Source organism: Panthera uncia, assembly GCF_023721935.1.
Source record: "Panthera uncia isolate 11264 chromosome B3 unlocalized genomic scaffold, Puncia_PCG_1.0 HiC_scaffold_1, whole genome shotgun sequence".
Lineage (NCBI taxonomy): Eukaryota > Metazoa > Chordata > Mammalia > Carnivora > Felidae > Panthera > Panthera uncia.
This window is the reverse complement of record NW_026057582.1, coordinates 99,641,958-99,710,780: the sequence shown is the minus strand read 5'-3', so window position 1 is coordinate 99,710,780 and position 68,823 is coordinate 99,641,958. Positions and strand designations below refer to the sequence as shown.

The window sequence follows — 68,823 nt, the reverse complement described above, 5'->3', positions numbered from 1 at the left end:
TCGGAAACAGGCTCCAGGCTCCGAGCCATCAGCCCAGAGCCTGATGGCTCGGAGCCTGGAGCCTGTTTCCGATTCTGTGTCTCCCTCTCTCTCTGCCCCTCCCCCGTTCATGCTCTGTCTCTCTCTGTCCCAAAAATTAAAAAAAAAAAAAAAAAAAAAAAAAAACGTTGAAAAAAAAAATTAAAAAAAAAAAAAAAAAAGATGAAGCTAGAAAGGTAGCAAGGCCCAAACCACACCCTGTAAAACATGCTAACGATTTTGGTCCTCATCACAAGGGCAATTGAGAGTCACTGACATATTTTGAAACAAATGATGACCAGATTCATGTTCTGAAAAAATTACCCTGATTTCGTTGTGGAGATTAATAAGAAACCAGAGTGTGTAGGGAGAAGGGTGGGAAGTGTGGACAAGAGGTGGTGGTGGTGGCTTAGGTTTAGTATAGCTGCAGGGGCAAAGATGGAAAGTGGGCACATTTAGATAAAACCGAGAAGATATGGTGATGGATGGCTGTAGGGGGGAAGAAAGAGAAAAGGGCCAAGGACCAATTGAAGGTTTCTGGCTTAGCCAGCATTTTCAGACGCTGGCATAAATCACCTAATTAGGAAATATGAGAGGACCCTGTTTGAGGGTGGGACAGAACATGCTGAATTCGAGATGTCTTTGAGATAGCCACGTAAAGGTGCTGAGTAGGTTTGGGGCTCACAGGAGAGGTCACGGCTGGAGATTTAAATTGGAAAGTCACTAGCAATTACCACAGTGGAAATGTATGGAGTGAGGTAAGGGGAAAGGACAGAAGAACTAGGAGAGACCAGGAGGAGCTTGTCTATGGTGACTGGGTAGAGACAAATAAGCCTGCATAGGAGACTTGAAATGGGAGAGCCAGAAGCTAGGAGGAAAACCAGGGAAGTATCTCAGCTTTAAGGGGGAGAAGTGTTTTAAGAAGAAGAGAATGATCAATAGCGTCAGTTTCTGCTTAGAGGCCAAGAGAACCTAGACTCAAGCATACACATTGGATTTCACAGCAGAGCAAAGGATGGCAAAGGTTGGAGTATGTTTAAATATCAATGGGAAGGAGCTGCCCGAGAGGGAAGGGCCACATGACTCCCATTGTGACTCTCTCCAGCATCATCCCAGTGACCTAACTGTTCTGGGATTATTCTGCACAGTGTTAGTCAATTCAGAGCATCTCCCGAACTGCATTTTGTATGGAATCTGGGAATGGTGATATTGCTGCCTCATGCAGGATTGTTAGGAATATTAAATAATAGGTGAACAGAGGCTCTATCCTATAAAATCAAATTAAGAGGTTACCAATGATGATTTCCCCTCAATTTCTGGTTCAGCCAAAGTTTATCTTTTCTACGTCCTTTCCCTTCGGGTCCCTGCTAGATAATTAACACCCCCAGTTTTCTTACCTGTTTCTGATAATGACTTACTGGGCTACTGCTGACCAGCAGGCAGAAATCATTGTGAACAAGGGGCTTTTTCTATGGTATACCTGAAATCATATCCAGTAGGCAACTGCCTTTTCGACCCACTCAACACTGATGATTAAATAATAGAAAGAATGTCATGTTTCCCCTCTCCACCCCTTCCGCCAAAGCTAGCCACCCAACCTTGTGAGGATTTCAGACAGTTTTTTTTTTTTTTTAAACCAAAGGAGTCATTTAGAAAAATAAGGCAAGAATGCCATCTTGGGGTTTCTGCTGACAGCACAGGCTACCTAAGCAGCAGATGGGGAAAAAGTATATTCCTAGAGGTTGTTTAATGCCACTACAACAATGTACTTTGATCCTTCAGGGCTTTTTCTGGTTGACTAAATTTAACGATTGGACTCCTATAATTAAACAATGTAAAAATTTAAAATCAGACTAATTCATGACCTTTGGGTTTGGGGCCTCCCCTATTTGGCTTCTAGCAAGATCATGCTGAGCTTTTGTCTACCTATCAGTGGTCTTATCTATTTATGATCTGCTTGACAGGATGACTTAGAGTTTGAGGGCATCATTTGATAGCTTTCTTTCTCACCCATCTTTTCTCCTTCTCGCAGGATATATGAAAAGAAAGTGGTAACAGAATTTTTCAGACTTTTGTTTATTATTTTATTTGGGGAGGCATAGGGCTTATGGCTTATAGCACTAACTCCTAAGGTTCAATACATGTGACTATAAAATAATAGGATTCCTTGTTGAAGATGAACTTTATTCCTTCATAGAACACCTTTATAATCTTGTATTTGCATGATATTGCCCTCATAGTTTTATTTTTTTTAAGTTAGTGGAGAAGGCAATATACTATGGTCGGCATCCTTCATTAATCTTTCTACATCTCACCCTAATTTACTAAAGAGAATTCAATGCGATCAAAGTTGCAAAGAAAATCCACTAGCATATCATTTGGAAACCAATTTTGTATGCTCCCTTGCTTTCCAAGTTCTTCCTGTTTAAAGGGAAATTTTGCTTTTGAATAAGGTTGTCTATGGAATTCTATGCATAAGAGATGCAATACAGGGTGACAGAGGGACCTTTATGAGACACAAACACTTGTTTTCATTCTGTCTTCTGCCATAGTTGCTTATATGACTTTCTCCGCCCCACCCCCAGCCCCCACCCCAGGAGGTTTTTTAACAATTCCTTAAAATAAGGGCTCATGCAGTCATGTGTCTGGCATGGGGCTAGAGATCAGCAGACATTGGTTGAATCCAGGAATGTGTTTCTAAAAGGTATGATTTACCCTTTGCCCTCCCTTTCACTACAGGTTTCAGTAAATACTCCCCCACACGTTTGGAAGTGGATTTTGTAATGAGCCTGTGAGTTTGGAAGTGGATTTTGTAATGAGCCTGTGAGACGTGGAGGTGAGGATGCAAAAGAAGAAGTTGAGCATCAGTCAAGGCAAGTGCTAATTGCTTGTTCCTTGGTCTCTCCTACTACAGAGAACACTATGACAGTTATTTAAAAACAAAGGGAGAAAGAGAAATTATGAGGGTTTTTTTTTTAACCAAATATGAAAGGGACAAAGGATGTAGAGAAGTAAGGGGGGAGGAAACTTGTTCAAAGTCACCCGGTGAGTGCCCAGTAGTGGGGTGGGACTGCATGTTGACTTTGGGCTCTTGTGAGCTGTGGCCTTGGGTAAGTAACTCCAACTTTGTAAGCCTCTGATTCCTTATCTGTAAAATAGGATTAATAACAGGAGTCTCTTCATGAGTTTATGACCAGGGTTAAACGAGCTAATGAGTGTGAAGTGCCTGGCCAGTGACCACTGTTCCATTAAAGTAGCAGCCGCTGCTAGTAAATTCTAAAGGCCAAAAGGCCAGTCACCTCAGCTCTGGGGCTCTTTTCCTTGGGCATCAACCACTACAAGCCCATACTGCCTTGGAAGGAGTGCGCCCCCTTCCGAACATGTATGTATGTTACTCCTGGATGGGGAAAGAATGGCAACATGTAAATACAGTTGTTGAGATATACAGGTGACCCTTGAACGATATGGGGATGAGGGGCACTGACCCCCTGCACAGTCAAAAATATATATAGCTTTTGACTTCCCCAAAATTCAACTAGCAATAGCCTACTGTTGACCGGAAGCCTTAATGATAACATAAATAGTCAATTAGCACTTACTTTGTATGTTACATGTATTATCTACTGAATTTTACAGCAAATTAAGCTAGAAAAAAAATGTTGAGAAAATCCATCTGCAGTTCTATACTGTATTTATCAAAAACCAAAAATCCACATGTAAGTGGACCCACACCGTTCAAACCCGTGTTGTTCAAGAGTCAGCTATACTAAAATCTCTATTAAGCAAGAACTGCTAGGTTGACTTGCAAAATTCAACAGGAGATAAATGATGTAAGCAAAGGCTAGACCCCTTTAGCACAATAGGGAATGTAGGTGAAGGCAGTTTCAAGAGTCTACTAATTATGAGAAGAAAAATCAATGAGAAAGAATTGAAAAGGGGACTGGTCACTGATAGGAGTGTGCCTGGGGAAGAGACAAAGTCCCAGGAGAAAGAAATAAGTTCAAGGAGAGAGAGAAAGAGCTTATTGCATATGATATCATCACAACCTGTTGTGATGTGCAACAGAGAGAACCACCCTTCCTGGCAGTCAGGGGAGCTGAGAAACTCACTTCACTGATCCACAAAGGAAGAGAAAAGAGAGATCAGAAGCTTGAGCATTTCAGTCTTTGGAAATAAAACCTCTAAACCCACGAGTGATAGGAATAGAAATTTAACCTCAGGGTTTATGTCATAAAATGTTCTCTGTAGACTTTTTAAAAAAATTTTTTTAAAGTTTATTTTTGAAAGAGTGAGACAGAGCATGAGTGGGGGAGGAACAGAGAGAGAGGGAAACACAGAATCCAAAGCAGGCTCCAAGCTCTGAGCTGTCAGCACAGAACCCAACGTGGGGCTCAAACCCACAAACTGTGAGATCATGACCTGAGCTGAAGTTGGATGCTTAACCTGCTGAGCCCCCCAGGCACTCCTGTATAGACTTCTGTTTTGGAGTGATGTTGAGTCCAATTTCTCTTTCTTGAAAATATGTTTCAAGTAGATACAGCTTGAACTCACTTGCTTAACCCTCATTAAAAAATATCTGAAGTTATTTATTAATATTTAAAAAGTTAAAAAAATATTTAGTGATAAAAAATTATCAGTCACTCTGATACATTGTGGATGGTGCTCCAAGGCCAATGGAGGGCAGGGTGTCAATGTATGTCAAAACTACAAATGCATATGATTTCTGATGCCACATTTCCTCTTCCAGAAAATTTGTTCTATAGATACACTTGCCCGCATAAATGTGACACTTGTATAAAATTGCTTATTGCGATATACATACAATGGAATTCTATACAACTATAAAAATGAATGATAAATTTATATATATGTTGGAATGAAAAGATCTCAAAGATATATTAAGAGAAAAGAGCAAGATGCATAAGATATACATAGTATGCTATCATGTAAAAATATTATTAAAACAGGAAGAAAAATATGTGCATGTGTATTGGCCTGAATATACATAAAAATTGGAAGAATAAATAAGAAACCAGTAACTGGTCATTCATGAGGAGACTCAGCTGTGGGACAAGAGACAGAAGCTTGAATTGTGTGACTATATTTCATATCAAAAAAATCAAATTACAAAAGTCATATTTGATGAAAAACTTAATAGCATCCACTTAATGCCAAAGAAAAATGTCCACCCCAACGATGTAGTATCAAATAGCAGTGTATTGGAAAATACCCTCAAAAAAGTGTATAAAGAATTTAAGACAACTCGCCAAGTTCACATCAGACCCTTTGAGTTGAAAAGGATTCTAGAAAACATTCTCTATTTCTTAAGTCATATTCCATACCAAATAAATACAGGCTTCAACAAGTTGGTTTGCTTCCCTGTGACCCAAGGTCTCTGATGTTGAACTATCAGTGGCCATACTAGTTTGTAATTAAAATTTGAACCAAGATGAATGTCTCCGGGGGACGTTATGAACAGTAAAATGGCAGGCTGCAGAAACCTGGGCACCACAGCCAAGGCCACATGGCAGGCGAGTCCAAGAACACCTGAAGTGAAGTACAAGAGGTGTTCAGTACACGGGACGTCACGCCGTAGGAGCTCAATAAACATTTGTTCTCTGCGAAGACCCCAGGTGACCAGATCACAACATCGCAGAGGCGGAGGAGGACTTGGAAGTGAAGTCAGCCCGTCTGACCTCCCTCCTGTTGCAGGCTTTCTTTCCAAAGGAGCCTGGCAGATGCTTCCTGAAAGGGGGAGTGAGCTCACCGCTTGTAGGGAGTCCTTTTCATGTTTTAAGTATTTCCACCTACTGGGATGTTTTCCTCACAAGAACAGAAATCTGTCCTGCTGGGACTTCTACCACCAGTTCCAGTGTGGCCCTCAGTGGTATAACGCAGCCACTTCCTTGGCCACATAGCACCTGTGCATGAGGTCATGGGTGAAGGCATTGTTGAAACAGGAAGATGAGAGCCTTTGTTTTCGCATCCTCCAACTTCGCTCTGGGGTAGCTGGCAGCATGCCCCGAGGTTGGGCTTAACCTACCCACTGCCCCAACCTACCCCATGCATAAGTTCCCACGATCTGTCCCTTTAAGGAGGGAATTGACTTATATCCAGCTGGATGGAGAAGCCTTATCCTCTCAGAAAAGCAACTCTTGATGTATGTCAGAAGGGACACCTTCTGTCCATCATCCTGTGACGAGCACCCTGTTCCAGGATAATCACCCCAATTACCCGTCCTGACTGGCACATCCTTGAGAAGCTGAAGACAGCCGGAAGCAGCAATCCCACACCGTCTCTCAGGTGTTTGAAGACAGTGACCAGGTATCTTCCAAAACATTCCAGCTCCTCCTATCATTTCCCCGTAACAAGATGGCACTTTGCCATTCTGGCTACTTTCTTCTCGAGACTTCCCAGGTTATCAAGTATAAACTTGAACTCTCTTAAAATGCTGAGTCCACCCTGAAAACAGTACTCCCTGTGGGGCCTGACCAGCTCTGGGCCCTGTGAGGCTCTGATTCACACCTGTCTATGAACATTTGCTCATGTGAAATGAACAGGGAGGGGAAATCCTACATGTGGTTAATTTTGGAAAACTTAAAATAATGAAAGAAATTGTAGAGAGAAGCAAACAAATAAACATGTTATTTATTAATACAAACAAGTTCCTTAAACAATTGTGTGTTAACATTTAATTAAAAAGGGCGGGGGGTGGGGAAACATGGTCTACTTCATGGAGGTTGGGGTTTCTTATTCTCACGTTACATCCTCTGATTTCCCTGGTTGGGGGTTGGAGAAAGTCATCCAAACTGCTGAGTCGCTGCCCTTCAAGTTTATGATCAATCCCCTAGAGGGACGCTTAGTTCACCTGGAAGTCCTAGCAGTCCATTCACTTTCCTGATCTCATCAACTATTTCCTAGATCCTATATTCTATCTCCTCCACCTTCTAAAACCTTCTCCCCATGCCCACTCCCAGCCGATGCCTTGCTTACCATTTCAATAAAAACATAGAAGTGCTTAGAAGAGAACATCTACCGATTCCCCCCTCACCACATCTGTGCCCGCATCTGCCGACTTCCTTCCTGTTACTATATGTAGTGGTTTAAAAATATATTCACAAATTCTTTGACGTTCAAAGAATTTTCAAAAAGTTGAGTCTAAATTTTTTCCTGTTGGCTGGGACTTTATGACTCATTTCTAATCAACAGAATGTGGAGACACTGAGGGTGTATAGCCTCCGAACTAGATTATAAAATCATTGAGGCTTCTACCCTGTTCTTTCTTGGATCACTGCCATGTTGTGAGTCTACTCAGGCAGCCAGCCCTATGGAGAGGTCCATCTGGTGAAGAACTGAGGCTTCCTGTCCACAACCGGCATGAACTTGCCATTCATACGAGTAAGTCATCTTGGAAGCGGCTCTTCAGCCCCCAGTGAAAGCTTCCCATGGCTACAGTCTTGGTCAACATCTTGACTGCAACCTCATGAGACACCTTGAGCCTGAACCATCCAGCCGAGATGCTGTTAAGTGCTTAACCAGAGGAAACTGTGTGAGATAATAAATGTGGGTTTTCATGTTTTTTAAGCCACTAAATTTTGGGACAGTTTGTTATACAGCAGTAGATAACTCACACACTATGGATGCACTGTCCATCCTGCTGTCCTAGGTCAACTCTTCCTTTGTGCACTAAGTCCCATACCTTCTCACTAACTCAAAAATATTGTGCAAAGTGTCACCTTTCACTCCTGCATCACCAATACTGTCTTCTTTTTTCTAATTTTAAATTATTATTTATTTTTGAGAGAAAGACACAGGGTGTGAGCAGGGGATTGGCAGACAGAGAAGGAGACACAGAATCTGAGGCAGGCTCCAGGCTCTAAGCTGTCAGCACAGAGCCTGACGCAGGACTTGAACTCACGAACCGTGAGATCATGACCTGAGCCAAAGTTGGATGCTTAACCAACTGAGCCACCCAGGTCCCCACTGATATTTCCTTCTGTAGTGGAGCATTCTCATCAGCATGCCAACATGTTGTAAGATCTCCCATCTAACTGCAAACACACACACCTCTTGGTCTCACAACCCCTTCTAGCTACAGCCCAATTTCTTGGTTTCCCTTTATACCAAAATTCCTCAAAAGAGAGTGTATAGTCTCTGTCTCTGTTTTCTTTCTTTTCATCCTGTGCTGAACCCCCTCAGATCACTTCTTCCACTCCACAGAACAAGCTCTTGTCAGGGTATCCCATGATCTCAGTACTAATCTCCACTGGTTCCATTGGGTTGACCTCTCAGCAGCCTTAAACACCATTAAAACATGTGTTTCAGTTTCTCTCTGGTGCTCTTCTCTCTTTTGGTCCTCCTCCTAGTCTTCAGATCTGATCAGTCCTCCTAAGGTTTCTCAGGTGGTTCTTCCTTACCTTCCTGACCCCGTGGGTGGAGTGCTCCAGGGCTCAGTCCTTGGGTCAGTTTTCTTTTTCAAGAAATATGTCCTTATTATCTCTACCCCCTCTGATTACTGCTTGGGGCACCTGGGTGGCTCAGTCAGTCAAGCATCCGGCTTAGTTTCAGCTCAGGTCATGATCTCATGGTTCGTGAGTTTGAGCCCCGAGTCTGGCTCTGTGCTGACAGTGCAGGGCCTGCTTGGGATTCTGTCTCCCTCTCTCTCTGCCCCTCTCCTGCACTCACTCTCTCTCTCAAATAAATAAACTTAAAAATATTTCTTATCCCCACCCCCGCTGATCGCTGCTTGGTTCTGTATTGCCACGACCCCTGCTTGATGTGAGGCTCAGGATTCTGGGAACACTCAACACCTGCTTTAACCAACTGGCAGCACTTGGTGCTATGACTCCACCAATTCAGGTGAAAGTAATTCACTAATTTAAAAAAAATCAGTGAAACCAGTTATTTTGATATACTAAGACCAAAGTCACAATAGGTGTGGACTTGATTTTATTACTCTTCAACTGGTTGAGTTGAAGTTAGATAGACTACTTTAGACCAGGACTTCAGGGGAGGTGGGGGGAGGCTGTGCTATGCAGTGTGCGTTGTTTAGAAGCATCCCTGACCTCTCCCCACTAGATGCCACCCCAGCTATGATAGTCACAATGTTTCCAGACATTGCCAAATGTCCCCTTGGGTCCTAAACTCACTTCCTTGGATGTATGATATGCTCTGCGTGCACGTAGGCAGAGAGGTTGAGGAATTTATTCAGCATTGATCTAGGGGGGAAAAGGCTAACATTGACAGAGCCTTCCTAGGCTATGGTGAATTAAGGCTTGTAGTTTCCATGTTTATGTTGGGGAGGGGGCACTGCTGCAAAGATCAATCAACTGGCAGGTATTCAGAAAGGCTACTGGAAATGGAGGACTAAAGAAAGACAAAACTAATAAGGCCCCATCCAGATCAGCAGTACCTTATACATATCTGTATTATTATACTAGGATACTGTTGTGAATTTGTTTATTCCCATTTCCCTAAAACGCTAGGAGCAAATTGAGGGCAAAGACCAGCCTGTAGCACGGTCCCTAGTGCCTCGTTGGTGTTCAGTAATTTTTAATTGAAACTACTTGAGGCCCAACATACAGGGTTAAGATCACCCACTCTTTCTTCCACTCATGGAGCTTCCACTCCCACTCTCTGACTGCATGGGGCTCCACTCTTTAAAATTGCCTTCTGCTTTCATTTTAGCCAGATTCATGCCTTAAATATATCCTAAGTATGCCCCAAGTTAGCTGGACAAGGGGTCATCCATAGCCCTCCAAGGAACTTGGTTCTTGAGACAGTGACCTTCTACAGGGGAGATACTAGCAAACCTCTTTCACCCACCATCAGCACTCATGACAGTTGATAGAGAAACCTACTGGCTTACCAAACAGTTTCTAAAGGATGGCTGGTGGGTGAGGCAGGGGTTCTGTTGCTGAGCGCGAAAGGGGCAACTAACATGTCTCTCCATTCAGCTTACCCAAAAGAATTATAGCCCATTAGGGCTAGAAAGAACTGTGGAGAGTGTGTTGTCTAGCCCTTCTTCCTACAGAGAACAGCTTCCAGTGCCCAGGAAGAAGTGACTGGTTCAAGGCCAAACAGAATTTTAGCAACACATCTCTGACCCCAGCACTAGCTTCCCAATTCCCAGTTCTGTGCTGTTGCCACCTCACTGTGCTGTTCTGGTGTTCTGGTGGCAAACACAGAAAGTTTAAGAGACACCCCTTCCCCCCCGCCCCGTCACTGAAGGACAGACTCAACAGGGCAGCAGAACTCTGCTCCACCTCAGCCACCCCAGCCCCACCCCCCAACCTTGACTCACAGTGTGGAGGCTCTTTGCATCCTTGGACAGTTTCTACTTGCATCCGCATCAATTAAACCTTGATCTCATTTATTATCTCAGGAAATGGTCTCAAGGTCACAGGGCTGGAAATTTAATTATGGTAGCAGTATATTAAGTGGCACATTTAAAGATGCTGAATTGTAGTAATTAATTTTTTGGATGGTGGTCTCGGAGGAATGGGTTTTCTCCACACTGGGTGTTCGGCATCCATCATGGCCATTGAGCTTGGCAGCTGTCTTTTAGCTTTAAACTGCCTCGTTATTCATCTTTTATGACTAGCCTTTAAAAACACTAGGCACCGATATCCCCTTTTATTGTAATATATGTGTGCAGTGGGAACGGAGCCATACTTCACCTTTGCTATAAAACATGAACCAAGGGTGCCAGCAGCTACCTGAGCTGGCCTCTAAATTGAGACAACAATTACCCTTCGCTGACATCTAGTGTCAAGGCATGAGATATAGCCAGAGCGCTGAATCCATTGGCCTGGAAAACTTATGCTTCCCCAGTGATAAAGCCTGTCTCGCCCACGAGGCTCCAGCCTCAGCTGTAAGATGGGAAACAGAGGGATGAACTTGGCACTGGCTATTGACTTTGCCAGGACGCTAGGTTATCAAATGGGGCACCTGTCTGCCGAGGCCTTATAGAGCTTGTAATGTTTAATGAAGGGACGGCCATTAAATGTGTTTGGTTCCAATATTAGGCTCGATGAGCCTGGGTGGTACTTAAAAGAGAGGTGGGGAAATATGAATTAAATTAGAGAGATTCATTAAAGAAATTGGCCCGGAGCCCAAGAATGACTGGTTGTCAGACATAGCTGCCAGTAGCTAGGTGCCCATCCAGTGAGGAAAACTCAAACTAGTTTTAGGTTTTAAATTCTGGAATACCAGCTTGTTTAAACACTGGTCTGCCGGTGCTTATGGAGAAAGAGATAGCCACAAAATAAAATACTTTATAGACTAGAATATGGATAGGATGCTTATAGATAGGTATATTTTTCCCTTCTGGAAGATCTGTGGCCTTTGCCTCCTTCAGTGGAAGAGCACAGTATTTGTACATATTTAAAGCTGAGATCCCAATTTCTCTGCCCTATCCTCTTTTCAAGGGTTTCTCAATCTGGGCACTATTGAAATTTTGGACTGGATAATTCTTCCTTGTGCATAATGGGTGGGGGTGCCCTGTGTAGTGTGGGATGCGTAGCAGCATCTCTGGCCTCTACCTGCCCGCCCCTCCCCCCCATGACAGTAGTCCTCCCTCGCTGTAATTGTGACAACTAAAAATGTCTCCAGACATTGCTGGCTATCCCCAGAAAGCAAAACAGCCCTGGTTGAGAACCACAAGTCTATTCTCACCTCAGGAAGTTGTCTCAAACCCCTAAACGGATCTGTCTAATGGCTTTTCAAAGACTGGACTATGCACTGGTGGCCCGGCCCATCTGAGTTGCCCTTGGACCTGGCCTGATGACCATTCATGCCTGATTTTGACCACGACTTTGATTTTTTGGCTCGGATGTTGGACCTTGGCCTGGTGAACTCTAACCTGACTTTGACCACAGTCTTGAGTCTTTACTATGAGCACTTGATCTCCTGACCCTATTTTGGTAATACTCATCCCACAACAGAGTCCTCATATCACCTGAAGTATCTCTACCTCAGTCTGTCAAACCACATATATTTCCTGGGGAGTCCACGAGAAACTGGACGATGAAAAGAACTGCCACCACAGAATCTATATTCTAGTGGTGAGAAATAGCTAATAAGTACATTAATAAATAAGCTATATCCAGAGGATGACAAGCGCAATGAAGAAAATTAACCAGGTAATTGGATAGAGCGGAGGAGAGAGGACGGGCTGTTCTGGAGATGGTCAGTGAAGACCTTGCTGAAGAAGTGAAGACAGCCAAGATGTAAACAGTGAGAGGAAGGTGGCCCTGAATGCAGTGTTCTTCCCATTACAGCAGGCTATATTTTAATAACAAAATTAATAAGACTGTAGCATATGCAGAGTAAAGTGCATAAATCTTAAGTGTACATCTCAATGAATTCTCCCTCTCTCTCTCTGTCACACACACGCACACACCACACACACACACACACACACATATACACACTTGTGTAACCACAACCCAGATCAAGAACTAAAATCTTTCCATCATTCCAGGTTTATTCCTGCCTTTCCCTGTTAATAAACCTCTCCAGAGAAAACTCTTCTTTGATCACCCTCGATTCATTTTCGCCAGCAGGCTGCATTTTATTTTATTTTATTTTATTTTATTTTATTTTATTTTATTTTATTTTGCCTTTTTCTAAGAGAGCCAATCAGTAACTTCTCACAAATTTTTGTAAGCCTCCAGTTACTTGTAAAACTGAAGGAGGCCACTGTAATTCCTCCAGGAAACTATAGGGACCAGTGGTAATGGGACCCACATCCTCAAGCCCCTGTCATATTAATCCAGCCCTGGTGGATTCTGTGATACCCAGAAGGGAAGAGAGACACGAGGGGAAGCAGAGTCTCTGAGCTTGCATCCCTACCCCCATCCTTGTTGTTTGCTGAGCAAACATTCCTGCCAGAGAGAACAGCAGGGAAACCCTGGGCTCTGTCAGCCCCCCCGTTAATCAATGAGGCCGTAACAAATCACAGGATGAAGTCCATGACACGTCAATTACACTAAAATCTGAGGGCATCTACGGGAATTGGTAATCAGGCGCAGGACTTTCGGGGTCACCTCCATCCAGCCCGGGGAGACTTGGATGCTCTGATATTTACTGATCCAGCTATGGGGTGCCATGGCTTGGAGGCGGCCAAGTGGCCACAGTGTAAGAAATGCTTCCCGTGGGCGGTGGTCTGAGTGGAGATTCTAAGGTCTAAATGGGCTGTGCCTGCTATATGCTTCTCCAAGCCAGGTCTAGATGAAGGTTTTTTCACAGAACTTCATTATCATGAAGAGAAATGATTGACTAACTAGAAATTTAGGCAACGGAGTTGACCACTAGGTGTCTCAGTTTCTTCTGCTGTCTAGATTATACCGCCTTGTGAAAACATTGTCTTTTGAGAGTGGTGTGTGTGTGTGTGTGTGTGTGTGTGTGTGTGTGTGTGAATAGCCAGGAAAGGTGTATATTTATAGGTGATGATATGTGTATACGTTGGTATTGATTCAACCTTCACTCCATAACATTAAATGTGCCCACTATGCATCAGGGCTTCATTTCTCTCAAGGAGATTAACAGTGAAGAAAAGACAGGTTCAGTTGGAAGTGAGAAACCCACATGGAAGCATCCAACAAAAGCTACCTACATTGTAGTCCACCAACCTGTGAGTGCTCCAAAGAGAAGGCTGGCCTTGCATCATTCTTTGAATCCTGTGAGGCAGCTGGCAACTGAGAAGTGGGGCAGTCAGATTTCTTAGGCTTGTCTGGGCCAGCCTTGTGTGGGGTGGAGTGGAGTGCCTCAGTCCTTCTCCCCTCCTATTCGCCTTCCCCTTTCCCATTGCCCACTGCTCCCTGAATGTGAAAATGGCCCAGAGGAAAAGGACGTAAATGGGAACAGCCGTGGAAATGGCGGGGAAAGTTAAAAATTGGCTGAATTCAGAACCGGTGGGACTGGTTTTTTCAGAGCCACACACAAGACTAAGCACTTGCTCAAAGTGACACATCCCAGTAACAAGCCAGTACTCGCTTTCTGGTCTTCCAGTTCCAAGCTATTGCTTACTAATAGGAGGTGGCTTACTAAGTCAGAATTCTCAGTTATAAGCAACAGAGGCTAATTTCGTCTGGTAAAGGAGAAAAAGAGTTTTTAGAAAAGGTATTGCCAGGGGTTCCTGGCTGGCTCGGTCAGCAGAGCACACAACTCTTGATCTCGGGGTTGTAAGTTTGAGCCCCATGTTGAGAGTAGAGATTACTTAAAAATAAAATCTTAAAGAAAAAACATCTTGTCAGGCAAGCATTATCAAATAGATAACTAAAATCATAAGATGAAAAGTTTTTCAAGAAGAAGATATTCACAGGAGATAAAGTAGGTTTCTTATTACCAGATTATTTGCAAAAGGAAAAGACATACATTTACGATGGGGAGATCTGGCAGTGATCACCCTAACCACGTGATCAAATTTCGTATCACAAATAGTGGAACACTCTATCAGTGATACACCCAGCCCTGCCGGTGAAACACACTTGCCAAAAAATGTCAACTTGAATTCAGTCAAGACTCTAACTCTTAACTCTGGATTTATAGGCAATACAACAAGAAGAGAGAGGAATAAAATAAACACCACAAAGAGGAAACTGGTTGACGAATCAGGACCGTAGGAAGGTCCATGACACAACTGATGTCACCCTTCAAAAAAGTCAGCATCGTGGATACATTTTTAAAAGTTAGAAGTACTTTAGACCAAAAGGGACTAATAATCACCAATTACAATACTGAACCTAGACTGGATCCTGTTTTGGAAAAACAATCATTGTAAAAGATATTCTTAGGCTGGAGGAATTTGAATATAGACTGTATTCCAGATGGCATTATGAAATTAGTATGAATTTTCTTAGGTTTGATAACAGTATTGTGGTTCTGTGGGAACTTATGCTTTGGAGATGTGCTCTGCAAGTGTTTAGGAGCAAAGTGTCAGAAGGTCAACGACTTTGAAGTGGACAACTTTCAAGTGGTCCAGCAAAAATGAGAACAAAAGATATATACATACACAGAGAAAGGGATAAAGCAAATATAGTTAAAGGTGACTGGTTGTTGAAGCTAGGTGGAAGTAATTCAGTTCTCCAGAGAGGGCTGGGGAAGGATACTAGTGGTGGGGGGTGGGGGGGCGGCAGTGTAAGGCTAAGCTTCCCAAAGTCCCAAATCACCTACCACAGCTGGCCAGGTGAGGGCTCACCATTGCTGATGGCGCCTCCCTCACCACCAGAGGGCCCCGTTTGTATCTGCCCCCAGTGCTCCCTCTGTGCCAGGAATTTACCCTGAAAAGCCCCTTGGGTAAATCCCCTGTTGCGTCTGCCAAGCCAAAAGCCGATCACCTGTGCCACCCACCACACCAGCAGCTATGGAAATTCTACCCACAGGAGTTTTCTCAGGTGGCTCAGATGAGCCCATCCTACAGGTGCATCTGATTGCTGGAGCCTCGTTCTCAGGCCTGCATCCTTGTTGCAAGGTAAGCTGGGAACGGCCAGATTGATGCTTCTCTTGGTGAGGCTAACCAAAGATGATGGGCAGCCTTCCATCTGATAGGTGTTGTCTGCACAGAGGGATAATGCACATAAAATAGCTGAAGGTCCAGGCTGTATCCTAGTCCTTAGCTTGCATGGCTGCAGCATACTTCCAGGTAAGAATAATTTTGACTTACCTTTTTAATCTTTGCCAGTTTCATATATAGCATTTCTTTAACGTTGAGTCCTGGGTATAGGAGTTTATTTATGGACCAAATCTGGGGTTTATTTATTTGGGCACATTGCCTTGTTTGATCATAAGTTACTCTGTTGGTTGTTTTCTGTTAAAATGCCGAGGGGCCTTCAGCCATGGATTGTCCATTAATTATAATGTATTATGATGATTATTGTTCACAATGGATCAAAAATATACTCTCTCACCAGAATGCATAATCAAGACACTGCATACAGGAAATTTTTAACAGCCTTTGTGTTTCATCCATTGAAGATCTAAGGAAATGACGGTGAGGCTACTCTGGCAGTTGGTGATAGATTCAAATACAACTGAATTCATATTTACCATGACCTAATATTAATATCCATTAACGCATTTTATGTTGATAAATTCAGAAAGGGGATTCACGGTGCTCTCTCAGAGACTGCTGGGAAGTAGCTTCAACCCCTTCATTTGTCATCATTATAGGGAATAGCTCTGGTCCACAGCTTATCATTTGTTTATGGTAGTAAGGACAGCAAAGAAGGCGTACCGGGTGGCACATTAAGGCTGCCGGTGCTCTCCCCCACTCCCTGTCTCAGGGGTTGGCAATGTCATACATCCAAAGCCTCAAGCCACAAACCTAGAAGGTATCCCTGATACCTTCCTGCCTTTCCACACCCCAACACCCAATCCATCCCCAACCCTGTTAATTTTAACTTTTAAATATCTCTTGGGGAGCCTGGGTTGCTCAGTCGGTTAAGCATCCTACTTCGGCTCAGGTCATGATCTCATGGTTCACGAGTTCAAGCCTGGCGTCGGGCGCTGTGCTGATAGCTCAGAGCCTGGGGCCTGCTTTAGATTCTGTGTCTCCCTCTTTCCCTCCCCCTCCCCCGCTCGTGCCGTCTCTCTGTCTCTCTCAAAAATAAATAAACATTTAAAAAAAACGTTTAAGTATCTCTCAAATCCACTCACTAGTCTCCAATCCCTTCCATATCAATCCTTCCTGAGCTACCATTATTCCCCCTGCAGTGCAACAACAGCCTTCAAACTGGCCTCCGTCCTCTGCTCTTCATCTGTGCTCTGAGGGACCTTTTAAAATGCAAATCAGGGTGTGTATTTCTCTGCTCTCATCTCCCCACCCCCTAAAACCTAAGAATTGTTTCGGTGGTCTCCAATTGCCTGTACAATACAAACCAAAATCTTGAGCGCTTTGCCAGCTGTAGCCCCTCCCTACCTCCTCGGCGTCCCACCGTCATCTGGCACACCTCTCTTCCTCGTGCCCTGGGCTCCAGCTACACCAGCCTCATCCCTGTATTTCTTATGCTGCAAGCTCCTTCTCCCCTCCAGACCTACACATGTGGTGTTCCCTCTGCTTGATATTTGTCCCTTTTGTACCCGAAGCCACTCCTGGATCATGCTGTCCACAGACCAGATCTGTTCTGCATTCCCATAGCACCCGCTGTCCTCCCTCTTTTGCATCCACCATTGAAATGACACATACGTTGGTGATTGCTCGATGACTTTTATTGTCCCCGCTACACTGGCGGCACCTTGAAGTCTGGGACAATGCTTCCGTCTCTTTGGACCCCACCTCACGGCACAAACCCTAAGCATTTAAGGCACTGAGTACGTATTTCTTGAGTAAGAGACTCTATGAACAAATGAATGAGTGTGGGTGACCACATTCTGGTCAGAGAGGAGTGGGAAAGCCCAGAAAACATTTAGATGACACTGTGGGTTGAACATTGTCTTTGAACCAGGATTTAGAAGTAAGGCCATGGATGCTGGCTGGTCTCATGTCTTCCCCCAGGTGCGAGGCGGGGCTGGTCCATTCAGATACAGATAATTCCAGAGATTTGGAAGGTATCTGAAAGCAATAAAAGCTGACTCACAGGCCTGGGTGAGATCTCGATCCAAACTCAGGTTCCCCTGATTGAAATTCCCATGGCCATCTCCCCTGAATTGCATTCAACTTTCCTAAATGAGATTTTATGGGAACTGATTGTGATTAGATAAATGGGTGACTCCACTAATGTATAATACAATTTTCCATTACAGCGTATGTACAATAATTTACATTTCTTGTTTCATGGTGTGATATTTATGTGACATATTCTGGATGAGACCCGCCTGCTGTTTACATAATGATCTTGATTTTCTCTTAGAGAAGATCTGGCTTTCAATTTTCTTTTTGTGCTGCAAGGTATTGTCATCCAAGATAAACATTGTATATAATAGGATGTGCAGGTGAGAAACATCAATAAAGTAATAATCTAGATGGGTTTTAATAATTCTTATTTATGCCACTGGATTAGGTAATAGAATGGTTCACCTTTCATAAAAGGTTGGAATAAAAATGTCCCTAAAATTACAGTAAATTTTTTGTGATCTGCTTACTGTGATCTGTTCTGTGGCCAAGTGCCACTGAATAGCAAAAATGAATGTTTCGTCGAATATATTTGACCATCAATAACATAACATTCATCGCCAGAACATTTTCCGATGTTGAAGCAATATCAAGGGAAAATACCTTTTTTTCTGGCCTCTAAGTCTGCATGAAACAAATGCTTCTATGCATTTAACCCCAATTATTATTCTTCCCCTCCTAGTTAGACATGGTTGACAGACAAGGGAGAAAATAACTTCCAATCAAATGCCTTTTCATAAAAACTCTTCGTAAAATAGAGAAGGACAGGACAAAGGAGACACCTGAAATGAGCCTAATGTAGGGTTCAAGATCCAAGCAAGTATCGGGATATATGGTCTTTTTTTTATTAATGTTTATTTATTTTTGAAAGAGAGAGAGACAGAGTGTGAGGGGGGAGGGGCAGAGAGAGAGGGAAGCAGGCTCCAGGCTCCAAGCCGTCAGCACAGAACCCAACACAGGACTCAAATCCATGAACTGCAAGATCATGACCTGAATCAAAGTCAGACGCTTAACTGACTGAGCCACCCAGGCGCCCCTGGATATATCGTCTTGAACCCACAGGGCCACATGTGGGGACAAAGAAAAGGCCAAGCAGGTACCCTGCACCCCTCCCCCTGCTTCAGCGAGAGCAGCTCTCCTTTTGCCCATGTTATGTATTGGTGCTCCCAGTAAGAGTTCATGCAGAAAGGAGAACTGGCTATTTTTAAAACTTAAAAATGAAAAGAACGAAGACACTTAATAGTTAAAAGAACACTGTTCTAGAAGCCAGCTCTCTCAGCCCCATTTCCTCGTTTGCAAAATGAAGAGTTTGTATGTAATGGTTTCTAGCATTCCCCTATTCCATGGTATGTACTGTTTTATATTCCAGGCCAAAACACTAGTGTAGATGTGGCTATTATTTGGTATAACAATCTAATTATGCCATGTTATCAAACAGCATGCTTACCTCCCTTTTAACATAACAAGGAAGTAAAACATTCAGGCGTGGAACCAGCAGTATATCAACTGAGAGCTGGTCTCAGATATAAAATGCTCACTTTAACATGGGTCACTGGAAAGTAGTCAAATAGCCCTCACAGATTCTAGACTACAAGGTAAAATGCTGCACATTCCTCGAGACTTGTCTGCGTTCAGATGAGCCCAACACTAGCTTGAGTTGCAAATAAACCTATAATTTTACTGTAATTTAAAAAAATCTTTATGATTTTAGTGTTTTTTTTATTTTTTTAATGTTTTTATTTTTGAGAGAGAGAGAGCACTAACGGGGGAGGGACAGAGAGAGAGGGAGACACAGAATCTGAAGCAGGCTCCAGGCTCTGAGCTGTTAGCACAGAGTCCGACACAGGGCTCGAACCCAGAACCGCGAGATCACAACCTGAGTAGAGTTAGGCACTCAACCGACTGAGCCACCCAGGCGCCCCTGGATAGTGTGTTTTTAGTTACAACTTATTCTAGCACTGAGCAATTTGTTGAGTTTCTCCTCCTTGCTGCCAAAAGAAAAAAAAATAATAAATGAATATGGCAAAATATAAAATCAAATACTATACAGCCATTAAAATGACATGAATGTGTATTTGTTGGCATGAAAAAATGTCCAAAATATAGTAAGTGAAAAAGGCAAAATACAAACCAACATATATAATATTATTTCATTGCGGGGGAAAAAATCGCATGTATTCATATATACACAGGAAAAAGTTTTGAAGGATGGCCTTAGTTATCCCTGGATCACAGGATTATAAGCCATCATTACCTTCTTCTTTGTTACCCTCCTGTGTTCTGAAGTATTTTTTAACATTGAAGTGGGGGGTGGTAAGTTTGGAAAAAAGAAAACCTCACTAATTTCTTATCCCATATGTTATTCAGAAAAATGTACAAATGACAGCTCTTAAGAAGTAGTGGGTGATCAGGGTGCCTGGGTGGCTCTTTCGGTTAAGCATCCAATTCTTGATTTGTGCTCAGCTCATGATCTCATGGTTCATGGGATAGAGCTCCACATCAGGCTCTGTGCTGACAGTGTGGAGCCTGCTTAGGATTCTCTCTCTCCCTCTCTCTGTCTCTCTCTCTCTCTCTCTCTCTCTCTTTCTCTCTCTCATTCCCTCCCTCTTTCTCCTTCTCTTTATTAAAAAAAAAAAAAGAAAGAAATGGTGGATGATTGAGAATCAGCAGACTTTCTCTATAAAGAGCCAGATAGTAAATACTTTAAGCCCATGGGCCATGCGTAGATTTTATAATCATTTGACTTTGTCATGCTAGTACAAAAGCATCCATAGATAGTAGGTAAATGAGTACACTTGACACGGTCACAGTAAAACTTTACAGAAACAGGAGGCAGGCTGTGAGTCTACAACCCCCAGTGTAGTAGAAGCATTAGTGAAGCAGATAGATGAAGGTTTAAGCCCTCACTCCCTTGCCTAGAGCTGTGTAACCCTGTAAGACTTGCTTTCCTTGTACATAAAAAGGAAATAATAATACCTCCCTTGAAGATTTGTGTAAGAAATCTCACCCAACAGTACACATAGTTAAGTGGTTGTTTCCTGCCTGCCTTCTTTTTATAGCACAACTGGGGGAAAAAATTAAGCACATTAAATAAAGTGAGATTTTTTTTTAGTAAACTAATTCTTTTTTATATTTTTTTAAGGTTTATTTATTTTGAGAGAGACAGAGACAGCATGAGTCGGGGGGGGGGGGGGCGAGGGAGAGAGGGAGAGGGAGGGGGAGAGGGAGAGAGAGAGAGAGAGAGGGAATCCTAAGCAGGCTCAGCCCCGTCAGCACGAAGCCTGACACAGGGCTCGAACTCACGAAACCATGAGATCATGACGTGAGCTGAAATCAGGAGTCAGATGCTTAACAGGCACCCCTCATAAACTAATCCTAACACCAGCATTTACCCACAACAGAACTATTTTACAGCTAAAAGCAAAATTCGTAGGGCAAGCTGTGAAATAGGGTAAAGAGTGGCAAAGTGACCTGTTTGGAGGCCTTTACTTTCCACTTCACTGGCAATGACTACAGAAGGCTTGGAGCACACACCCCACAGGTAACTTAAAATAAACACAATAAAAAAAATAATAAATAAATAAACACAATATATCTCGTAAGGTTCATGTTGGGGAAGAGTCGTGCAGAATCAGAGGCATTGAACGCTGGCTCCCATATGTTCACACAGGTTGACCCACACACCTCCTCTATGAAAAACATGTAAGGGCATCGTCATGTATTCATGCTAACAGTCATTGAGGCACCTTTGGTTCTTTTCTCTCCTTGATGTTCGTAACGATGCCTATTGTCCTGCACCTCATTCCTAGTAATGGAAAGCGGGAGGTATGATCAGAACATATCAACGCCTCATTTATTTACCTTCCAAAGAAATAGTTCTTACTTGTGAGTTTTCAAAACTTTTTGACCACCCAGAGTACTTCCATTAGTTTCTGTCTCTGTGTCTAAGAAACATGGCTTCTGGTAGGGTTTTTTTTTGTTTGTTTGTTTTTCTACTCAGGGTCTCTGCTGATTGAAGACAGTTGATTGGATTTAAAATGTTTCAGAGACTCAAAAGAAAAAGAAACGAGAAGTCTTAGTGGTACTTTACATCCTCGTGACCCCACTGGGCCAAAATTGTGTTTCATGAAAGCCAGAGAAATAAAACTATGGGACTGAAAAGCAATCTCCCTTCAGAACTGGATTTTAGTCCCAACAAGGGGGTCGTGATTAGCAGTTTCCTCCTAGCAAAACCTTTAAAACATGAAAAAAAATGTGATGTTGATACCAAAACACATATTCCATACAGCGTAACACAATGGTGGCTGGTTAGCAGTCTGAGAGAGGAGCGCATTGTGACTCTGGTGCTTAGTGATTACACAAGAGAACACCAGGATCACAGTGATGCTTGTTTCATCACTCACCTCACGCAGAGCTGTGGTAAAGGAGGAACTTTCACAGCACTTGCCTCAGAGTGTTCCTTTTCCCTAAGACAAAGGGAAGGAATCAGAGAGAGGTGGTGATTAATATAGGTGTCAGGGACAGTTCTCATGCTCTGTATTTAGATACATTGCTTCAATCGAATATTCCAATCCAAAATACAGTCGTCTGTGCTTATTCCTTTTCGTTTGCAGAGAAATGAAGTCTATAATAGGCTGCTTTCAGGAGCCAAAGTACAGTGGCCTGAACGCTGCACAAGTTCCTGGCTGGGGGGCGGAGTGGTGGGGGGAAGGCTGGAATCCAGCACCAGCTCCTGATTACCAAAAACGAGCTGTGAGAGCTGGCTGCGGCTGTGGGAGCTTGTCAAGTTCACATGATCCCAGATAGAGACTTCACTAGAAAACCTGGGTTTCTCTGGAAATCAAAACCCAGAATGGGAATAGTTGAAGATGAAAGCATTGCATTGAAAGGCACTATTGGGGGCGCCTGGGTGGCTCGGTCGGTTGAGCGTCCGACTTCGGCTCAGGTCACGATCTCGCGGTCCGTGAGTTCGAGCCCCGTGTCGGGCTCTGGGCTGACCGCTCAGAGCCTGGAGCCTGTTTCAGATTCTGTGTCTCTCTGTCTCTGACCCTCCCCCATTCATGCTCGCTCTCTCTCTGTCTCAAAAATAAATAAACGTTAAAAAAAAAATTTAAAAAAAAAAAAAAGGCACTATTGTATAGTAACCCACCCCACCATACCATAAATATTTACCAGATGTTTGGGGAACCAGATGACCTCTAGAAATTTATACTCTAGAGCAACAGCTAATATGATGGATGACACATAGTTTCAATGAGAGGATGGAGGTGATAGAAAATAACTCATTGGGCAGGGGGTGGTGATGCTAGGAGAGGAGGGACAGACAGGCAAAGAGAAATGGTCAAGGAAGGCTTTTTAAAGGAGGAAATGGGGGCGCCTGGGTGGCTCAGTCAGTTAAGCGGCCAACTCTTGACTTCAGCTCAGGTCATGATCTCACAGTTCGTGGGATCAAGCCCTGTGTTGGGCTCTGTGCTGACAGCATGGAGTCGGCTTGGGATTCTCTCTCTCCCTCTCTCTCTGCCCCTGCCCCCCCCCCAAAATAAACAAACATTTAAAAAGAGCTATTTAAAGGAGGAATTGTTTGAGCTGGACTTAGCAGAGTTCACCAACTAGACAAAGAGAAATGAGCATTTCATGTAGAAGGACCAGCATGAGCAAAGTTTGGAGACATGGAACTTGCCGCATTTGGGGAAGAGCAAATAATTTCGTGTATCTGGAATGCACAGGCTGACTGGAGATAAGACTGAAGAACTGAAGGAGTAGAAAGAAGGCATTGTAAGAGGTCTCTGTACTTGGCCAAGGAGTTTGAATGCAGTCCAGTAGGCAGTGAGGTTGACCAAAGCTCACTTGTAGTTTTAAAAGATAACTTCACACAGGTTGGGTCAGGAGGTGGTCTTCATTGTATGCAAACTTTGAGGGAATTGGAGAAGACTATAGTAAATCTGTATTTATTTTTTTTAATAAATAAATTGTACCAAATACGGTTCTAAGTGTGTTTGTACACATCAACTCATTTAATGCTTGTAACAACCCTGTGAAGTAGGTACTAATATTCTCCTTATTTTACAGATGAGGAAACTGAGGCACAGAGAGGTTAAGTAACCCGCCTGAGGTCACACAGCAATAAGTGTCAGAGGCACTTAGCAAAACCCCAAGAGGAAGGCTGGCTCCAGTGTTTGTGCTCCATTCAGCTAAGTTACCTGTCTTGTGCGCTGGGCTCTGTATGCAGCTCGTGGTAAGTCTTCCGTGGATGTCGCCACTGACCTAACCTCCCACTGCTCTCGCATCTCTTATTAATGGGCTGCCTTTTTAGTATCGTTCCATCATCTATCCACCTTGGAGCACCTGCCAGAGGTCATGGAGGGGAATAAGGACCCCCACTTTTCATTTTTTCTCTTTCGTGGGTATTCGCCTCCCATTTACACTGTGTGAAATGGCCTCAACAAGGCAGATCCAAGGGCTTAGTGAAGAAATTTATATATACACGTTTTTGTATTTATCTCTGGGTTTTAGTCATGGATATATTTTTTTAATTTTGCGAGCTACCCTTTGAAAACCCTTTCAACTACTATTAACACTTTTGACACGAGTCTGTAAAATTGATTCAGACAGTTTGCCAAAGCTGCCGGTCTTAATTAATGACTTACTATAACCTCCTGTTTTATTGGATCTATATTTCTAGTATATTGGCACATATATTAATGACTGACCCGTGAATAAACTGACAGTTTTAAAATGATATGGGATAACTTGTTTTCTTATGGAGAATTCACTTTTGCCTTGAACTTATAGTAAAATGATTATTAGTTCAGTAAATTATGACTTTAGTGTTGTTATGATCACCTTAGCAGTAGAAAGACTGCCTGGATTTCATTTCTTGATGAAATTCTACTTTGGATAAGTCTCTGGTTGATCTCATGCTCTAGCACATAGAACTGCTAGCTTCATAGTCATAGACTTTTCAAGCAGAAAAGCATTCACTGGGGGTCTGCTAGTATGTGTACATACATGTGCAAAATTATTTTGAATTTCCTTTAATTTGTGCTAAAATACATAAAGAACACGTTAGAGTCAGATAGTTGTTAAAGTAAATAATGTGAATCTCACAACAAGAACAACAACAAGGAGCTGGTTGTCTGTGTAATTTGAAACAATTTGTTCTGTGCCCACAAAAGGGGGCACCACATACGCCAGGTTTTATATTTGTGTATTTCGCAAAGTCTGTTTGATATGTGGTAGTAGAAGCAAAGAGTACTGAGTTGCTGCAGAATTACAATGCGTTCTTCCCCAACACACTGCCTTTTTTGGAAGATAATCTTTGAAACGAATGTGACAAGTCAAATACTAATGAGCATACTATATAGAGCTGAAAGTTTTTCACTTGAAATTAACGCAGACACTGTGATCCAGGCCTACAGTACATAAGTCAGATTCATAGGGATTACATTGTATTTGAGGGTTATTCCCAAAGACCTAGCTTAATTCCAGGCTGATTTTCTCCAGAGCTGACAAAGGAGAGCTGGATTATTTGTTTCCTAGTCAGAGTGGCGCCACCACGTGGTAATAGCATAAACACTTTTACCGGTCACTCAACCAGGAGGCTTCAGAATTACGAGATATTTGACACGTTTTAAATTTAGGAATATTGCCTGATTCAAAACTGCATAAGGAGAGATGCAACTTATATTTCTATATCATGTGATTTCAAACTAGCATATTGCAAATTCACATAAAATGGTCATGTTGTGTTTTTGTATCGTCCTATGCAGAGTGATTAGGAGAATGCACTTTGGAGCTAATTAGTCAGGATTGCATTCCAGCGCTGCTACTTACTCTCTGCCTACCTTGGGCAGGTTACTCAGTCCTCCCAAGTCCCAGCTTTCTCACCTGTAAAATGGGGACAGGACTAGTGTCTGTCCTAACAGGTCATTTTGCACATTGAGTTATCTTAAAACACTTAGAACAATGCCTGGCAAAGACTAAGTCATCTAGAAGGGTTTTTTGTTGTTGTTGTTATTGCTTTTCTATTAGTATGATTAAGCATAAGGAGCCTCTGATAAGTGGTCTGATGCACCTTTCTACATCTATTCAGGGTGCAGCCTAAACCGACTCATGAGAGATCTGACATCAGTGACCATGGTAAGGGAATAGATCGCAGCTACTCTTTGCGGTTTAAAGATTAATATCACAAGGTGAGGGGATTGTTTTCAAACAAATCAAAATAACATCAAGGTCTTGTGTCAGATTACACTATTTAAATGCATGATTATAAATGACTGAACTTCAACATTTTAACAAAATGTATTCCTCTAGACAGGTGCTTCTTAATGTACATGCAAAGAACCAGAACTCTTGTCCAAATGCAGATTCTAGTTTAGTAGATCTGAGCAATTTCTTTTTTTTTTCTTTTTTTAGTTTTACTTATTTATTTTGAGAGAGAGAGAGGGAGAGCGAGGGACAGAGAGAGAGACAGATAGAGAATCCCAAGCAGCCTTCACGTGCCAGCAAGGGCCTGATGCAGGACTCGAACTCACGAACCCTGAGATCATGGCCTGAGCTGAAATCAAGATTCAGACGCTTAACCGACTGAGCCACCCAGTGCCCCATCTGAGTAGTTTCTGAGATTTTCGCATTTTTTTGCAAGCTCCCAGATGATACTGATGCTGTTGCATTGCAAAGCACACTTGGAGTAACAATGCTCAAAATCACCCAAAGTCATTTCCACTGCTGCTTTATTATCTTCCCTTGTTACTCAGAAAAACATGGTAATTTAATTGTAAGTCAGAGAAGAGCCATAGGAACCAAGATAATATCTTACTGTAGTCTTCACTTTCTCTAGACCACTTAACTATCTTTCATGGTAGCAATGAGTGCAAATGTAAGGGAAGGATGAGTACTAAAAAGAACTGGGGTAAGTGCGTAAAGACCAAGTTTTCTCCCAGGTAGTGAGCTCTACCATGCCAGAAGTACCAGTGAATTGCAAATGGTGAAGCTCACATGTGTATAGAGCTTCCTCCTGTGTGAAAAGCAGAAGGGGCAGTACAGCGTCGGCTGAAGGGTGAAGCAGGCCACACAGGCGTAAGCCTCATGAGACATCTGTAATCAGCCTCTCTACCTACTCAAAAGGAAGCTAAGGGTTTTATTGTTTGGAAAACAATGCCAAAAACATTGTAAACTTTAAAAAATCTTTGAAAATCTGCATAAGCGTATACCAAATCAATTAGCTATGACCCAGGCAAACCAGATACACTTTCTTTTTTTATTTTTTTTAACGTTTATTTATTTTTGAGACAGAGAGAGACAGAGCATGAACAGGGGAGGGGCAGAGAGAGAGGGAGACAGAGAATCGGAAACAGGCTCCAGGCTCTGAGCTGTCAGCACAGAGCCTGACGCGGGGCTCGAACTCACGGACCATGAGATCATGACCTGAGCCGAAGTCGGACGCTTAACCGACCGAGCCACCCAGGCGCCCCAAACCAGATACACTTTTATTGTCAGAATCAGAGATTCGAAAATTACAGTTCAAAAAACATAGTATCACGAAAAAGACTTGAGAATCTGAGCGCTTCGTGGGAAACCCATCGTAAGGATGTGACAACATCAACTCACACCGAATACAGCTTAAATAATTTCAGGAAGCTCAAAAAATATCTGGAAGAGCATCTGTGTGCTTAGTTTTTACAGATGCAATATCTCACATTCAGTAAAACTCACATCTTAGCCAAAGAAAATATTATAAATAGATGTACGTGGAAAAAACTAGGAAGATGTATGACAAAATGGTGAAAATAGTTAACTGATGGGTGATTTTTCTTTTCTTTTTGCTTACCGGTACTTTGTTCATATTCTATAACCAGTGCATATCATTTTCGTACAATGGGGGAAAAAACAAAATTTACTTTAAAAAAGAAAACCACCTCCTGAATGTGGATAAAGTACTGTAAAAGTTGGCTATTTAGCAATGGAAAACTTCATACGATCCAGGTATCCCCTGCTTTTCAAAAATCCACACCACACCACTTCACGTTTTTGCAGGACCTGCATTAGGACCTGCGTTCACTAATGAAAAGGAATCCAGACAGGATTTCACTTTTACGAAACAAGGAGGAAAGCGAAAAAGCGTTCTGTGCTTGTTTTGCCCCCAGCCTTTACAGGTGCACTCGAAGCAGCAAGAGTGGTGCCACCCAGCGCCTTTCTTGGGAATTACACTCAGCGTCTCCGCATTAGGCCGCCATGATTTCTACCCGTGTCAAAACCATGTGCTTTATCTCGATTTATTTTGTGCATCTGTTAGCAAGAGGTGTCCTAACATATCAGAAAAACCTAGAAGAGGTCATTTGGGGGATCTGACAATGCTTAAAAGTTTTTCCATGTAAGTTAATGCCAATTGCCTCTTTATGCCATTTTGGCTTACAAAAGTTTTCATAGGACTGTTCTGCTTTCATATATAGCAAGGGAAACCTGTATAACTACAGCTTGTGATACACATTCCTGCTCTTATTGCTAATGGATGAATTTCTGAAATGTAATTTGGATCATTTTTAGAAAACAAATACCAATATCCAAAATAGGGCCATAACATATTGAGAATTTCCCCTGCTAATAATTAATTCCGTGTGTTGTTTGGGTTCTAAATTACTCTGGGGAAAATCTGAAGTTAGAGAAAAATCCCATTTTTGTTAATGTCAGGGTTCTTGTGGCACCTGACGATGGTATCATTTCAAGTGCACCTGGACCTTCAAAACTGAATTTCATAACTTTTTTACTGTAGAAACATTTCCAAGGAGCACTTGTGAGAAAACCGCTTTAAATTGGAATCCTTCCGCTCTGGTACAATCATGCAAACAGCCAGCAGAATTTATTTAACCTTCAGCCAACTGCTCAACCAACTTGAAATTATTGATAGCCCATCAGCAATGATCAAGATGGAGAGGCTAAATGAAGAGGTGCCTTTTTTTTTTGCTTTTTTTTTTTTTTTTTTTTTTACAAGAGAACCATTGAGCTGGTAACAGGACTTGAAATGCCGTGTCAGCTCAGCTCGCATGGTCAGGGAGCTCAGCTGCTGGAGGGAAATAAAACTGTTCAGTTACGGCCGCCCTCCAATCAGTCACAGGGGTAATGGTGTTTGGCTTCAGTCAGGTTGTATGTCAGCAAATATACATCTCTTAGACAGCCCCTAAGAGTGCCTTAAGATCATGCTTATTGTTTTATATAGATAGGGGTCGGATGCTGATAGATGGTGGTCATAGGCCACCGAAATAAATTTTACCATGTTTAGCAGGTAAAGTTAATCTCAATACTGGAGAATGAGAGGGCCGTTTTGATAGAATATTCATTCCATTGACAGTGATGGGACATTTTTCCTCTGTTAATGCATGGCGCAGATCATATGAAAGTAGATATCCTCTGCTCCCTGCTCCTCAGCCCCCACTGTGTGAAGTCCACGTGCAGAAAAGGGACCTCAGGTACAATCTGGGAGATTTACTAAGGTTGAACTTTAAAGACCGAGTTTATTTGAAGGAGCTCTCTGGGGAACTGAATGTACGTACCATAGCACTACCCTACTGTGGTCAGAGTGACACAGGAATGAGATACAGATTTAAAGAAACACTGGCTGTTATAGTGAGTTATTTATGCCCTATCTTTAGTCTAAAAAAGGGTCGGAGGCAGCATCATGTGGCACAAGGGTAGCCACCCCCTTCCAAACCTATCAAACATTAGCAGTCAGTCAGAGTACTGTTTTACCACTGAGCCCAGATGAATCTCAGAATCTTAACCCAGTGTTTCAGACACTCAGGTTAACACGAGTTTGCCACCCTCTCACTAACTCTTTAAAATCTGGCAGTCTGCCTCCAAACATTGAAAGAAATATAGTGAGTCTTCTAAGAGTCTCCTGAAGGGCAATCAGAGGGCAGCTCCTGTACGAGAGCCTGTGCTAAACAGAATATGATGGGGTCCTTCAGAGAGAGTCTGTTTGTCTGCAAAAGATTTTCTTGGGAATGATAAATGAGGCCCAGCAGAAACGGGACGCTGTGCTATTTGCTGGAGAAATGAGAAAACTTTTTCAAAGGATTGGATTGTCTTACCCCAGGGCCAAGAGTCAGTGAGACTCCTAGACCCGAGTCAGTGTGCCTACGAGAGCCCGTCAGAGCCCATCTTCTTTAGAAACTCTTAGAAAGTTTGAAGGCGGAGAAGGGAAAGAAGTATTAGGATGTTAACCTCGGACGGACTCCATGCTTGTGTTGTGGCAGATACACAACCCACTCACAGTGACTTCCGCCCTGTAGGATCTCCTGCAGACGAGGGACTTGCCTCAGCTCCCCGGCTTACCACGTTGTTTATCACACTGCCTTCCTCAGACGTTATGACTGAGAGCTTGCTTGGAAATGAAAAAAAATGAATGAAATTCTCATTTTCTTAATTTCCTGAGAGTAGGTCTTTGTTAACCTTCTTGTCGTCCACTTTCTTTATTATTATTATTATTATTATTATTGTTTTAACATTTATTTATTTTTGGGAGACAGAGATAGAGCACGAGTGGGGGAGGTTGTCAGCACAGAGCCTGACACGGGGCTCAAACTCATGAACTGTGAGATCATAACCTGAGCCAAAGTCACGTGCTTAACTGACTGAGCCACCCAGGCGCCCCAGTGTTCTCTGTTTTCTTGAGGGTAGGGTGTTGCTCATGTAGCTCAAGGTCTCAGGAGACACAGACGCCCAGTCTAGTAAAACCCATGAACTCATCCTTTAGTACCTGCCTTTCAAAGAAAAGCCCTCAGTAAGGCTGCCATCTGGATTTCTAAGCATAGTCTGCCTTAAAAAGGCCAGTCTCTGCATCTAGGCCAAAGTATGTATTTATACTAAGTTTGTGTTCCCTAAAAAAAAAAAAAAAAAAAGAAAAAGAAAGTGACTAGACTATTCCAGAATTTGAAAAAAAAAATCAATTTTTAATATTTTGATTCACAAGTATTCTGCAAGCCCAAGTTCTTTTGAATAACAAAAATGTGCTGTATGGTGTTCCAGTAAAAATGTACCATAGGATATAAAGGAAAGGCCATTCTGAATTAGTCTCAACTATAGACTTTTTTTTAAAATGCCCTTTAAAAATATTTTTTAAATAATGAAAATTAATCCTTAATGAAGTCCTGCCAAACAGAAGTCCTAGAGGGCCTTCCTTTGATGAATAAATTAAGGATTTTTAATTCATTAATTTAATGGCTTCCTTGAGGAAGGAATTGGCATCTAACGCAACCTTATGTCACTTGCAGTGCTCGGCAGGCTGTCTTGAACAAGGGTGACAGTCAGGAACTAGCTGCTGAGTAGATGAATGTGCATGTAAGGGATTGGAAAATGATTTGCTCTCTTGAGTAAATACCTCTTTCTGTATTTTTTCATTTTACAGGGTAATTGCCACTTTAGCCAGTGCAAAGTTCAGTTTTAGTACAATCCATGAAAGAGTGATTATAAATCCCATACAAGTGGGATCCAAATTCATATAGTTTTATTTGACTTTAAAATGAGGCACTAAAGGGGTACCTGGGTGGCTCTTGATTTCGGTTCAGGTCATGAGCTCACAGTTCATGGGATCGAGCCCCACATTCATTGTGGAGCCTGCTTGGGATTCTCTCTCTCCCTCTTTCTCTGGCCCTCCCCAACTTGTTCTCTTTCTCTCTCTCAGTCTCTCCCGTCCCCCAAAAATAAATATTTTAAAAAAGAAAATAGAATGTGGCACTAAAAATTAAGAGTCTTAAAAATACTCTTGCCTTTCACCCAGTATGCCCTTCTAGGAATGGTAAATAATAATGAATTGTGTAAAATTCTGATAAAAGAACTTGGAAGCAACCTAAATGTCCACATATATGTTTGGTGGAGTAATATTTAGCTTTTAAAAATAGTCTTATATGGCCGCCTGGGTGGCTAAGTTGGTTAAGTGTCCCACTCTTGAGCTTAGCTCAGGTCATGATCTCACGGTGTGTGTTTGAGCCCCACATTGGGCTCTGTGCTGATAGTGTGCAGAGCCTGCTTGGGATTCTCTGTCTCCCTCTCTCTGCCCCTGACCTGCTTATGCTTTCTCCCTCTCAAAACAAATAAATAAACATTTTTTAAAAAGTGTTACAGATAACTATTTGTGTCTTGGAAAGATAATAATTATATATTATTTAGTTTTCTTTTTTTTTTTAACCCAAGGGTGACCCAGCAGAGGTTGAGAGATTGGCTACATAGAGGCAGTTTAAGCAATGGATTAAAGGAACCAGGTTTCTTGCTGTCAGAGAAGAGAGTTACAAATATAAAAAGAGAGAAGGTTAGAATTAACCCTGCAGTGTTATACTGAAATTGGAGATTCTGATGTAGACACATGGTATTCTGTATGCATAAATATAAAATCAAATATATATGTATTATATATGTATATATGTATATTTACTGACTTTGTCCATTCTTTAAAAAAAAAGGGGGTGCCTGGGCACATCAACATTCTAGTAAAAGAGTATCAACATTCTGGTTACAGTAAGCACACAACTGCTGAGATTTTGGTGTCTGTACCACTCTCCATTAAAAAGAACCAGGGCTCCTTGGAGAAATGGCTAATCCCAAGGCTGGAGGAAGGAAAATACACAAGAAGCCTGGAATATCTTGTTCCAGAAAGGAAGACAGTGCTCAAAGAACAATGGGAACATGTTAGGACATGTAAGTTAGCTTGTAGGAGCTCCCACTGGCTAAATTTGGGATAATATAATTGTCAGAATGATTAATAATAGTAATAGATTATACCCCCATTGAAAACAGTAGAAATCCTGGGGTGCCTGAGTAGCTCAGTCGGTTAAGCTTTGGACTTTGGCTCAGGTCATTATCTCGCAGTTTGTGAGTCTGAGCCTCCATCAGGCTCTCTGCTGTCAGTACAGAGCCCTCTTATGATCCTCTGTCCCCTCTCTCTGTGCCTCTGCCCCACTGGTTCTCTCTCTCTCTCCCTCTCTCAAAATAAATAAGTAAACTTTACCTTAAAAGAAATAAAACAGTAGAAATCCATGGATCCACTCTGATATAAATAAATGAATGAACACACAAAAGAAGAAAAGTCTCTTCCTTACAGTAGAATGTCAACTAACAAATGTAGAAAAAATAACAGACTTAGAAAATCACCATTTGGTAACTATTATAGTAATAATACATTTAATTAAGAAACTAATAAAAGAGAATTGGTTGATGAATGGGATATATACACCCATTCTCAGAGTATCTCCACCTAAAATATTTATGAATTACAAAGGAAAAATAAGAATTCCCTAGTGGAAAAACTTGGCAAATACCATCTTACTCAAGTAACAAAAGTCAACACCACCATTAGTTGACAACTCGTGTGCCATCTTACAAGATGCTAAAGAACCCAACAGCCCTTTGAGATATGCCTGCCAAAGACTAATAAGCTGAATCTAAATCATGAGGAAACATCAGACGAAGCCAAATCAAGGGACAGTTGACAAAACAGCTAATAATCATAACTAATAATAAGGTTAATGGGGCGCCTGGATGCCTCAGTCAGTTAGGCGTCCAACTTCAGCTCAGGTCATGGTTTCATGGTTTGTGAGTTTGATCCCTGCATCGGGCTCTGTGCTGACAGCTCAGAGCCAGGAGCCTGCTTCAGATTCTGTGTCTCCTTCTCTGTCTGCCCCTACCCCACTTGTTCTCTGTCTCTCTTAAAAATAAATGTGTTTAAAATTTTTTTTTAATAATAAGATTAACAACTGTAATCTTCAAACACATCAAGATCATAAAAGTCAAGTTAGGACTGGAGTTGTCTCAGAATGGAGACTACAAAGACATGAAAAGAGCAACATCTGTTTCTGGATTGGATCTTTTTGTGTAAAGAATATTTATTGGTACTTAAGTGGGATCCTTGGATGATGGGTTTAGGGAGTTCTTTGTTCTGTACTTCCAAAATTTCCCTATGTTGTAAAGCATTTCAAAATAAAAAAATGTGGGTATAAAACAATAACTCTGATTCTATTTTGTAGAAGCTGTGTATCATAATATACATGATACATAGAAAGGTCAGAGGATATACATCAAAATGTACAAAAAAATATGGTTATCTCTTGAGTAATGGGACTTGTTTGCTTAAATTTTTCTTATTGATGTTTTTGTTCATCTATATTTTCTAATTGTTAATTAATATGTATTCTCTTTGCAATGCAAAAATTTATTTTTGTTTTTTAATTTGTATTCATGCACTTCGGTAGTTTCCAGCCTTAAACAGGAAAGATTACATTACAAGGCATAATTGCTTCGTCTATAATTCAATTAACCTCTACTATATATAATATACTTGCAAGTCATTGCAAGATTGCCTTCCATTTCTAAAATGTGGAAAATAGTCATATTTGGGAAACGTTATTTATCTTTTCTCTTTATTACTTGTTGCTCATTGATCATAGTCCTGAAAAATAATCTTACTATAATTGAATCACTGCTTTTCTCATTATTACAATACAAATTTAAAAATCAATTAGCTCTGCTAATTACTACTTATCTGGATATAAAAAATACTGAAGTAACTGTCTTTAGCTGTTGTGAGTTTCAACATCTTTTTATTGCTTTTCTTAATTCACTTGGGATCACGTTATGATTATAAACTTCATTTTAAAGAATAATTAGAAATACTAACTAGACTGAATAATTAGTAGTGTTGCCATAGTACACAATATCTGTTATTTAGCAAACTCATCCTAAAACAATTTGTGATTCTTGTTAAATTATACTAATTGAAATGAAATGTATTCAGCATTCTTATCACTTGCAAAGGCAAAACACTTATATATTGGCCTGGACTCTCAGAACAAGAACCTTCAAAATGAATTTCAAATTCTATCCATAAAATTAGATTCTTTATTAGATTCCAGTGGGTAAATTTGTACTTATGGACATTGTTCACTTAATTTATAGAACACAGCATTGAAAATGTACAGGGTGTACTTTTTTTGCATGAAAACTTTGAAAAACATTTCCTGGGTCAGTTTAACTGAAAAGAAAATGAATAGTGGGCCTTTGTGGTCTGTTCACACCTGGATGCACACATACATCTCCAATTAACTGAAACAAGAATTCCCAGATGTTTCCAGCAAAAAGGATATTTTTAATCATGTCATAGTGTTTTGGCAGGTATTTTCATTTATTTTATTTTATTTTATTTTATTTTATTTTATTTTATTTTATTTTGGGGGGGAGTGAAGATGATTTTTTTTACGAATATAATTTACTGTCAAGTTGGCTTCCAAACAACACCCAGTGCTCATCCCAACAAGTCCCCTCCTCAATGCGCATCACCCACTTTCCCCTCTCCCTCACTCCCTCCCACCCACCCTCAGTTTGTTCTCTGTGTTTAAGAGTTTCTTGTGGTTTGGCAGGTATTTTTAACTATGCCAGTCAGAATGTTATATCATGAATCCAGACATGTTAACGGCAAACCCAAGTCAGAGACACAGAATTCTAATATTAACTTGAACACCCCTCCTGCATAGGTCTCTACACCACACACTACCTTACTTACCACATCTATAATTCAGAGTCAATATTACTTTGTGCAGTGACAGAACCATTTGAGCTTGGCCTATAAAAATTAAATTAGGGACACCTGGGTGGCTCAGTTGGTTCAACATCTGACTCTTGATTTCAGCTCAGGTCATGATCCCCAGGTTGTGGGATCAAACCCTGTGTCAGGCTCTGTGCTGAACGTGGAGCCTGCTTGGGATTCTCTCTATCTCTCTCTCCCTCTGCCTCTCTCTGTCTCTAAAATTAAAAAAAAAATTAAATCATATAACATATATAACCTCATACCCCACCAACTGCAGCTACTTTTACTTTTACTGTAGCTACTTCTCAAACCAAAGTCTCAATCAGAGAAAGACGCAAGGCGAATAAAACTGTTCTTACAAACACCCAGGATAGTAGCAAATTAGATAGTTAATTTAAAGATTGCATTTAAATTTAAGATTATTTTAGCTACACATACAGAAAACCTAACTGAAAATGGCACAAACAAAGATCATTTACTAAGGTAGTAACTTCAGAGGGGCTGCAGGTAAGGTTAATTCCATACCTCAACAGTGACATCAATGACCCAGGCTCTTTCAGTCTTAATGCTCATTGATCTTCAGTGTATTAGCTGTCATCCTCAGGCTTATCCTCTCATTGTAGCAAGGTGGCTGCTGCCGCCCCACACATCAAGTTGGCAACTATGTCTGAAAGCAGAAAGGGCAGTGTTGTTCTTTTCATCAGGGAAAAACACTTCACAGAACTTCACCAGCAGACTTTCCGCTTGGGTCCATTGACCAAGACTTACTGGATCACGTGCCAATGCCCTAGCCGGAAGGAACCTGGAAAGGACCTTTCGGACATTTCAGCCTCTGAAATGAGAATCAGCTTTCCCAGCAAGAAAGAAATACAAGAAGATGGAAAGGCTGTTGAGTGGACAACCGATAGGGTCTACTATCCTGAGTGTCCTGGCCAAAGTCTTGCTTTTTCTTTTCTTTACTTTTTAAAAAATATTTGGACATTTTATATAGCTTCAAGTATAAGTAAATCTGTCAGTTGCAATTCATGTGCTTCTGAATATGGTGCATTTATGAGACCTTGTTTTTATTTAACTTCACAGTTTTCAAGGGCTGACCAGAGATAGGTGTATTCCAGTACTTTTGTGCTGATAACATCCTGCATTTATACCTGGGTCCTATTTTTTATGATGATAACTAGCACTTTATAACACTTAGAGTTAGAAAAGCCACTTATTCATATATCTTTCAAGCCTTACTCTCCATATAAAGACTGTGTCCATTTACTTAAAATGAGCGCGGACAGTGGGGGAGGCCCTAGATCTGGCACTCCAGAAAGCCAGAGACTAGACAGGTAAGCATTCAGTCTCTGGAAACACTGTCAACAAATAGCTGGGCCTCAGCCACTGACCTACAGCTCAGAACAGAGCGCCAGTCTCTGAGGGGAGGAAGACCAAGGACAGGATGAGGCTTCAGTCCAAAGGGGAACTTCTCTAATAGGAGGTTAATAGATGAGGACTTGTGAATCAGGACCAAGGCAGAAATCTACAAATGAGACCTAAGCCTCAGGGGTAATACTATAAACCCAGCAGGTTCTAAGTAAATTTTGAGATAAATGAATGGATGAATTTTGATGACTGAATGAATGAGATACCAGACTTGTAGCAGAGGTGATTTGATACTAAGCCATTGCATGTTGATCTGGAACCTAGTATTATTCTTAGGAACTGGGGACCGATTGCATCTATAATTAGGGATCAGATGCACCATTTGGGAATGAAAGGAGGAATGAGGCCAATTGGGGTTTTCATTAATTCAAAGTTTGCTGAGAATATAAGTTATCTGGGGAGCTTATGAAGATTTTATGCAGATTTTCAGCCACCTCCTTAGAAATTCTGATTCAGGAGGTCTTCTGTCAGGCGACATTTTTAACAAGAATCCTAAAGTGGCTGTAATGCTGTGGTCAATGGAATTATCTTGTATTCCTAATTAAGCAGTAAGCCCCTTAAGGACCAACAGCATGCCTTAGATTCCTTCTGTGTCCCCCATAGATTTTAACTGTATGATGTGAATGCTTGCTATGCATGTCGATTGAAATCTCTGCCAGTTTAAATTAGGTCACTGGAATTGACCAGTTAGGATGATCGTAGAGAGTCACCTGCTGAAGAAGTTAAGAATGTTCACTAGCTTAATGCTAATTGATTACTCCCATCTGCAATGTGCTAGACATTGTAGGGGAACCAGAGGTGAGCAGGACACAGAGACTGCATGTGAGGTAATTACAAAGCAGTGGGGTACAGATCTAATTTAATACAAAGAAGAATTTGATGCATGTTATGACATGAATAACAGTACAGGGAAAGACGAACAGTTAGAGAAGGTCAGCTATGCCTTGAAGAACAAGTCTGATTTCAGTACATGATGGAAAAAAGGAATGGTCATCCCACAGAAAGGTGTTCACTCATTCATTCATTCATCCATTTACTCAATAAATGTTTACTGAGCTCCTGTCATGTGCCGAGCACAGTACTAGGGGTTAGAGATACAGAAATGTGCAATACCAAGTCCACATTGGCTGATGTTCTAGGGAGGATAGGAGATAGTCAACAAACAAATTAATTAGTAATGACCTATTATGCTGCACTTGATAAAAACTGACATTCTCTCCCCTGTGTATGGAAGCTGTGTAAAAACTGAATTGAAAGGGAGGAGAGATGGGAGCAGGAAGGCCAGTTAAGAGACCGGGATAACAACAGAGGAAGACATGACAAGAATCCAGCTTGTCACATGGACAGGAAAGAAATCAATTCAATAGAAAAACGGTAACATTACCAGGATAACAAGAAAAACAAATATGAGCAAGTTACAGTTTTCATGACCTCAAGACCTACATCCTCACCCCTTCTGCTGTCCGTGTCCATCATCCCTAGAATGGTGTCCCCAGGACTTCCCTTGACTTCCACATGGCCCTTGAGATGATATGAAGGGATAACCGTAGATGCTCCCTTCTCTCCAGGGAATGATCTGCTTCTGTGGGGCTGGTTCCCTTTGAGGGACACTTCTTTATCACTTCCCAATTATTTTTCTATAAGGTAACTGGTAGAGTGTAGCCTCAGGTCACTGACTTCAAGAACTCATGTCATATCAGGAGAACCAGTTATAAAACACAATGGCTGGGCACTGTGGAAGCGAAATAATTGATTAAATTTTTCAGTTTTCAGTCCACAGTATAGGTTTTTGGAAGAAGTATTGAATCAAGTTGTTTTAATGGAACTACAAATAATTATCACCTTTGTTTTCACTCTAATGTCCTAGATACTAACCATATATGAATGGAAAGATGAAAGAAGAAAGGAGGAAAGGAAAGGAAATAGCTTTTATTTATTTATTTATTTATTTATTTATTTTTAACGTTTTTATTTATTTTTGAGACAGGGAGAGACAGAGCATGAACAGGGGAGGGTCAGAGAGAGGGAGACACAGAACCCGAAGCAGGCTCCAGGCTCTGAGCTGTCAGCACAGAGCCCGACGTGGGGCTCGAACTCACGGACCGTGAGATCATGACCTGAGCCGGAGTCGGACGTTTAACCGACTGAGCCACCCAGGTGCCCCTATTATTTTTTTAAGAGAGAGCGCACAAGAAGGAGAGGGACAGAGGGAGAGGGGGAGAGAGAATCTCAAGCAGGCTCCACACCCCAGCATGGAATCCAACATGGGGATCAGCCTCATGACAGTAAGGTCATAACTCTTAACCAACTGAATCACCCAGGTGCCCCAGAAATAGCTTTTACTAATTAAAGTAATTAAGTGAGCCGAAGTTTTTGTAAATGGAATCGACTTGAATACTCTAAGGGTGGTTTGATGTAAACCTGTTGGGTATAAAATAATGAACAAGCTCTAAAAAGACCAGAAATGCTCCTTTCCTGCAATTATAAAAGAAATGCTATTTCACATCTTACAGATTATAACATACTTTCACATGCATCTCATGTTTCCTGACATTTAGACTCTAAGCAGCAACGTTGTAATATAGGGCTTGTTACTACCCCAATTTTGCTGATCAAGAAGCAATTCCATGAGGTCAAGTGACTTGCCCAAGGTAAAAGTGCTAGGAGGTGACAAACTCTAGGTTTTGTATTTCAGTCTTCTAATGAGCCCCTCTTCCCTCCCTATTTATGTGACTAATAGATCTAAATTTATACACATTGAGTTTGTCTAAAGCCAGATACAACTAATTTTTTTATATAATTATCACCTCACAAGTATCAAGGGGCTTTCTTTTTCTTTTCTTTTTTTTTTTTAAATGTTTACTTTTATTTTTGAGAGAGAGTGTGTGTGTGCTAGCAGGAGAGAGGCAGAGAGGAAGACAGAGGATCCAAAGGGGCTCTGCACTGACAGCAGAGAGCCTGATGTGGGGTTTGAACTCAAGAACTGTGAGATCATGATCTCAGAAGTGAGATGTCTAACCGACTGAGCCACCCAGGTGCCCCTCTTTTCTTTTTTTTTCAACGTTTTTTTTTTTTTTTAATTTATTTTGGGACAGAGAGAGACATAGCATGAACGGGGGAGGGGCAGAGAGAGAGGGAGACACAGAATCGGAAACAGGCTCCAGGCTCCGAGCCATCAGCCCAGAGCCTGACGGACCGTGAGATCGTGACCTGGCTGAAGTCGGACGCTTAACCGACTGCGCCACCCAGGCGCCCCTCTTTTCTTTTTTTTAAGTAGGCTTTACCTGCAGCATGGAGCCCAACGTGGGCCTTGAACTCACAACCATGAGATCAAGACCTGAGCTGAGATCGAGTCAGACGCTTAACTGACTGAGCCACCCAGACACCCCTCAGAGGGCCTTCTTGACAAATATACAGCTTTCTATGTTAATAAGGTGCCAAAAGATTATTGACAAGCTAGCCAGTAAACAATTTTTAAATTATTCAGGTGTACCTTACTTGATCCATGATTTTCTAAAATGCATGAGAGAATTTGTTATGTAAAGCAATCCTTTTTTCCCTTCTTTCATAAATGATTTCTTTACCTAAAAAAATAATCATGGATCAGGCTTACAATTACTATTGCATTCATGATGGTTTTCAGTTGCGAGCAATCAAGACCAATTCTGGCTATCTTAAGCAAAGAGAGACCATTTTGCAAGGATCTTGGGAGCCCACTAAATCAATGGAAGGCTAGAGAATCATGCTTGAGATCTAGGATACAAGGGGGCCAGATAAACCAAGGTCACCCCACAGGAGCAGTGGCCCTTCACCACCAGTCCCATAAGAATGACCTTGACCTCCAAGATTCCTTTTGTGCCTCCATTGTCATGGGATCCAAAGCCTGGGAGCAAATGTCTGATTGGTTGAACAGACCACGACACTACCACAAAGTGAGCTGAGGAATAACCAGGTCCCCTTATTTTCTGTTCATGTGCAGAAATAGGGGAGAAGGGGAGTGAGCACTGGGCATTGCCACTTTGCAAAGACTAACTACAATGTTGAATTCTCCCAAAAGGGTGATCCAGAGGCTGAAGGGGACTGAAGGAGGGGTAGAGTGCTGCCCCAGTGCAATAGATTGCAAAAAAAATAATAATAATAAAATCCAGTCCAAACATGTTCCTCACAGTATTGCGTATCATACTTAAAGTGGGGAGAGGCATGAGAACATTTTCTGACAATAAGGGATTTAGTTAAATTATGGTTCATTTTATATAATAGAAAACACTGAAGCTGAAAATGATGTTAAGGCAAAATATTTAATGATCTGAGAAGCTAGTTATTAAATATTAATAAGAGAAAAAATAGATTATAAAGCAATATTTAAAATAGGATCCTATTTTGTAAATAAGAACAATGGAAGGATATGTACCCCCAAATTAATAGTTTATCTCTGGGTAATAGAATTAGGAATGTTCCTTTTCTTTTCAATGCTTCTCCCTATAATACCACTGTATTATTTTTAAATGATTAAAAACTGGTTTAATGTGCATATATTCTCATTAAATAATTTCTTTTGTTTAAATATTCATATCCATTGTCTTAATTTTTTTTAATATTTATTTTTGTGAGGGTGCAGGTAGGGGAGGGGTAGAGAGAGGGGGACAGAGGATCTGAAAGCGGGATCTGAGCTGACAGACTGATAGCAACAACTCTGAGCCTAATGTGGGGCTTGAACTCATGAACCACGAGATCATGACCTGAGCTGAAGTTGGATGCTCAACTGATTGAGCCACCCAGGTGCCCCTCTATTGTTTGTCTTTAAATTATATATGTGTGTGAATCCTATTTCAGTGTTTAATAACTGTGTGTCCTTGGGTGAGTCACTCCACTTCTCTGAGCCTTTGTGTGTAAAATGGTGCCATGATCAGAAATAACCTATACGTACATATACTCTTTGACCCAGGTCCTCCAGTTCTCAGAATTTATCCTACAGGTAAAGTTGCATTTAAAAAAAAATGTTTTAATGTTTGTTTATTTTTGAGAGAGAGCAGGGGAGGGGGCAGAGAGGGAAGGGGACAGAGGATCCAAAGCAGGCTCTGTGCTGACAGCAAAGAGCCTGACATGGGGCTCGAACTCACGAACCGTAAGATCGTGATCCGAGCTGAAGTCGGATGCTTAACCAACTGAGCCACCTGGATGCCCCTGTAAACTTGCATTCTTAAGAAATAATGTTTTTATAGGCTTAGTCATTGTAGCATTGTTGGAATCACAGAAGTTTTTAAATAACCTAACTGTCCCCCAGTAAGGAACTGATAGGGTAAATTACAGTACATGTGTACAATGACATCATTAAAAGGATTGGAGAAGATCTTTTTTTGCATTCATAGGCAGCAATCTCTAAGATACTAAATGCAGAACTGTGCATATAGTACACTAGAATCTTTAAAAGGGTAGGAAAGAAAGTATTCATTTACATTTATATCCATAACTTAGCTCTAAACAAACTGATACCATTAAATACCTGTGAAATGACACATCACAAAAAAGCTGGTAACATTAGTTGCATGTGGGAGGGTAGCTGAGAGGCTGGGGCACAAATGTAGCAGGGAGAGTTTTCACTGTATACTTTTGTACTGTAGAAATTTTGAAACTTATGACTATATTTTTTATTTTAAAATAATGTAATTTAAACTGAAGGGATTAAAAATAACAAAATAATGCTGTGAAAACGTAGCATGTGGCTAGCACTTAGATATCAGCCCCTGATAGAAAAGCTATCTACCACCTTCGTGAGTAGTAAGGGTGTAAGGCTTAAGGCTACTTGCTTTTTTTTCTCCAAACATTAACCGTGCTCCCTCTGGTGGAGATACCCGGGAATTGCAACAAATGGGAGAAGAAAAATTGAACCGAGCCCCTCCCTGATTAAATAAGTGGATTGATTGATTGATTGATTTTATAATTTATTGCCAAATTGGTTTCCATACAACATCCAGTGCTCATCCCAACCGGTGCCCTCCTCAATGTCAATCACCCACTTTCCCCTCTTCCCCACCTCCCATCAACCCTCAGTTTGTTTTCAGTATCCAAGAGTCTCATGGTTTGCCTCCCTCCCTCTCTGTAACTTTTTCCCCCCTTTCCCTTCCCCCATAGTCTTCTGTTAAGTTTCTCAAGATCCACATATGAGTGAAAACATGTGGTATCTGCCTCTCTCTGACTGACTTTAAATAAGCGGATTTAGATACCTACCTTCATCTCCCGGAAACCACTGCAGTCCATGCCTGTTCAAAGCAGCTCTCAACTTCGGGAGACTGGTACCTGAGTGCTTCCCATGGCACACAAAGAGTTAATAATATATGTGGTCACAGTGGCCAGCGGATGTAGCTCAGTTTACACAGACCTGTGGGTGTATCTCATAAAACTTCAGCATCGTGCATTTTTAAATAAACAACCTAGAAATAAATGTCCAAATATTGTCCAAGGATCAAGACAAATCAACTGCTGCTATTCATCCACAAGCATGATTTTTAATGAAAATGACTAATTCAAGCAGCTTCCACAACGCAGGATGTCAGAGGTAGTTGTACAGTTCTCTATTAGTTGATATTTGTGTTGCTGAAGGAGCAATATTCCATCCACGTCAGGATTTTTCCTAATGTGTGCCCTAGTGAAGCCCTTAAAGAACGTTTAAATCCCATTAGCACTATCCCCACTGGAGGGGGAACTGATTTAATTGGGAATCAACACACATTTTACACCTCTTTGGGAGAAAAATCTCAGGACTTGGATATGTTTAACAGAAAAGGCTCTATGTATGGCACTATGAGGAATAATTAAGCTATAAATTTCATCTTTGTTTGCCAAATGAGAAATGCCTTTTTTTTTTTTTTAAATATGATCCACTCTTCCCCCTCCCCCCAACTTTATCTGTCTAGGTAAATATAATTAGGTAATGGATGATGATTTGTTAGCATTTTATTTCCTGTGTTTGCAAGGGCATTAACAGTGATCAGAAAGCACACAACAAATGTGGTCAGTTTCTGATTTTCAGAGGCAAGAACGTGACTTTAGAGAATCAGATGGGCCAGAAACAGGCATTCTTGCAAATTAACTCTTCCTGTATTCCGAATAGGATCAGAGAGACTTTTGTCTTAGCTGATTTGCATGCACTAATTGCTAGTGCTGAGTAAATGTGGAGTGATCACCTACACAATTACATTCATAAATTAATATTTTTTTACTCCGCTGTTATTTACACACAGGAAAAAACAGTACAAATAATTTTAAGGCTGTGTCTACACTTACATAATGAAGTGGTTAATTAAAGTAATGAGCTAGTTAATGACAGGCCTAGAAATTTTTCATGAAATATCCATATAAGGGAAGAAGAAATGTCTTTGCCTGAATAATTCTCATAATTGCCTCAACATTTGATTTCACTTTCCATGCACAGAGACATGCCCTAAATGACACTTTGGTTATGAATCTGAATTATCCTTTGATTTCTCATGGGCGCTATGGATGCCACGGCTAACTGCCAAGGTAACAGGATTAAACTAGGGGTATCACACAGAAAAGAGCCCCCCCCCCCCAGAAGTGCTGGGCACAGACTGATGCAGGCAAGCACATGGCACCGAATGTTCAGAAACAGAAGCTTTGGCTGGGTCTAGATTAAATTATTCCTCCACCATCAATGCCAAGGGGTCACTTTATCACTCCCAACCCAGAATGATCCGGTCCAGTTTTAGAGAGTCCCATCCTTTTTCAGGACCTCTGATCCTTTGGTCCAGTAGACCTCTAACCTTAGTGCTGGAGGCCAGATCACCTCTAACTGCTTGCTTCACGTCTGTAGTCACAGCCGTCTTGATTCTTTTCCTCGTGTTGGTCTAAGCCACCATCATCTCTGACTTGGGTCAGTACAGCATCTCCTCGCTCACCTCCTTGCCTCCACTCTGGCTTCCTCAACTGCACCACTGATCACCAAAGCCTATTCTCAAGGCAGCAGCCAGAATAATTTTCTAGAATGCATATCATATCATGTCAATCCTCCGCTCAAAACCGTGCAATGACTAGAGCCCAAACTGTGGCATGCACTCTGGGTCTGGAAGCATATTGAGGAGGTTCAGCTTCTGTAGAATACCAAAGAGTAAGGTGCCTGGAAAGAAATGAGGGACTAGAACCCTTCTCACTGTTTGAGGCCATGACTGGGGTGGCACTCCTCCACTCAAGCTCAAGGACCCTTTGGCCCAGGGATATAATTTATAGGGAAATGAGACTCTAGGGAGGAGAAAGGACACAGACATAATTTCTTGACCTAGATCTGATCCAATATTGCCTTTTATTAATATTCCCCTTCCCTGCCGTATACACCTTGTCTAATTCCTACGCTTGAGCGTAGATGGGACATGACAATCATAAATAGATTATGTTTTATGAAATGGTTCACTGTAAGAAAAGTAAAATTATCCTGGGTGGACATGACCTAATCTGGTAAGCCTTTAAATGGGATTAGGCTTTGTTTAGAAAGAAAGATTTGAGGCATAAGAAGGATTTGATGAGAGGGAAAACTTCTATCCCAGTGTTTGAAGATAAAAAGGTCGCCTGTCAAGGAATGAGAGTGGGCTCGAGGAACTGAGAGTATCTCCCAGTTGACAGCCAGTAAGAAGTGGGAACCCGAGTCCTACCACTACAATGAATTGAACTCTGCCACGTAAGCTCAGAAGAGGGCCCCAGGTCCAGATGAGAAAGCAGCTCGGCCAACACCTTGGTTTTAGCTTTGTGAACACTAAGCAGAGAGTCCAGTTACACTGCGTCTAGACTTCTGCCCCACAGAACTGTGGACAAATAATAGCATTGTTTTAAGCCACTAAGTTTGTGGTAATTTGTTACACAACAGCAGAATACCATTTTAGGTAGAGGAGTTTAATGGCTGTGTTTAGGTCTGATTATAGTAGAAAGAATCTAGATGGCACAAGACCAGTTAGAAATTGCTGTAGTAATCTATGATGAGATGATAAAGGCCTGAAGTGTCGACAATAAAAATCCACAACAAAAAACTAGTAACAGATTGTGAAGGAAGAATCCATTAGACTTGGTGTCCACAAAACCATTCAGGGATAGTTAAATGCTGTAGCAATGGTCAACTGAACAACTCACTGGAAATCAATCATGAACTTCATCTGATAGCTTTCTTGCCACTAAGTTGGACAATTGTTGAAATACTGCGTTGGATTTTGTGTATGTTTGTATTAGGTTCTCAACTAAAAGACAAACTCCTTGTGGAGAGAATCATTTAAACTTCACCGAATTGAACCATGGGATCAAATGTTATAGACATGAAATGATGTAATTAAATTACAAGGCACTTCACTAACTGTTAGACTGGCTCAAATCAGAACAAACTGACAATGTCAAGTGCCAAGAAGAAGGAAGAGCCACTGTAACTGACATGCATTGCAGGTGGAATGAAAAACAAGATAGCTACTTTGGACAGCAGTTTGTCAGTTTCTTATAAAATTAAAAATAGACTTACCGGGGCGCCTGGGTGGCTCAGTCGGTTGAGCATCCGACTTTAGCTCAGGTCATGATCTCACGGTCTGTGAGTTCGAGCCCCGCGTCGGGCTCTGTGCTGACAGCTCCGAGCCTGGAGCCTGTTTCGGATTCTGTGTCTCCCCCTCTCTCTGCCCCTCCCCCACTCGTGCTCTGTCTCTCTCTGTCTCAAAAATAAATAAAAACATTAAAAAAAATTAAAAAAAAAATAGACTTACAACCCAGAAACCAGTCTTGGGTATTTAGCCCCCTCCCCAAATAAAGACATATATCCACACAAAGCCCTGTACTTAAATGGTTCTAGCAGCTTTATTCAAAATCATCAAAAAGTATAAACAACTCAAGTATCCATTAATTGATGGATAAATTATAGTATATCTATACAATGGAAAACTACTCAGCAATAAAACAGAACCAACTACTGGTCTATGCAACAGCACGGTTAAATCTCAAAAAGCATCATGCTAAGAGAAACAAGCCAAACTAAAACTACATGCTCTATGACTCCACTTATATGACATTCCCAAGTGTCAAAACTCTAGGGACAAGGAATAAATCAGTGCTGGGTTAAGGCCAACAGCTACGGTAAGGGCCGGTAGAAGGGAACTTCGCGGGATAATACAAATATTCTGTATCTTTTCTGTGAAGGTGGTTACAAGTCTATATACATTTTTCAAAATTCATAGAACTATACATCTAAATGGGGTGAATTTTAATATATGTAAATTATACTTGATAAGTCTGGCTTAAGGAAAAAAAGAAAACAAAAATTACAGTACACCAACAAGCACTCCATAGTAGCTTCATTATCTGTCTAGTGAAATAGGCCCCTGTCCAGATCTTTAGAGCTTTTTAAGGCTGGGGGCAAAGCACAGGATGTATTATCATCCTTCTCTGAACTCCTACCCCCCAACTTCAGCAAGAAGTATATATGTATTAAGTAAAATAATTTACTTGTGCATAAAAATCTGACCAAAACAACAAGTACTTGTTGTACTAAAGAGGAAAAGAAGGGAAGAAAATATTTCAACTGCTCATGTTCAAGAAGAGAAAGAGGTCTGAAAGCAAGGAGGGCCTGCCAAGTCCAGGCAGTGTATTTCTGCAAATGTGGACCAGGGCTTCCAATCTGTTTTTAGCACCAACTGGTAGCGTTCCTCGCTCTTCTCCGCTCCCTGGTGCCATATAGCAACAGCTGCTTGAACTCTGAAAACGTTTAGAACCACTCCAAACACAGGCCCATGGGCGGTGTTATCCCTACTGTCCATATCTTAGGTCTCTACCCATAGGCATTCACAGGTATCTATGGCAGGTCAAGTCTTAGGAAGGTCCAGGCAGCACTTCCCATATTCATACTTCTACTGGTGTAAACGTGGACTCAACTGGGAATTTCCTGTTTTTATTTGACCTGACTTGAATGTCATTTCTGTATAAACAGAGGGCGTGGATTATTCTAAGGCCCATCTCTAATCTTAAAGAAAAGAAGGATTTACCCTATTCTCTTCTTAAAATGTCATACGCAAACACACAAAATTTCTCCAGGCACCCAAATGACATAGTGTAGGAAAGCATGTCAAATGAGAAATAGGTGTCATGGTAGGGCAGGAAGGAACAATAGCATCAGCAAAAGCATTAATGCTAAGAGGATGTTAGAAATGAAAGCAGCGACACCTGGCTGGCTCAGTCAGTAGAGCATGTGACTCTTGATCTCAGGGTGGTGAGTATGAGCTTCAGGTTGAGTGTAGAGACTACCTAAAAATAACATCTTTTAAAAAATAATGAAAGCAAAAGAGTTCTATTTCAGTACGATAGCATCTAATATGTTCAGAGAGATGCAGGCATTTCTGTTTTGCTACGTTGGTTGTCTTTCTTGAGTTTTGTCTTAAGACGGGTATAAATTTTTTTTAAAGATTATACACTGCTCCCTCTGAGAATAGAGGAACTTGAATTTTAAATTAACAATATTTCCAATATGTTAAAAATTAACTACATCCCATGTTCAATATTTTCTTAAATAACGATTGTCTGTAACAGGCCATTCTGAAGTATAATAAATGATATCTTCTAAATTCTACTAATGGCTGGCATTACTTATGACCCTTTCTGTAGCAATAGCCAATAAAAAAGATCATATTTTCAGTATATACATATCATTTTGAAGACTCTAACATTCAGAAGTGAGTCAATTTATTTAATTTATAGGAAGATGAAAATCGTTCTAGGAATAACATTTTATGATTGTACTCTCATCAATATCTGATACTCTAAATTTTCTTTTTAAACACCTCCATTTTCAACTGTCATGTTTGAATTACTCTTATTATTGTATTTTACCTATTTCAATGTCTACTTCTTTTCTTTTATAAATGAATTCACCAGTTGAAGTCAAAATGAGCCTAGAAACCCTTAAGATTTAGAATACTCTTTAATTACCATATATCATGCCACTAAGAAAAATCAGATCTAGCTCTCTCTGATAAGAATTACGTTGACATTTTTCTCATCATTAAATTTGACTTATTAAAAATAGTCTTTTCACAGCAATAAAAATGGAATACTAGATTTTTAGCATACTAAAAATGGGCTATTCTTATTTTATTTTTTTATTTTTTTTTTAACGTTTATTTATTTTTGAGACAGAGAGAGACAGAGCATGAACGGGGGAGGGTCAGAGAGAGGGAGACACAGAATCCGATCCAGGCTCGGAGCTGTCAGCACAGAGCCCGACACGGGGCTCGAACTCACGGATCGCGAGATCATGACCTGAGCCGATGTTGGCCGCTCAACCGACTGAGCCACCCAGGCGCCCCTGGGCTATTCTTATTTTACCTTTTAAAAATTTTGAAACAATTTGACTGCTGTTACAACTGTATTTCCATAATTTCCTCTCCTTATTAGGAAAAAAATTTGCCCACTGGAAATGTACATGTAACAGAACATATACATAAATGTATATAAAATGAAAATATGTACATAGGCATATCAACAGACAAAACTGTAAAATGGCTCTGTAAGACCTATAGTACTAGAGATGTTTCAAACACCAGTGATTAGGAATTTATCAGAGATTTTTTTTCAAATTTAGGGAAGGGCATAATTTCACATAAGCCTTGTCTGGTCAATTGGTCCATGAAAACTTTCTTCTGGTTTTCCCTTCATTATTTATGCTTCCCCATTTGGCATTTTATAACAAATTGGAAGAATAAATTCAATTTGTTATGATCCAAGCATTGTGTTTACAGGGTCCTATTTAACCTCCAGACGGTGAAAGACCCACACATTTGCCTTCTATTTGAATGGATATTGAGAAAAATGAGATTTGAGAAAGAAATATGGCTTTGTTTCATAAAAACTAAATATCATCTAAAAAGTTAGTTTATTATCCATGGTTAAATATTTGACCCTCATAAAGAAATTGCATGATATGCTTTTGAATCACTTTCTGTTACTAAGTGCATTAAACCTTTAAGCTTTTCACTCTCGTAATTATTTTTAATTCTCATCCAACCCTTCAATGACTGTTTCTCTTTGACTAGTTTAATTATCATGTTCACTTTTCCCAAACTAAACTGTGTACTTTTCATTATAAATTTTAAATTTCCATATAATAAATGAAATTATTTTTGCCATAATAACCTAAATATGTTACAAGAGTAGATATGAAATGTGTTGCAGAAGTTTTAGGATTAGATATCAAAGATGGTGATCAATACCAAATTTTAAGAATTTTACTGGAAAGTTTTGTGACACTATACTCTGGTCCCAATTTATGGTTGAGAAACTAACAGCAAAGTAAGCATATATACAGATCAACAAATATGCCTTATTTCTTCTGAACATGTCTCATCTCCCCTATTAGATGATCAGCCTTTCCTGGACAAAGCCAAAGTAACACCCCCAGTATCTAGCACATACCTACTAAGTATTAGGGAATTTGAGTTGACTTTTAAAAACCAGTGAATCTTTGCCATATATATTTACTTAGCCCAGAATGAAATGTTTTGCCGTTAAAGATGTACAGCTACTAAATTATGTGCTCATCTTATGATTTCTGCACCAGTCTCACCAAGCCATTAGCTAGTGGGGCACCTGGCTGGCTCACTTGGTAGGGCTGTGACTCTTCCATCGTTGGGTCGTGAGTTTGAGCCCCACAGTGCAGGTAGAGATTACCTTAAAAAATTAAAAACTAAAATCTTTAAAAACAAATCAATTAGTTTTATTTTCTATTGAGTTCCCGAATTTACATTTCTTCACTATAGCTATTGTGGGGAATTGGGAATGCTTTTGCTGCACTTTTCTTAGATTTTATGTCAATTTTCCACACTATTGTATAAAACAGAACATTTCTTTTAGAAAAATTTTGTTCCTGACTTCCTCTTTTTGCTTTCAACATTGTTTTGCATTTTATGCTGGTAGAAAAAAATAAAAATTATTTTAAATGTGCAAATGAAATAAAGGCCAACAAAAAACTGTTCTCTGCATTGGATAATAGAGTTTTAATGTATTTCTGCTGTCTGGTTGGTGTATTTGTGTGATAATTTTATGTGACAGTGTAATTAAGTTGTAAAACAATTCCCATTTCCTATGTATTTTATCTATTTATCATCATTTATTTCTTTACCTTCTTTTTCTGCAATAAATATTATTGTAAGGAGAGTTAAATAAGTTAAACCAATGCAATTACTTTTACAGATTGAAATTAACTTCATATATCAATTTGTACACATTTATACAAAGTACCTACAACTTGCCCGATATAAATAAATGTGTTTATTGCCGTATATTTATGATGTCACTGTGGTTTCCATGTTTGCCTTCCTTTTGAGTGATGATCTATATGTTTAAACTTGACATTTTAACAGTATTTTCAAACAATTTCATTCATTATCAAATAACCATTTATTACACTATGGCAATTTCATACAATTTACTGAACCCTTTAGACACTCCTAAACAATGATTTATCAACCAATATACAGATTTTAATGCTTATCACAGCAAATATAGAAAGTAACATTAAATAGTGACTTGACAAGAGATAACTAAATTATCTTTTTAAAAAAATCCTGATGAGTCATGTTTAGTAATAGCCCGTATGCTTTTATAACTGCACTAGAAATTAAAGGAGGTGTATTAGATTGTTATATTCTTCATGTATTAAGATAGTTAATTATAAAACCTATATAGATGTCAATCCTATAAACTCAAATGTTGATTTTAAAGGCAAGAAAGAAGAAAGGGTATTTAAGATGTTTTGGATGCTGATGTGCTTGGTGGCTTTTTGTGTCTGGGCTTCCCCCATAGGAAGGACAACATTCCTGCTCGGAAAAGGCACCTCTGGGTGACAAATCTGAGATGATCCAAATGGATCGTGTTGCGTGCAGCCACTGGTTACTTACAATAATCCTATCCGCTTGCTGCGCACAGAACATATCCAGACCTTTCTTGTGAGGTCTGACCCTATCATCCTCACTGGAGCATCCCACAGAAGTTATGTGGTTGTAAAATGGATCAGGGGAAAAATTTAATTCCTCTACCCAAAAGAGACAAGTCAGTGGCAGAATGTTATCCTTGTGGGATCATGTGGTTGATCCAGTGAAGACTACAGTTCTCAGAGAAGCTGAGAGAAAGTTTAGGTTTAAAAACAAACAATTAACGAGGACAGAAAGGGAGGAGAGAAAGCAAGACAAGCTTCCTTTCAAGTAGGATCATTTACATGAAACATTAAACCTGATAAAGTTTTCTGTCAGTGTGTGGGAGGGTCTGTATTTCTTTCGTTATCCACATCCAGGAAGAATTCATTTGACACTAATTGCAGAAGGATTAAATTTATTCAATCTCTATAGACTACTCCTTGACTATTAAAATTAAATGAAGATAAAAATGAATTATTCTTTCCTAGATCAAAAATTAATCAATTTATGAGGATGTGGGGGAAGATGGGCAGTGAAGACCACGACCTGTGACTTTTTGTTCTGAAATAAATTGAAATGAGATTTTTGGGTTTTTTGCTAGATTTACTAATTTAACAAAAAGACCCCTTATTTCCAAGGCTCCCGGGACACCTTTAGAAAATATACTCTAAGAACCGAAAACTATATACATTCCTATTAATACTTTAAAAAATATATAGCTGTGCCAAGAAATTGGCCTGCTAGAGAATGTCTTTTTTAATAGTCAAATCACAAAAGGAATTATTAAAATGAAAAAGAGGGACAAGTTTCAAGTGATTTCATTTCAGCATGTGTCCTCTGTCCCTTCACGTCAGATGAAGGACTAAAGAACTGTGTGGCTCAGTCAGTTCAGTGACCCACTTTGGCTCAGGTCATGATCTCGCAGTTCTTGGGTTCGAGCCCCATGGCGGGCTCTGTACTGACAACCCGGAGCCTGGAGCGTGCTTCAGATTCTGTGTCTCCCTCTCTGTTCCTCCTCTGCTCACGCTCTGTCTCTCCCTGTCTCAAAAAATAAACATTAAAAAAATTTTTTTTAAAGAACGAAAGCAAAAACTAAGAGGCAGTCTCATAAACTAAACTTTGAAGGAACTCCTAATTGTCAGAATGGTCCTTAAACAAAAGTGATCACTTCAAGGCAGTGCCTGAGACTCCCTGAGACTACCATCTTTTTCTTCATTTGCCGTTGCCTGTTTCCTAGTCTTAGAGAATACATACTGCATATGGAGTGTGGGGGAGATCTTCAACGGTCTGGTTGGAATTTTAAAGGAAATCTGCTTATTCTGAGTTCAGGGCTTTATCTACTGTATTGTGCAAACCTGCAAACTGTAAATACCAATATCCCTGGTAAATATTCAGATTCTTTAAAGTGTCTTTCCTATTATCTGGCATGGGTTTTACGTATGCACTTGGATTGGGGTTTTTTAATGCCAATTTTTTCTAAGGCAGACAATAATATGAAGGTGTGTAATTTTCAGGTATTTGTACTTAAGCACCCATAAAACATTTGAGTGAATTTCTAAAATTTAAGGAAACGATAAGCTCAGCTTTCAGCAAAATAATAAAAATGAGGCAAAATGAGTCTTGGATACCCCATTAGTTACTGACAAGGAAATTGAAGATCTGCAGAAGACAGAGAACTTTCCCAAGGTCACAGAGACTGTAGCAGAGTAAGGACTAGAATGCCTCTCCTAATCCCCGTCCGGTCCCTGGCCTTCCATTTTAACGTAAAGTTTATGTGTTAAACCCTCTATGAAAAATAATTGCATTTTAACATGAATCAGTGTCATAAGCTAATTAAGAAAGACTAATAATGTAATTTCAGGCATTAGCCGTCTTATTGATTTAAATTCGCCCACACTCTCTCATATCCCAAACTGCACACCAAGATTACTAGATACAATTTTTGTAAATAGTGCTTGAGTAAGGGCATTGTCTAATGGAATAGCATCTCCCATCTATGTATATGAAAAGTCCCTCACATTAATGAGTGACCTGCTGAAAAATTAGTATTCCATTCAAAAAAAATCTAGAGTTTTAGAGACTAAGGATCTTTTAAAGCTGACAATTCATGGTAAACTTCTGTCTTTCATGTCTCCCCATTCCATACATACATACCTGAAACTGGAAAGTGTCCTACTTTTTCTCAGTGAGTACTGTTTGGTGCTTTAGCAATTATATAGGGGAAAAAAGTATTGCTTTAAGTATCCTAAGGGAACCATGTAAATGAAAAATAATGTTACAATATTAATATTTTCTCCTCATTGTACTGACATTCATTAAAAAGAATTGAGTTAGTACATTTTACCCACACTTTTACCTGTGCTGTTTTAAAATATACATAATGATCTAGATTCTCTCAGTTGAGGTAGTTACTCTTAGGAAGTGAAGTATTTTTGGAAATACATTTGTAGGACTTACAGCCTATTGCAATAGTGAACTAGATGATATCACCTTTTAATGTTTATATTTGTATGAAATTAAATAAAAGTGCATTTGCCTTACGTAGAGCCGTGTTAGCACTTTGCTTTGTTAAGTAGCATGTAATTCCCAATTGGCCCAACAATTCTTTGTGCATTTTGAAATACACTTGTTTTGTTAAAGCAAATAAGACTGCATTTTGACTCTAAAGATGCAGAATAAATGATAAATGCATTGGTGAATGACAGTGTTATATCTAATTTTGTATTAGTCTGGATGACCTTAGAAGATTCTCACTTTTATTTACCCAGCCCAGGAAGAATTTGAAAAGCATTATCACTGGTAAAAACCATCATCATCATCATCAATCAGTCAATCAAACTGCTTTTTTCTAATTGGAAGCTATCACTTATTTGCATGTTTCCAAATATAGATGCCACACTGAGACAAAGAAGAGTCAAATCTCCTGCTCTCTTCAAAGCTACTCTTTATTTTAGTAATAAACCAAGCACGGGGATACTATGTCTCAGTACTTTTGCAAGAGCATTAATTAATAAGGGGAGTGGTTTTTCGTAATGACCCCTGTTCGGGGTAGGTGACATTCTTTCCAAATGTCAACCATGATGTCCAGTTTAGTTGTTGCTATGATTTGTCCAGATTTTGTTCTTTTAGATCATAAAATGTATATCCTCAGATACCTGTAAACTCCTATTTGTTATTTCTTTCATGACGTTGCAGAAACAGTTTCACAGAGGACTTGAATGTGGACTCTAAGATTTGTTCACAGTGTTAGTTTTGATGAGCATTCGAAAGTAGCACTAGACTTTTCTTACTTACGTTGAATGAAATGCATATCCTGTCTCATCTTCAACAAACATGACTTTCTCCAGATCTGAGCTCTTGCTCTCACATGACTTCAATCTATAACCTATTTCCCTGAATGAGATGAATACTTAAAGTCCTGTGGACTAAAATTCTCAGGCAAATTAACCTCGTTTTCCTCCTAAATGGCCATAGTCTAATTCTGCATATGGAAACATTTCTTAAAAACATGTGCTGGGCTCTGTGAAATGTGGAAACATCTCACAACAGTGATGTGTAATATATGTGTGCCGTCCGATTTCATTTTCAGAAATAGGGAAGCATCAATTCTCTCTGGAATTATTTCTTTTACTGGTTCATTGTCAAAAAGAAACTTGTCACCATGCCAAAGACAAAACTGCTGCTGGGTTTAGTTTAGAATTTTATAAAGTGAAGAAGTGAAAAAAATATATATACTTGCATCGCAGTCTCAAGTTATGAATAATTAAATGAATACATAATTGTATCCAGTTTTACCCTCAAGCTCAACCAGCAAAGACATCTTCAGCCCACGTGAAAAGGAGACTTCACATTTTTTTCAAAAATTATGGGTGAGCTGCCGAACATCACTGAGTTTATATGCTCATAAGCAAGAATAACAATCTGCCTATAAAATTATACAGTGGGGAGGGCAGTATTATTCAAGAGGTTTGTTTAATGTACATTCTACCTTCGAAAATTTGAATTTACACAAGCATTTTCCTAGCATTGTCTGAAATGTCTTCTTCGTCATCTCACATCCTACCTCTCTGATCCCAGGTTGCAGTGAGGGCGAGAAGCAGGTATAGACTCAGCACTCTGCAAGCCTGTTTTGGCTAAGTGCTTTTGTTTTGATAGATGAAGTATGACAAAGTAACATGAATGATCTTAACACACATACTGAAGTATATTTTCAAATGAATATTGCCGCTTTCAGAGTGGTTCTCTCAGAACTTAACAATGCTGTCATTGCAAGGGACATGTTTCAATCTCTTCTTTTGGAGCACAATTATAAAGTAATAATTGATTCCTTTTCCACGTTGCTCATTATAGTGGCTCTGAACAAATACTTAGCATTAAAAAAACCTCCCCTTTCATCTGGCCTTTGATGGCTTATTTTTGTTACTGGCCTTTCACACCCACTCATCCTCCCACAGCTTGGGCTCCAGTCGTGAAGAACAGTGTGCGGTTCCTAGAAGCCTCCGTGCATTTGCACATGCCATTACCTCTGCTTAGAAGATTCTCCTTTTACTACTAAGCTCAAGATCACCTCCTTCCAAAAGTCTTCCTTTACTGACCCCACCTCCTACTCCTCTCCAGCCGTCTGTTTAGTTCCCTTCTATTTAGCTGTCCTTTGGAAGTACCAATATCACCTCAATCCACCAAGTTGTTTTACTGGGTTCCTTTGCCCCTCTCCCTGACTAGTCTGTGAGCTCCTTGAAGGCAGACACTGTGTCTTTATTAGCTGTACCCTTAGGGACCGACAGTATTGACTCATAATATTGTTCAACGAAAGTTTGTTCAGTGACAGGTTGTGAATGTATACAAAGGTTTGGCGAAAGGTTTGTGAATGGATACTTGAATGAAGTGGGTAACCTAAGATGACATCTTTGAAGGTAAACTTTCATTTGAATGAGTTCTAGTCAAGTTCAGGAATTCACAGATTATTCAATAAATGATGTTAAGTGAACTAGTTTGTCAGTGTGGGAAAAATCAGGTTCCCTACCTCATATCATAAGCATATATTACAAAATTCCTATTGAATTTAATATTTGTATTTTTTAAAAAGATGAAACTATAAACAATTACTAACTACTTGTATAATTTTAGGGTGAGGAGGGCCAATTTTTTATTTTTATTTTTATTTTTTATTTTTGAGAGAGAGCGAGAGAGAGACAGAGCACACAAGCCGGGGAGGGGCAGAGAGAGAGAAGAGAGAGAGAGAATCCCAAGCAGGCTCTGCACTGCCAGCGCGGAGCCCAATGCGGAGCTTGAACTCACAAACCAAGAGACCATGACCTGAACTGAAACTGAGTCAGAGGCTTAACTGACTGAGCCACCCAGGTGCCCAGGAGAGCCTATTTAAACATAACACCAAAGCTGAAAACCACAAGGAAATGGCTGATGGTGGTTCTGACCAAATGTATCACTTTCCAAATGGTATCTTTTACTTCGGGTCTGGAAGCCACACTTTTTTCTTTTGAATTACTTTCCAATTTTTTTTTTTATTTTTATCTTTATTTATTTTTGAGAGAGAGACAGAGTGTGAGCAGGGTGGGGGAGCAGAGAGAGAGGGAGACACAGAATTTGAAGCAGGCTCCAGGCTCTGAGCTGTCAGCACAGAGCCTGATGCGGGGCTTGAACTCATGAACCGTGAGATCATGAACTGAGCCGAAGTTGGATGGTCAACCGACTGAGCCACCAGGCACCCCTCAATTTTTAAGGTTCTAAATATTCTAAATACCTATTCAAGGACACCCATACTAGACAACAAGTGATTGTAAAAATATACTAAAGATTGTCCAAAAAAATCTGCAAACACAAGGAAAACTGTGTCTTAATTATAGTTTTTTCAGGCTAACAGTTGGATCCACTGCTTTAAAGGTATGTCACCTAAAAGTTGAAGGAAAATATACTGAGCGTATTATTTGAAAATATAACTAGTATCTTGTTTGAAAATCAGTTAGTCTTATGTTTTTGATGTTTTTGTACATTCCGTGAAGTGTGGTTTTTCATTATCAAAAAAAAAAAAATGGAGTAACCTAAATGTTCAATAAGGAATTGTTAATATGTAAATTACCCAAAATAGAAACGATGGTGTTGAAATATACTTACCAACCTGAAGAGGAGTTCAGGATATATTTTTAAATGAAAAAAAAAAATTTATAAACTATTAGGTACATTATCTCATTTTTTATAAAAACATGTATGTGCTATTTATATAGGTATATGTATACAAAAATCTGAAAGGATATGCATAAAGGTATTAGCAGTGACTATCTTTTTTGCCTTATTTATAGTTTCTAATGTTTCAGCAAGAAGTATGGATAATTCATGAGATGGGGATAAAAAGATAACTCATAGAATGGATTATTCAAAACTAAAGGAAACACTAACCGAGCTTATTAAACAGTGAAGTTACTGAAATGAAATAGAAACTGAAGATTGCAAAACAAAACAACAACAACAACCAAATCACATAACTGTATATGATTTCAAATGATTTGCTGCCACCCTGTGAGGAACGCTACTCATTGCGGGACTGAAATAAGCAAACTATGGAACTATGAAAAATCTGTAACTGAAGATGGACTCACATACATAAGCATGATCCAAGACGTTGTTTAAAGCTCTGTGTACCAGTTGGTAAGTTTTGTTTTCTCTGCCAGCTATTTAGGGGGAATAATACCTAACATATATGATTACAGTAAGTCAAGCACTATTCTAATAAATATGACTTTATCTTACAAAAATCCTATGAAGTTGTTTTTTCCTTATTTTTAAAGATGGGGCACAGAGAGTTTAACCACCTGCCAACGGCCAGTAAATGTTGCCAAAACAGTGTAAACCCGGGAGCTGCATTTTGGGTCAATGACTCAAATTTTTGAGCTTTCTGTTCCCCTCAACCACCCTTCCCCCATTCACAAATACACTGCCCAGTAGTTGACCGTTGCGCCTTTGTAGGGATTTACTGGATGAAATTTCTTGAGAGAGATTATTATCTTCTCCAAATGATCTTAGTTCCTTGAAGCTATAGAGAGCTGGGCCCTTCAGAGAACTGATGGTTAGCGATCCACGGTGAGACAGGTGCAGAAATTTAGAGTAAGCGTTTGGAAAACTTTATAGTAATTTTACAAGTAATTGTGTGGCTGTTGACTCTAATAATAAAATGTGTCTAATATTTTTGTTTTATCTTACTAGAGCATGGTCCACAACTAACTGTTAATCCAAAACACTAATCTGATCGCTCCCTGTATTCTGGGCAGCACTGTTTTATTCAGCCTCGAGAATTTTGCCAAGGGTTTTTCTGAAGTTTAGTTCCCCAAAATGAGGCCTCGGGTACTTTTCCTCCCCTATTTTCCTCCATTTTATGCTACAAATGTATTGTAATGATCAATAAAGCCAAAATAGTGTATAAAGGGCTCTCTGCGACTCGGGCACCCAGTCTCGCCATCACGCGAGTACGCGCCTCCAGATCTGCTGGAATACAGGGCTCCCGGCGGACGCCTGCGCAGGCGTTCGTCCGGGTCGTCCCGGCCGAGGGGGTGGGGGCAAGGACTGCTCTGCTTAGAGAAGACGCCACGCCTTCGCCTGAAGAAGGTCAGGATACTACCACTTCCGCCGGGGCAGCTCTCTGCATCCGGGTCAGCTGCTGCCGCTGCAGCTGTAGCCAGGGGACTGGGCCAGGGTCTCCGCTGCCGTCCGAGGGGAGCGGGCTCCTCTCGGCGCTACCTCTTGCGACCTGGCCGTCAGCCCCGCGTCGCCGGCCTGGAGGGGCGAAGAAGACGAGGGGGCCAAGGCTTCCTCCGGGGTGAGTGCGGCCCGGGAAGACTAGGCACGGCGGGCCTGGGCTGGAAGCAGGCCTGGGGCGGATGTCTGAGGGGCGCGTGTCCCCTGGACAGCCCGAGAGAGGAAGCCCAGAGAGTTATCCGGTGTAGGGGGCGCCTTGGAACCTGCCCGGGAGGCGCTTCCCGGATCCCCACCCAGCTTAGGCCCCCGCCCTTGGCTCGGCTCCTGGTTGCCTTTGCCATCCTTGCTCGCCCCCCGCCACCCGTCTGCCGTTTGTGCTGTTGTTCTCAGGAGAGAACTTGCCCCTTTTCCGCTCCCCCTGCACACACCCTAGTCGGGGTGCGGTGACCTGGCCCCTTTGGTCCCGTATTTAGGACCAGCGTCAGTCCTGGTGCAGAACAAAGAAACTTGGACTTCTGATGTGTCTCATACTCTCGGGGAGTAGACGCGGAAGCGGCATTTGTAATGAAAGCTTTAGTAGACCTTCCTCTGTGAAAAGACGAATTCCTGCGTGAATTCACACTTCGCCTTTTGTTGAATGGTTTGGGTTTCCTGGTGTAGCTGATGCACCTTGAGATCAACTAGATCTGCTCACGTTAAATCAGGAATTTATTTGGGTCTGTTATGTTGCTTTGAAACTCACCTTGTCTGCCTGTTCCTGGAGCTCTTTGAGAGCACAGCTTTTGCCCTGTTCATCCTGGTAATCGTAGTGCCTTATAGTTAGCTGAAGTGTGTGGTTGCATTTTAGTGTTGCTTTTTTCGTTCTCACCTTTTTTGATTAGGACCTCTGTTTGTCTTAATGCATAATTACTTAACTTTTTTTCAATTAAACATCCTTTCTCTAAAATTGTGTAAGAATTTCTGCAACTTGTAAATGGATAAGGTTGGTAACTGAAGTTACCCAATTTAGTTACCTTTTGTACTATCTTCTTGATGATCTTGCACATCTTTTACTTAGTTCCTGTCATTTTACATTTTCTCCGCACTCTTCTTAAATCTTTCTAATCTCCTCAATTGCCACCTAACGTTGTTGGGCTTATACAGGAAGTATGACAGGTCCACTTCTGCCAACATGAAACTTGAACTAGACCATCATAAGTCAGTGCTGTTGTAGTCTTTAAGCGTTAGAGGACCTTTGAAGTTAAATGTAACCAGATCTGGCATTACAGGCTTATTCTGTATAAAGTTGATGGTGAACTGGAGACAGTGCGCTGTAATAGTCTACGGGTTAATCTGGGAACCGGGATGTAGTGTCGTTTGCCTCACATATAAGAAGAAAATGGTGATAATAACACCAATGTTTGACACTTCGCAGAAGTTGTTGATTGGAACATATGAGATGATGAATGTGCAAGTGGTTAGTAAATGTGAAAAGGAAAGTAGTTCTCCGGATTCCATCTGGAGAAATGCTGGTAAGATCAGGGATGCAGGAAGGCATCTAAAAAAGGAAGTATATATAGCCAGTTCTGAAAAATTAACCTTGGCTAACAGTAGATGGAAAGATGTCTTATTAAGCTTACATGGTGTAAAGCAGATTACTAGTATAATGTGATGATAGTAATATTCCAAAATTATCGTTTTTTTAAGGTTTATTTATTTATTTTGAGGGAGGGAAAGTGCAAGTGGGGGAGGGAGAGAGAGAGAGGGAGAGAGAATCCCAAGAGGGCTCCACGCTGATACTGTGCTCAGTCTTCTGAACCTGGAGATCATGACCTGAGCCGAAATCAAGAGTTGGTCACTCAACTGACTGAGCCACCTAGGCGGTCCTCAAAATTATCATTTTATATTACAACTAATATTTGTAACTACAGGGGCTCCTGGATGGCTCAGTCGATTAAGTGATTAAGCATCTGACTCTTGGTTTTGGTTCAGGTCATGGTCTCACAACTCGTGGGTTCCGGCCCCTTGTCGGGCTCTGACCTGACAGTGCAGAGCCTGCTTGAGATTCTCTGTCTCCCTCTCTTTCTGCCCCTCCCTCGCACGTGCTCTCTCTCTCTCAAAAATAAATAATTAAAAAAATGTTAAAAATATATTTATAACTACAATAAGGAGATCAGTATTATACTTTAATCTTTGTAAAGGCCTTAGAGCATCTCCAGTATGTTCTGCATACTGATAATAAAAGTACTGTTTAGGGGCACCTGGGTGGTGACTCAGTCGGTTAAGCCTCTGACTTCAGCTCAGGTCATGATCTCATGGCTCATGAGTTCAAGCCCCATGTCAGGCTTTGTACTGACAGCTCAGATCCTGGAGCTCTCTTCGGATTCTGTGTCTCTTTCTACCCCTCCCCTGCTCACGCTCCGTCTCTCTCTCTCTGAAATAAATGAACATTAAGAACTTTTTTTTAAAAGTACTGTTTATAGGTGACATAATTATTCTTTGCTTTATTTTCACAATTTTGAGAAGAGTCAGACCATTGTAATTTTTCTTGAGTTTTGTGTTAACATTTTTGACAGAGTATCTCATTTTGCTCTTTTTTTAAATTGAGGTACAGTTGGCATATAACATCATATTGGCTTGAGGTGTACATACAATAATGATTTGATATTTTTATATATTGGGAAATGATCACCACAATGAGTGTATTTAACATTCATTGCCACATATTGTTAAACATTTTTATCTTGTGATAAAAACTTTCAAGAATTATTTTCTTAGCATCTTTCAGATCTGTAATACACTATGCTGTACGTTACATCCGTAGGATTTATTTTATAACTGGAAGTTTTTACCTTTTGACCCCCTTCACCCATTTTGCCCACTCCTTCAACCCCCCTCCCTTCTGGCAACCAATGTTCTGTGCATCTAAGAACTTGGGGTGTGTGTGTGTGTGTGTGTGTGTGCGCGCGCGCGCACATGTGTGTGTTTTAAGATTCCACATATAAGTTAAGTGAGACCATATAGTGTTTGTCTTTCTCTGTCTGACTTATCTTACATAGCATAATACCCTCAAGGTCTATCCATTTGTCCCAACTGGCAAGATTTCATTCTTTTTATGGCTGAATAATATTCCATTCTATATGTATGCCACAGTTCCTTTACCATTCATTCATGGATGAAAACATAGGTTGCCTCTCTACTTTCACTGTTGTAAATAATGCTGCAGTGAACATGAGGCTGCATGTACCTTTTTGAGATGGTGGTTTTGTTTCCTTCAGATAGATACCCAGAAGTGGAATTTCTGGGTCATATGGTGTTCCTATTTTTAATTTTTTGAGGAACCTCCATACTGTTTTCCACAGTGGCTGCACCACTTCACATTCCTACCAGCAGTGCACAAGGGCTTCTTTTTCTCCACACCCTTGCCAGCACTTGCTATTTCTTGTTGAATCGAGAATGGCCATTCTAATAGGTGTAAGGTGACAGATCATGGTGTCATTTCATTCTTAAAAACCCCTGCATGATCCTGCTCTCAAGTAGTGACAAGCATATAAGATTTTTCTGTAGGTGTTTTGGTGATCTTTGTAAACATATAAGTTGGCCTAAAGTGTTTTCCTATAGTGCTACCAGTGTTGCCAACCTTACAGGGCAAAGTGAACATAAATATTTAGAACGAAGCCCTTTCGTTTAAATGGGGAAGTGAAAGGCTTGCCTGGGCATTTCCTTCTGCAACTGTAGATGGTGGTTACTAGCACCTATTCCAGCAGAACTGTTACACTACATAATAGTAAAGTTGTCATGTAAGATTATAATTTATAACCCAAGACGGTTGTAAATATGATTCTAATACTTAATTTTTTTTTTAGTTGTTTTAACATTTATTCATTTTTTGAGACAGAGCGTGAGTGGGGGAGGGGCAGAGATAGGGGGACACAACAGAATCTGAAGCAGGCTCCAGACTGTGAACTGACAGCACAGAGCCCGACACGGGGCTCGAACTCACAGACCGTGAGATCGTGACCTGAGCTGAAGTCGGACGCTTAACCGACTGAGCTACCCAGGCGCCCCTTAATACTTAATTTTTGCTTTTAATGTTTTCAATCTTGAGTTTATAGGGAAACCCCTTCTTCGTTTTGGTTGAATTTACCACCACACCTCCCTCCAGAGACTGTCAGGAGGAAATACATTCTCCTTGATTTTTAACCTCATTGAGGTCAGCAACTGTTGTGAATTTATCTCTATGACTTCCACTAATAACTGGCACAAGTTATGATGTTCTCTCGGTACCACAAGTCTGTTGAGAAATCAAGTTATTCCTGTTGCATTAGGTTATTTTAACACATGGCATCTTAAAGTGTTATTTCCCCATTCTAATTTACTAAATCTATGAACAAAAAGTGGGAAACAGGCACAGTTAACTTGTGAGTCAGCAATGTCCTGATTTCCTTCAAAGTGGTTGTGCTTATATTGCTCCTTTCTTGTTTGTTTCCTGTTCTTACAGCTGCTGATGATTAAGTGCTTCCAAGAACAATATTCTCTCAATTGTTTAAACTTTTTATCTACCTAGTGTATTTTCTCCCTAAAATTCGTGATGGAATGGTCAAGAGTGAATGTGTCTTTAGCTCTCCTCCTGGGTTCTGTTTAACTAGCTTAAATAATTATCCCCAAACTAAATATCCATGTCCATGTGCTGTGTGTATTAACATCATGTACTTCATGATTTTGAAGTACAAATTGAATGAATCAGCTGAGATATCTGAAGGACTCAGGCTCTATATTGGGTAGAGAAGTTCTTTTCAAGTGATAGACTGGTTCCTGTGGTAGAGGATCGAAAGGACAGGGTTTGTCTTATCGAATTTCACTGGTTACATATTTTCTCTTACAAATGAGGAATGATTTTACCAACAGAAATTGATAATTGCATGGATGTGGATTGCCCTAAATATTTTCACTACACTTTTTGGGGAGTAAAACAACAGAAAGCCTACTTACATAGTTTAATAAGAAAAATAAGCCTAAGGGGTAGAACAACACAAAGGCTTGCTATCCAGTGTCATACCTACAATTAAGTATTTATTCATGTAACTGATATTTACAGGCTTATGTGCCAGGCATTGTGCTAGGTGTTGGGAATATAGTGATAGCACTTTCAGTCTCTGCTTTTGTTTTTGAGATATTAAATCTTTTTCTGAGTATGTGGGATATTTGAAAAAGACACCAAGAACATCCTGGTATTTTTCCAACACCTGGCAAAAAGGCGAGACAAAATAATGGAAACTTTTTCTGATTATTGAATTTAGGAAGTATATTAGTTCACTTTAATGTGATTATAAAAGACTTGAGAAAACATTGAGGAGTAAATTAAAATTTTAAAAATTAAAAATTTGAACTATATACTAACTAATTTGGATGTAAATTTAAAAAAATTAATTTAAAAAATTAAAAATTTGAAAGAGACAGTTTTAAACCTGTATTAACGGGTGTTTCAGTCTTCTTGACCATCAGTTTCTAGGGCAATAAGCATTAAGTATTTGGGCTTGTTGACCATAATTTTGGGGTCTTTTACACTAGGTCTGTGTCTTAAATAGAAGAGATTGGTAAGGTAGGTATCCCTTTTCTGTTTATTTTCTTCTCTACTCAACATTGCCTCGTTCATTGTTTTCCCAAAGAGTTAAAAATCCCTTACTCCTATATATAAATACTGAGTTTTCCAAGCAAATATGTTAGTGAGGAAAAGATAGCATTTGCCATTTTTTCTGTACTTGAAAGCGTGTCCTCGAAAATTTAAACCTTTTGAGAATGTGTGAAACCTTTCTTTGAGCAGAGGTAAGAATTCAAACTTGGCAGAGATATAAATTTAGTTTACCATGTGAAATCTAACACTTCAGAAAATTGCCTAATTTTATTGTTGTTCTGGAACACAGTGCTTTTTCTGTACAGCTTTGTACATCTTTTTTTTTTTTTTTTAACGTTTATTTATTTTTGAGACAGAGAGAGACAGAGCATGAACGGGGGAGAGTCAGAGAGAGGGAAACACAGAATCTGAAACAGGCTCCAGGCTCTGAGCTGTCAGCACAGAGCCCGACGCGGGGCTTGAACTCACAGACCGTGAGATCATGACCTGAGCCGAAGTCGGCCGCTTAACCGACTGAGCCACCCAGGCGCCCCCAGCTTTGTACATCTTTTGACTGTTGTAATGACAGCACATGAAGCAACCATAAACCATAACCATGTCTTTGTTTTATTTCTTTCTTTATTTATTCCAGTATGATTAACTGGAATTATATCAGTTTCAGGTGTATAGTAGAGTGATTGAACAAATCTGTACATGACTCAGTGCTCATCATGATGAGTGTACCCTTAATCCCCTTCACCTCTTTCACCCATCCCTCACCCACCTCCCCACCAGTTCTCTATATTTAAGACTCGGAGTTTTTTGTTTCTCTCTTTTTACTTCATTCATTTGTTTTGTTTCTTAAATTCCACATATGATGTATTTGTCCACGTATTTGTCTTTCTCTGACTGACACTTCACTTAGCATTCTATCCTTGAGATCCTTCCATGTTGTTTTAGAAGACTAATTGAAGTGAATGTGAATGACTGTCACCTTTTGTTTTATTTGATAAGTATTTTTAAAAGTTATATATACATGATTTTAAAAGTCAAATAGTTTAGGATTTACTATGAAATGCATCAGTCATTCTCCCCATCTCACCCTCTTTCTTCTACTGGGGCCAACCGCTTTTTGCTTTGTTTTTAATACTTCTAGTGATACTTCCTATCTCTTAAGAAATACATGTTTTATTACTTTTTCAAAAAATACCTTTAGTCATCTATTGACTTGGTCTAATGTAATTCAACTGAATACTCATTTATACCTCTTCCCCCTAAAGTTGTCCGTTTTTTGTTGCACTCATTAACCAGTTGATCTTTATGACTTCTTAAATAATATACTTAAACCTCTGTTTCTTATTCCATCAACCAAACCAATCTCTAGGTTCTTCACTTTGTAAAATAAGGATGTTGGCCCCACACCCTTCCTGAGACAAACTAAAATTTAATGGCCTAGGTTAACACATGTAGATGCATCAATAGAAATATTCACTAAGTGTCTGAAAACTTATGCTGAACTGTATGAGAAAAGTTTAGTGTAGATATGAGGCAAATCAAAATTAATCTACTGGATAATTACTAAATAGCCTTCTTTAAATACCTCCAGAATTATGGCATTGAAACTATACGGGAGGAAATATAGAAAACAGCACGCATGTTTATTGTACTTCAACTCAAAAATGTTAATTACACCTCAGTTAAAAAAAAAATACAGCACACATATCACTTGGCTTTAGTGCCATCATGAATGTAAATGCGATTTACTGTCGATTTCTAGAATCAACCTCCATCCACATGACAGAAAATTATGGGTCTAGAGTAGAGAATATATTTACTTTTTATTCATTGTGCCTTCCCCCTAAAATTGCATAATTTTTTTTGCATAAGTCAAAATATTTAATAAATTTTAAATCACAGCCTGGGATACACATGCATATATGTAACTGAAAACAAATATTTTTACTGCACAATACCCTTATTACAAATAGCACTTACTTTGCTAGAATATATATATATGTGTGTATATATGTCCACACACATATATATGTATATATGTATATATGTATACATATACCTATATGTATATATACATACACGTGTATATATATACATATACATGTATATGTGTGTATACATATATACATATGTGTATATGTATGTATATATGTATACATATACATATGTATATATGTATATATGTGTGTGGATATATATACATACACACCGTTCTTCATTCTCATTCTTTTTTTTTTATTTTTTTTTTTTTTTTTTTAATAATGGTAGTTGAAACCCAGTAAATTGATTTCACAACCAGGGTGGAGGTGTGAACTAAGGTACAAGATTATTATGCCTTTTAAGCGGTTAAAAAATAAAATGGAAGATATGTTGTTATAAATTTTTCTCTTTTCACAGGACATTGGCTCTCTGGATTATCAGGAGCTTGTAGTTGATATTGAATCTAAGCTGAGGATGGAAGGTGTGGAACTTAAGGAAGAATGGCAAGATGAAGATTTTCCAATGTGAGCAGTACTTTTAAAAGAAAATTTAAAACAAAACTTCAAAATCTCTTTATTGAGATGTCACTTACTAAATGAATATTGAGTTTCTTAAAGAAGCCCAGTATTGAGGGGCACCTGGGTGGCTCAGTCGGTTAAGTATCCGACTTTGGCTCAGATCATAACCTTGCAGTTCGTGGGTTCGAGCCCTGTGTCATGCTCTGTGCTGACAGCTCAGAGCCTGGAGCCTGCTTCAGATTCTGTGTCTCCCTCTCTCTCTGCCCCTCCACATCTCATGCTCGCTCGCTCTCTCTCTCTCTCAAAAGTAAATAAGCATTAAAAAAAAAAAAAAAAGAAACAGCCCAGTATTGAAAGGTATTCATTTGATACTAGAAAATGAGAGTTCCTGTTCAACAGTTAGATGAATTCTCTTGTATCTTATATTCCAATAAATATATGTGATTTTCTATAATCTTTCATTTTTGTTTTCAAGATTTAAATTTCAAAATTTTTGTTATTATAAAAAAAATGCTTTAATGTGGTATTTCTTAGAGTCTAAGGGGTTCTTGGGAGAAGGGAGTCTTTAAATGTCTGTAAGAATTATTAAATTTTGTGTTTGTATTTTAAGAAAAAATTTATTAAATAAATAAGGGTTTTTTTTTTTAGATCATCTAGCCAGCTACCTTGATATGTTTGCATTTGTGTTTACAATGGTATTGACACCAGCTGGGCTAAGAGAAAAAGGGCAGAGGCAGATCTTATATGTAAATGATGCTTCCATACCTTCCTGGTTAGAAGACCATCCCAGTGCATAGAAAGGTCCCTTAGCAGTGGGAATATGGACAGCTGGTGGGAATACCAAGCCATTGCATAACACATGGGGATAATAGTAATGTAGAAATACTAAGCTCAAAAGAATTGTAGCCGTCATCACCATCCTCCCACGTGAGGGACAATTTACCTTCATCACCCATTGTATCATATGTCACATTAAATTCCTGCGTTTGAATTATATATTTTTTAGGTTGTTTATAATTTTTAGAATTGTTTTATAGTTGTATTCAAGAGGAATTAGATAAGGAATTTGTATCTACTTTTATGTGTTATTTATTTAAATGTGTAAGTCATCTCCGACAGTCTGAAATTTTCTTTAAAAGTGGTTTGTAAATTACTGAAGCTTAAGAAACCACTCTATTCAGTTTTCCACATAATTGGTTCTATATTTTTAATAGTTCTTTTAACTTCAAAAAAATTTTTTTTAATTTGTGAAATAAAAATTATGTCTGTGTCTTCTAGACCTTTACCAGAGGATGATAGTATGGAAGCAGATATATTAGCTGTAACTGGACCAGAGAGCCAGCCTGGTAAGAACTTGACATTTTGGTTTCAATGAAATGATAGACTTTGTGCTATTTTTTAACACCTTTCTTTGTCAAGCAAAAAAAAAAAAAAAAAAAAAAAAA

General features: G+C 40.1%; 1 protein-coding gene and 1 long non-coding RNA gene across 5 annotated transcripts in view; one reads left to right on the top strand and one right to left on the bottom strand.

The window, feature by feature from the left end:
* Window positions 1-21,224: 21,224 nt before the first annotated feature.
* Window positions 21,225-43,052, bottom strand: LOC125910057 (uncharacterized). Its single transcript, XR_007453836.1, has 4 exons — window positions 42,855-43,052; window positions 35,727-35,868; window positions 22,036-22,098; window positions 21,225-21,437 (listed from the first exon to the last, which is right to left on the bottom strand). It is a non-coding gene; the product is annotated as an uncharacterized LOC125910057 (long non-coding RNA).
* A 16,144-nt stretch (window positions 43,053-59,196) lies between these two features.
* BNIP2 (BCL2 interacting protein 2) overlaps window positions 59,197-68,823 on the top strand; it is a 25,956-nt gene continuing 16,329 nt past the window's right edge. For 2 of the 4 annotated variants that reach the window (XM_049613723.1, XM_049613720.1), the window contains exons 1-3: window positions 59,199-59,393; window positions 67,278-67,384; window positions 68,657-68,724. In XM_049613723.1, the coding sequence (XP_049469680.1) occupies window positions 67,335-67,384; window positions 68,657-68,724 (118 nt within the window). In that variant the 5' untranslated portion in view covers window positions 59,199-59,393; window positions 67,278-67,334. Of the gene's footprint in view, window positions 59,394-67,277; window positions 67,385-68,656; window positions 68,725-68,823 lie in introns of all 4 variants that reach the window. The other 2 variants (XM_049613722.1, XM_049613721.1) reach the window with 2 other exon arrangements.